This window comes from Pecten maximus, chromosome 6, assembly GCF_902652985.1.
Source record: "Pecten maximus chromosome 6, xPecMax1.1, whole genome shotgun sequence".
In the NCBI taxonomy this organism is placed as follows: domain Eukaryota; kingdom Metazoa; phylum Mollusca; class Bivalvia; order Pectinida; family Pectinidae; genus Pecten; species Pecten maximus.
In genome coordinates this window covers 9,689,773-9,748,562 of record NC_047020.1, presented here as the reverse complement: position 1 = coordinate 9,748,562, position 58,790 = coordinate 9,689,773, and the positions used below count along the sequence as shown (strand labels likewise).

The 58,790-nt window shown below is 37.9% G+C and overlaps 1 protein-coding gene across 2 annotated transcripts; it reads right to left on the bottom strand.

Annotated features, from left to right (window-relative positions):
• Window positions 1-6,205: 6,205 nt before the first annotated feature.
• LOC117328906 (heat shock 70 kDa protein 12A-like) lies at window positions 6,206-40,923 on the bottom strand. Of its 2 annotated transcripts, none has more exons than XM_033886520.1 (5): window positions 40,802-40,923; window positions 36,949-37,287; window positions 35,716-35,934; window positions 35,242-35,395; window positions 6,206-11,658 (listed from the first exon to the last, which is right to left on the bottom strand). In XM_033886520.1, exons 2-5 carry the CDS (start codon window positions 37,261-37,263, stop codon window positions 10,592-10,594), a joined length of 1,755 nt encoding a protein of 584 aa, XP_033742411.1. In that variant the 5' UTR covers window positions 37,264-37,287; window positions 40,802-40,923; the 3' UTR covers window positions 6,206-10,591. The 2 variants fall into 2 exon arrangements, with proteins under 2 accessions (XP_033742411.1, XP_033742410.1); XM_033886519.1 differs by lacking the exon at window positions 6,206-11,658 and adding an exon at window positions 20,025-23,375.
• Window positions 40,924-58,790: the final 17,867 nt, after the last annotated feature.

Genomic DNA, 58,790 nt, shown 5'->3' with positions numbered 1-58,790 from the left:
TGCAAATAAAGTGTACCGGTGACGTCCGGGACCCGGTGATGTGACGTCATTAGATTATTGATGACGTCAATAACAATTGCAGCTTGGGTCAAAGTTCACCGTGTTAGCCAATCAAAATGCGTACAGAGTTTATACCACGTGTGGTATAAACAGATTGTTAATCAACAGCTGTAATGATTAACTGATGGTCTGAGAGTTGAATAACACAGGGTATTGTGGTAGAAACTGATTTTATACATCGGATATTTTGCAGATCCTACGTATTCCATACAGGAATATTTTCTGTATCATTACTGCATATACATATGCACACACTGTCCGTTTGATCATTACATCGTATAAAGTGACAACTTGCGTTCAGCAGAGCATTAATAATTCCATTAGGTGGTTTAAATGTTGATTGGCCAAATAGAAGTAAAGTGACCTACATCGGGTACCTGATCCAACGCCTGACTTATATTAACCCATGCTCCAAGTATAAGGTTCGTGAATCAAATAGAACAATTTTCAAAACACTCAATAACAGATAGATGAACTAATTTTGGCCCATGATACAACACATGTTCGTCAACCAGGCCTCAAGCATTAGCTTCCAGTGTAAGATTCAGAACCCGTACAAACTTTTTTTTCATGAAAACAACGGTCAGAATGAAGTTCAGTCTTATAAGATACATTTCACACTGCCTCATATAGGTTGACCCATACCTGAACTATATTGTTCGGTGACAAGTCCTTTGGGAGATAGAGTCCGAACGAGAAAAAGTGTAGAAGATAGACGAAACGCAAATCTATAGACAATCAACCGCCTCAACCACCCCGATTACCAGCGTGGGACTTTTGAAAAGAATGAACAGGAAAACGATAATTTGCAATTGCATTTCATCTCCTGCTTAGATAGATAGAGAATGGATACTTACTCATTTACCATCCTTGCCATACAACATTATTTTAAACCGTCAGTATGGTTGTCGTCCTCAGCTAACTGGGAGTAGTGGTCCTCTGCCTTATACCCAAATGAATGGAACTTTTTATCTTTGTCAAAAAGTACTGTGGTCGGAGTTTTAAGGGACACTAGGGCCGCTGAACCTGTGAACCAGTTACTTGCGGTGATCTTCAAGGGGTCAGATTCAAACTCATCTCGGAATGAAAATGCATATCCGGAATAGGTTGTGCCAAAATCTATAGCTGCGACTAATAATTTTGCTGAATTTGCCATCGTCGTTACATATTTTTTATAGTGACTGTAAAATAAAAAAAATATTCACGAGCTGTTTCTTAATTCAAAATTCGATTTCAATCAACCATGGTTAGAATTAAAGAAATATCAACTCAGATTACTTAAAAGGTTACTATGGACTACAGCAATGAGACGTCTAGAGGGGTTGAGAATTACCATTTCGGTTGGATGACCATGTGGAACGTGAAATCAATGACACTACAGACTTTTCAACATCAGTCACTCACCTCTATCTTTACCTACAACGTAACTGTTCACATCAATTTAGAAATTTTGATTTCCCGATCATTAGTTGCCATTTCTAGCAACATTCCTTTATCCCTTACATACGAAGTTCACGTGCCTCAGTTGATTCAATTGTCTACAGCTTGTTCTCATTTTCATGATTATCGTGATTTAGGTCAGTTACTGACGGGTACATTAACAACACGAGGTTTCAATGGATATACATGTAGTTGGATGGAGACCATGTGATAGTTTTGCGGTAGACATCATGATTTCATTTGGAAATAGTCTATTATATACGATATGCAGTCAGACATATTTGTTAGCATTGTTAACATTCCTGGTGACTCCATTTGTCATCACTCTAATTCTCATTAATTAATGCCGAGACATTTAGAATTCTGACCGGTGTCTTCGACGAGGCAGAAGACGTTTACTCCTCTAGATAACATGGGCCCATCCCTTTTCATGACCCTTTATGCAAATCTTTTAATCGATACCGAGTTTGAATTATGATTTGTTTTCTCTGTTGATGTTAATTTCCATGCCCGTATGAAGACTTATCGGTTAAATATAGCAGCCTTTGTACTACATGTAAATGTAAATCTAACAAATTTACCATTATATAAACATGACGGTCCAGATTAACTTTCAGTCCATATATTCTGTAAGCTATAAATCAGCAAAAAAAAAAAAAAAAAAATTGAAGAACATGTTCTATCTTGTTGATGAGGAAAATAAAAATAAAGGGCGATGTCTATTATATATAATAACAGCCTTTACAGCGGAGTACTGTGAACACATGGCAATACAATCGTGTGAACAGTATTCTACCAAAAATTCCCTCAATTAAAATATCAATTTTGACATTTGATGTGTGGACGAGTTTTGTTGGTGTTCCTCAGTTTCCGTGAAATGATTGTTCCTTCCTTCTTACATCACTTATCCTTAAAGAGAAATGAATTTCAAATACCACCTGTGCAATTGATTAATTAATCAAATTAAGTCATATAAACGGAACCCTATCGAAGAAATTCATGATCTGAAATATGCGTTTAGATAGGTATTCCTAGATATACGTTTATTTCAGGTTTGGTTATTACAGAAATATACTAAGGCAGAAATAAAGCTATAGCTAGAGCAACGATTTGATAATTAACAAAGTACAATTAAAGCGACTATAACTGTTTATTTCATGCTTATAAAAGGAACTATAACTGTAGATGTCATACCTTCTAAAGGAACTATAACTGTAGATGTCATACTTTCTAAAGGAACTATAACTGTAGATGTCATACTTTCTAAAGGAACTATAAATGTAGATGTCATACTTTCTTAAGGAACTATGAATGTAGATGTCATACCTTCTAAAGGAACTATAACTGTAGATGTCATACTTTCTAAAGGAACTATAACTGTAGATGTCATACTTTCTAAAGGAACTATAAATGTAGATGTCATACTTTCTTAAGGAACTATGAATGTAGATGTCATACTTTCTAAAGGAACTATAAATGTAGATGTCATACTTTCTAAAGGAACTATAACTGTAGATGTCATACTTTCTAAAGGAACTATAACTGTAGATGTCATACTTTCTAAAGGAACTATAACTGTAGATGTCATACTTTCTAAAGGAACTATAACTGTAGATGTCATACCTTCTAAAGGAACTATAACTGTAGATGTCATACCTTCTAAAGGAACTATAACTGTAGATGTCATACTTTCTAAAGGAACTATAACTGTAGATGTCATACTTTCTAAAGGAACTATAACTGTAGATGTCATACTTTCTAAAGGAACTATAACTGTAGATGTCATACTTTCTAAAGGAACTATTACTGTAGATGTCATACTTTCTAAAGGAACTATAAATGTAGATGTCATACCTTCTAAAGGAACTATAACTGTAGATGTCATACTTTCTAAAGGAACTATAACTGTAGATGTCATACTTTCTAAAGGAACTATAACTGTAGATGTCATACTTTCTAAAGGAACTATAAATGTAGATGTCATACCTTCTAAAGGAACTATAACTGTAGATGTCATACTTTCTAAAGGAACTATAAATGTAGATGTCATACCTTCTAAAGGAACTATAACTGTAGATGTCATACTTTCTTAAGGAACTATAAATGTAGATGTCATACTTTCTAAAGGAACTATAAATGTAGATGTCATACTTTCTAAAGGAACTATAAATGTAGATGTCATACTTTCTAAAGGAACTATAAATGTAGATGTCATACTTTCTTAAGGAACTATGAATGTAGATGTCATACTTTCTAAAGGAACTATAACTGTAGATGTCATACTTTCTAAAGGAACTATAAATGTAGATGTCATACTTTCTAAAGGAACTATAACTGTAGATGTCATACTTTCTAAAGGAACTATAAATGTAGATGTCATACTTTCTAAAGGAACTATAACTGTAGATGTCATACTTTCTAAAGGAACTATAACTGTAGATGTCATACTTTCTTAAGGAACTATGAATGTAGATGTCATACTTTCTAAAGGAACTATAAATGTAGATGTCATACTTTCTAAGGGAACTATAACTGTAGATGTCATACTTTCTAAAGGAACTATAACTGTAGATGTCATACTTTCTAAAGGAACTATAAATGTAGATGTCATACCTTCTAAAGGAACTATAACTGTAGATGTCATACTTTCTAAAGGAACTATAACTGTAGATGTCATACCTTCTAAAGGAACTATAAATGTAGATGTCATACCTTCTAAAGGAACTATAACTGTAGATGTCATACTTTCTAAAGGAACTATAACTGTAGATGTCATACTTTCTAAAGGAACTATAACTGTAGATGTCATACTTTCTAAAGGAACTATAACTGTAGATGTCATACCTTCTAAAGGAACTATAAATGTAGATGTCATACCTTCTAAAGGAACTATAACTGTAGATGTCATACTTTCTAAAGGAACTATAACTGTAGATGTCATACTTTCTAAAGGAACTATAACTGTAGATGTCATACTTTCTAAAGGAACTATAACTGCAGATGTCATACCTTCTAAAGGAACTATAAATGTAGATGTCATACTTTCTAAAGGAACTATAAATGTAGATGTCATACTTTCTAAAGGAACTATAACTGTAGATGTCATACTTTCTTAAGGAACTATAAATGTAGATGTCATACTTTCTTAAGGAACTATAAATGTAGATGTCATACTTTCTTAAGGAACTATAACTGTAGATGTCATACCTTCTAAAGGAACTATAAATGTAGATGTCATACTTTCTAAAGGAACTATAACTGTAGATGTCATACTTTCTAAAGGAACTATAACTGTAGATGTCATACTTTCTTAAGGAACTGTAGATGTCATACTTTCTTAAGGAACTATAACTGTAGATGTCATACTTTCTTAAGGAACTATAAATGTAGATGTCATACTTTCTTAAGGAACTAAAACTGTAGATGTCATACTTTCTTAAGGAACTAAAACTGTAGATGTCATACTTTCTTAAGGAACTATAACTGTAGATGTCATACTTTCTTAAGGAACTATAACTGTAGATGTCATACTTTCTAAAGGAACTATAAATGTAGATGTCATACTTTCTTAAGGAACTAAAACTGTAGATGTCATACTTTCTAAAGGAACTATAACTGTAGATGTCATACTTTCTAAAGGAACTATAACTGTAGATGTCATACTTTCTAAAGGAACTATAAATGTAGAGATGTCATACTTTCTAAAGGAACTATAACTGTAGATGTCATACTTTCTAAAGGGAACTATAACTGTAGATGTCATACTTTCTTAAGGAACTATAACTGTAGATGTCATACTTTCTAAAGGAACTATAACTGTAGATGTCATACTTTCTAAAGGAACTATAACTGTAGATGTCATACTTTCTAAAGGAACTATAAATGTAGATGTCATACTTTCTAAAGGAACTATAACTGTAGATGTCATACTTTCTAAAGGAACTATAAATGTAGATCTCGTATTTCCGAAAGCGACTATAACAGTAGATGTCATACTTTTAAAGCAACTATAGCTGTAGATGTCATACACATTAAACGGTGACCTTTTAGATGTATAAATGGAGTCACGTGGGTACGAGTGACAAGTCCGTGCACAGCGTTCTGCTTACGAACGGTAACATATGCATTCTTTTAGGACCAATCGAATTGTAATGCTTTTGTTTTAGCTGGTTTATGTATTTAAAAAAAAAATGGTTGTGGGCAATTTTTGTTTTCGTAATCAACCGAAAGTCTTAAGTTTTGACATATTACTTAAAATTGTTACGTCGTGTAACCTTTCCCAACAATAATTTCTACATTTATCATCGCTTTAACCGTCAATAATAAATTAAATCGTAATTTAAACCACGTGCTTGGATATCCTTGCTAATACACATACAAGTAGCTTTGAAACTTGGAGTTGAACATAAATGTTGAAGCCGCCGGGCAATTCAAGTAACACGAAAATTAGTACTTATGTCTCCCTTCGCGAGTCCCTCGCACTAGAGACAATAAAAACAATGCTTTAAACGGATATCTACGTTTACTAAGAACCAGTCTATTATATTACCCCCTGAGAATAATTGATTATGCCACAAAATTCTCATTCTTGCGTCGTTTCAAATCCACGACGAAGTCACACGAACGACTCTCAATTAGCAATACACTGGATTCTGATAACTAAATACAATGTAACTGTTATACAGTAAAGAAACAAACACTCAGCAAGTTAACCATTATTTATTAAGTAACAGATTACACAAAATAAGTAATGTAGTCTTGACCTCTTACATAATTATACTGTAGTAAAATATGCAGGTAGGTTATCATACGGATAAGCAGATATTATTTAATTAGAAAACACATCAACTTCCATTCGTCAAGGTTACCATTAAATATTTTTTGTCAAATTCAAAAACATGTGTAACCACTTGTGTCAAAACTTATCAACAAGATAAAAAAAAGTATCACAAATAGAAAAAATCTCTGGAAATGCTACTCAGTAAAACGGCAAAACCACTATAAAAAGCCAAGATAAACACAATTTTGTATTTGTATGCATTTAGTAACAGATTATTGAATGAAGTGATGTTTCAGTTACGCATCTTCAACCACTACATATGGCTAAACTCATAACTTAGTCGTTAACACAGTTAAGCCGGAGATCCTTTGTCACATGCTTCGTAAAACGTTTTAACACGCCAACGCTTTTGAATTCAGCTTTGTTTGTTGTATTTAATTTGAAACCCAAACAGTAACATACACGGGCAGTTTATCCCAATTATCGGTTAACATTTCCTAACAAGTTACCCCCCAAAACTTCACAAATGTGTTTACGGTCGACCTGTCGATCATTTAGACGAACAAATCACGTTTTAAAACGCGAGTACCATCAGCCTCTTAGTACCATTTTGATACTAAATCCCATTCGATTTCCCCCTTTTGTACATATGTATGTGAATATGCGTTTCTATAAGATAATCCGTGTTCGTTTTAATATCTGACGCTTCAGTGGATACACTCTGCTACATCAGTCAGTTATTGTGAAGGCGACAGAGTGTAGTCAACAAAATATCACCCATAAAAAACACTTCTGTCAGTACTGTACACAAGTCTATTAAACCTGAAGAGAATCGGATTGATAATTATAGCCATGGCGCCGTTCGTTTTGAGGGAGCATTCCGTCGACGAAAAAAAAAAAAATGAAAAAAAAAGGTGTTTTTTTTGTTTATACTTTTCTCAACTAGTAAATGTTATCAACTTTACCGTAATACGACACTTCACAGTTCTGAAAAAATAATGTATTTTGAAAAAGTAACTTCGACCCGAAGAACTAAATTAATCGCCGCCAACGACTATCAATACACATGCAAGACAAGTTCACCAACGACTATCAATACACATGCAAGACAAGTTCACCAACGACTATCAATACACATGCAAGACAAGTTCACCAACGACTATCAATACACATGCAAGACAAGTTCACCAACGACTATCAATACACATGCAAGACAAGTTCACCAACGACTATCAATACACATGCAAGACAAGTTCACCAACGACTATCAATACACATGCAAGACAAGTTCACCAACGACTATCAATACACATGCAAGACAAGTTCACCAACGACTATCAATACACATGTAAGACAAGTTCACCAACGACTATCAATACACATGCAAGACAAGTTCACCAACGACTATCAATACACATGTAAGACAAGTTCACCAACGACTATCAATACACATGCAAGACAAGTTCACCAACGACTATCAATACACATGTAAGACAAGTTCACCAACGACTATCAATACACATGCAAGACAAGTTCACCAACGACTATCAATACACATGCAAGACAAGTTCACCAACGACTATCAATACACATGCAAGACAAGTTCACCAACGACTATCAATACACATGCAAGACAAGTTCACCAACGACTATCAATACACATGCAAGACAAGTTCACCAACGACTATAAATACACATGCAAGACAAGTTCACCAACGACTATCAATACACATGCAAGACAAGTTCACCAACGACTATCAATACACATGCAAGACAAGTTCACCAACGACTATCAATACACATGCAAGACAAGTTCACCAACGACTATCAATACACATGCAAGACAAGTTCACCAACGACTATCAATACACATGCAAGACAAGTTCACCAACGACTATCAATACACATGCAAGACAAGTTCACCAACGACTATCAATACACATGCAAGACAAGTTCACCAACAAAAACTCAAATAACGGACAATACTCCTCTTGGTAGCGTTTAGGTAATGGGTCACTGGAAACGGAATCAGCGAGAGATGAGGTCACGGCAGCGAACGCCACAATAAGTAGTAGAAATATCAGCAACCTGATGGAAAGATAGAGGAGAGCGAAGGAGGCGTCGATGGCCGAGTCGAACGAGGAATTAGCATATTGCTTCTGCGGGATACAGTCTGACAGGTTCGTAATTCAACATGTACCATGGCTAACCATGGGCTTTGTTATTGACATGTAAATTGTAAATCTGTGTTCAACAAAACATGTTAAAACGTCCCTTAAATTCAGGTTTGTGCGTAATATTTTTAATGTTTTTTGAAATTCTTAGCTCATTTACTATCTGTGTATGTCACCAAAACATAAGTATTGCATGTTATCATAACATACGTAGTCGAGGCAAAAACAAGCAGTACTTGGGGTTAATCATAAAAACCGATACCTCTGGCACAACAAAATCAGCTGTTGTTTCGCCTAAACAAAGTCCAGGAAAAAATGTGTTCCTTAGGTTTGTAGCCGTTTTCCTGAGTAACTTACATATGGAATTAGTATTTTCTATATAAGAGAATAAAGAACAGCGTTTTGAGATTTGGAAAATCAAAAGTAAACACTCCTACTAAAACAGAACGATGAAGGAATTCGGGTGTAAAATGACGGGAAGTCGCCAGATTGGGGTTACCAAGTGCACTGTAGATGCCAGGATTACTGTCTTTCGAGTACCTGTGTGCTCTTATTTGGCATCAATACAATAACATCATTTATCATGTAGCAAAAACTTCAACATTAGATTTGATTTGATATTCAAAATTCAAATGAGCGAATAAAGGGATGGAGTCTATATTAATAACATATAAAATATTTAGTTCTGCGATACCTAAATGGTACATGTAACGACCGCGTGTTGAAGTGACCCTGACCTTCGCTGTCTGTACAACCATGTTCATTAACATATACATAACCTTCCCACCTAAATGAAGAAAATACAAGACAAAATTCAAATCTCAAATCTGGCTGAAACCCGGATACTGGGTTAAGGAAATGGATGAAAGGGGTAGGGCATTGCAAGGGAGATCTGATGGGAGACTATCGACAAAGACTTAACCAAGTAAGACGTTTTGTGAGTATTTCTAATTAGTCCGTTCGTCGTCTCTCAGTATTAGTATAAGCCATTACAACTTATTCGTGTAGCTGTCTGGTGTTCGAGCTCATCTGTAGGTATCGCCTTCAGGTTGCCTATAGTCCGTAGTATTTGCATGTTGGTCGGAATTCTGGCGGCATAGCAACAGGATGGAGCACCTTTTCAGACATGCCTCTAGATTCAAATACTCCAGTGGCTAGCCTGTTTGTATTGACCAGTGCTGTATACTTCGTGTGTAAGACATTCCCTATTCGAAATCTACGGGATTTAGTACGTTTACTCTATTTTCCAGCCAATTTAATGACGTCTGTCAGGTCAGTCAAGTATCGTTATAGAAGCTAAATTTCCCCATCCCCGTTCTGACAGATCACTCAGATATCCCACCTCATGGAGCTCAATGGCTATGTTTGATTCCCAGATTAAATCCGTTTATCAATGTTTATTTATATCAAATAAGCACACGCTTCACTAGTAAAAGGCAGAATCCCAGTCCCTTCAGCCTCTTTCATTTAAAATAATAGTTATTTTAATAAAAGGTAAAGGTATTTGTTTTATTATCATTTAAAAGTTAGCAAAACTAAATTAAATTTGAATATCAATTATTAAAGCACTAGTTTGTCGATGGTACAAATATGTATCATAGGTCCGTTACACATCGACCTCCATTTCGGGAACGATTAATGTCGAATCATTTTAACTTTGTCACTGACGGTATATCGTCCTTCAATGGATGCGATTTATCTAACACTCCCACAAAGAATATACATTTGTGACAAGGTGAGCATTATGACAACACGTTAATTAACGACATATTTTTTCACGTTTTACCAGTCCTCATAGAGTAGAAAGATGTCACTAGTACAATAAACCCTTGCGATTCCTACTCATAAACACACGAGGATCTCAGGGTTAAAATGGTGGATGATATCCCATTATCATGTTGAGAAGATCCTATATGATTATTCGTAACTCTGAACAGGTTTTATAAGTATCTCAAGACGGGGACATCCTGTAAGACATTTGACCATAAGATGGTTTTCATGACTTATGGTTAAGTTTCATAATGGTATAAATATATATAGTTTAGTATCTGGCCTCTAAAAACACGTTTATATTACTCATCCTACATGTCTACATATCATTGAGCTGTCCGTGATAGATGGAATATAAACAGAATCATTAATCTCCAAGGAAGTTAAATTTGGCAAGCGTTTTTTCCCCCGTGAGTTCATGGATTGCCTCTAGTTTTAACTCTGTGCCGCCGAAGATCATCTTTACCTTGACTCCCCTGTCGGTGCCTCTACAGGTATCCGGTAAGCTGACAGACATGTTACCTATGTACGCACAGCTCCTGTCAGTAACGTAGTCTGGGTCATCTTCAGTTGACTGATACACAGGGAAATCGAGAGTCTTTTGATCTTCATCTAACGGGTTGTATTTTTGTTCGCTTTGCACCTCGTCAGTCTTTAGCGTTGTACCAACCCTGACATGAGTGTCGAATAGTTCTGTACAGTAATCAACACCTTTTACGGTTTTTTTCTTGCTTAGGTCATGTTTGGACGATTTGAATTTCTTATTTGTTGCAATACCGTAGGTGAATTTAGATTTCCGCGAAGAAATTGTCTTTGGACGATGTCCAAATATCACGGCTCCCTTCAATACAGATAGGCCACACTCGTAGGGAATGATTAATCTTAACGACGGAAAAGCTTCGCGAATGCCTCTCTGTAGGAGTGGAGACTCTGCAAACCCTCCGACCATGATGATCGTTTCCGTTCCCTCACACGAGGGTTTATTGAGAAGATTTTGAATGTGACCTATCGTGTCTGTTATAGCACAATTAAACAAGGACTGGAAGGTATCTGGTGCTATCCGGATTTTGTCACCAATCCACTCAATCTTTCCAGAATAACTGCTTTGCCTCACAACATCTTTGATATCTTCTTCTGTTTCTTCCTCAAACAGTTCCTTCAAAGAAATTGGGATTTTCATTGTCACCTTTTTTGATAGATTATCTTCGAGACTACACCGTTTCTTTGTTTCAAATTCCCTGAACATATCAACGAAATCCGATGTCTGTTCGAGACAAAACCTTTGCATGATTGGGTTACCGACGATCTTGATGATCATCTGTTTAAATGCTTCGTCCACCCGTGTTCCACCCCATGCGCCACCGCTTGCACGGTCAAGTTCCTTCAACGTCAGATCATCCTGGACCTTGTGCACAGTGATGTCCACCGTTCCACCTTCAACACATAGTGCTTAATTAATTACACCATTATATATCAAAAAATTAGATAAGGCAGATATAGAGGTTACACAACGAGTGAGTGTTGGATATGGAATTTATTTCACACGAGTAAGTTATTTTTGAAAAGTTACAAAAGACACGAGCTTTAGAGAGTGTCTTTTGCAATTTTTAAAAAATAACTTACGAGTGTGAAATAAATTCCATATCCAGCATAAACGAGTCGTGTGACCTGTTTCTATCACAATAATATCGACTTGAATCAAAGGGAAACGAGGCCAAGTATAATTTCGCGTATGCAAATAAAGTGTGTACCGTTGACGTCCGGGACCCGGTGATGTGACGTCATTCGATTATTGATGACGTCAATAACAATTGCAGCCTTGGTCAAAGTTCGAATTCTTGACCAATAAAAAGACCGGAAGGTCTTATACCACTAGTGGTACATGTATATAACATATATTTATCCAACAGTCGGCACATTTATACAATGGCTTGAGAGCGGAATAACACGGCGTATTGTGGTAGAAATAACATAACTACATTCATTTACGGTGCAATAACACCAATGTTGCTGTCTTCAAGTAAATAAGTCTGTGTGCCTTACACATAAACCATTATACATGTATCATCCATTCAATATAACCTTAGATAGGTAAACAGCAAGCTTCCACATAACAATTCAGCTTGCAACTTAATGAAATAGACAACAGCCGTAAATGAGAAAACGGGCAATAGCTTTCCTCAAAATAGTCCAAATCAAAACCAAATCTAACATAGCAGAGTAGGTTGAAATAAGGAATAAGTCTATTAAAAGTAGGTCAAAGGTAATGGTCAAGGTCAGCAAGTCCGCAATAATAGTGCAAGGAATACACACGTCAAATACTGTACAAACTGCTCATCTCAAACGGTAAACAGTATAATAATCAAGGTTAATGTTTATTTCAAGTAGGTCAAAGGTCACAGCCATGCAGGTAAGCGAAAAACAGTACCACTGGGAAATTATTTTCACAGGGAACACACATATTTAATACCTAAGCTGTATCCTAAAAATATTGTCAAAACACTGTTTTATATAAAATTTTAACCTTACTATACGCCCACGCCGGGATGTGGCAAAAGCTCCCATTTCGTCCTGTAAAGCCCAAAAGCTGCCTTGTGTACAGATTAAATACATTATGCTTATTGTTCCAAAAGTAAGAACATTATACGACGTAAAGCAGAAACAAAACAAGAGGCCCATGGGCCTAAACGATCATCTGACAAACACGTATACAGCAGAGATACACCCCTCATTCCAGCATCATTACCATAAAGTGTCTGTTTGCAGACAGTTATGTTTTAGATCATATTTGGTTTTTATCCATTTTGGCTTAAAGAAGATTAGCATCTTAAAGCAAAATTTCAGCCATGTTCCTATTTTTTGGCCACGCCCCTTTGTCCCCATCGGTCGGACCCGCCTCATTTTTATAAATTAGGATTGCCCTTCCCCATTGATGTTTCACACTAAATATGGTTGTAATCAATTAAGGCATTAAGGAGGAGTAGCGTTTTAAAGCAATATTTAACCTAAGGTCTCCTTTTGGGGCCACGCCATTCTTTCCCCTAGGGGTCAGACCTGACTTTATATAATGATTTATAATGATTGCCGACCCTTATGATATTTCAAACAAAATTTGGTTGTAATCTATTAAGACATTAAGTAGAGGTAGCGTTTTAATGTAAAATGTCAGCTAAGTTCCACATTTGGGGCCTCGCTTCTCTATCCCCAGGGATCACACCAACAGCCTCATGTATATAAATTATGATTGCCCTCCCCCGATGATGCTTCAAACCAAATTTGGACGTAATCCACCCAAGGGTTAAGGAGAAGTAGCGTTTTGAAATAACAAGAGATCCCAGAGGGATCTTGGCGCCCACCATTAAATGATCTTTATAGGGTTCATTTTCCCTTCCTCTTACTAATCTGGGTTTTCAAACAAGGGGAACTTATATATGAAATTTGAGATTTAGCGATAATGTCGACAATGTTTTCAGATTGGTCCAAAAATGCAATACGACGGACCAAGGGGAACCTACATATGAAATTTGAGAAAGATCCCTTCAGTACCTTCTGTAAAATAGCGATAACAAACTTCAGTTGTCAAAATCAAAGATGGCTGCCTTTCAGCCATGTTGTTATCCGACTTGTCCCAAAATAAACAAGAGATCCCAGAGGGATCTTGGCGCCCACCATTGAATGATCTTAATAGGTTCAATGTCAGATTGATCTTTTCTCTACTTTTCCCTTCCTCTAAGTCTTACTAATCTGTGTAAATTCAGAAAAAGCCCTCTAGTACTTTTCAAACAAGGGGAACCTATATATAAAATTTAAGATTTAGCGATAACGGCCGTCTGTCGGCCATGTTGTTTACGGAATGGTCCCAAAATGCAATACCAGGGATCAAGGGGAACCTGCATATGAAATTTGAGAAAGATCCCTTCAGTACCTTCTGTAAAATAGCGATAACAAACTTCAATTGTCAAAATCAAAGATGGCTGCGTGTCGGCCATGTTGTTTTCTGACTGGTCTCAAAATCTTATATGCATGATTAGGGACCGAGGGCAACCTACAAATGAAATTTCAGAAAGATCCTTTCAGCAATTTCGGAGAAATAGCCATAACAAACTTCAATTGCCAAAATCAAAGATGGCTGCCTGTCGGCCATGTTGTTTTCCGATTGGTCTCAAAATGCAATATGCATAACTAAACACCAAGGGGAACCTATATATCAAATTTGAGAAAGATCTCTTCATTACTTTCTGAGAGATAACGATAACAAACTTCAATTGTCAAAATCAAAGATGGCTGCCTGTTGGCCATGTTGTTTTCCAGTTGGTCTCAAAATGCGATATGCATAACTAGGCACCAAGAGGAACCTACATATGAAATTTGAAAAAGATTCCTTCAGTGCTTTCTGAGAAATAGCGATAACAAACTGAAATTGGATATATAGGTTGCCCTTGGTCCTTAGTTGTACATATTTCATCATCAGATGGTGGGCTATTCAAATCGCCCTGCGTCCGTGGTCTGTCGTCCGTCCCTCCGGACAACGAACCACGGACCACGGACGCAAGGCAATTTGAATAGCCCACCATCTGATGATGGTGGGCTAAAAAGTCTTACGCACAGCGCACAGTGGACGACGACGGACGGAACACGATGGCTATACTGTAGGTCATGTTGACCCCTTTGGGTCAGATGTCCTAACAAGAGGCATATAGGCCTAAACGCTCACCTGCTGTGATTATAGCCCCATATCATTTTTTACATCCTCCTACGAACCAACTAGAAGCTGATAGCTGCATGGCTGGTACACTATATTACCAAGGGTCTATCTCAAAGAATGCAAGGTTAAAATTTCTGGAGAATGTGATTCTTGAGATGGCAAAATGATGTCGTTATTTCAAACACAATGGAAATCCATCTGTGTCCGATGCTGATCATCCACAGGAAGCTTCAACAAAATTCATCAAGTTTTTGTTTTCATCATCATCAAAATAATTGCCTAATATGAGTATTGAAAAAGTAGGTAACAGTGACCTTATTTTGCAATATCAGTTATCGGCATGCATTTATCGTAGATGTCCATTTCTATTGCCCTAAAATAATTATTGAAGAAGAAGGTCACAGTGACCTAATTTTGCAATATTTGCTACCGGCATGCCTTTCTCATCCTAGGTGTCCATTTCTATTGCCCTAGCATAGTTACTGAAAAAGTAGGTCACAGTGACCTAATTTTGCAATATTTGCTATCGGCATGTCTTTCTCATCCTAGATGTCCATTTCTATTGGCCCAATGTAATTTTTGAAAAAGTAGGTCACAGTGACCTAATTTTGCAATATTTGCTATCGGCATGTCTTTCTCATCCTAAATGTCCATTTCTATTGCTCTAATGTAATTTTTGAAAAAGTGACCTAATTTTGCAATATTTGCTCATCCTAGATGTCCATTTCTATTGCCCTAATGTAATAATTGAAAAAGTAGGTCACAGTGACCTAACTTTGCAATATTTGTTATCGGCATGCCTTTCTCATCCTAGATGTCCATCTATATTGCCCTAATGTAATAATTGAAAAAGTAGGTCACAGTGACCTAATTTTGCAATTTTTGTTATCGGCATGCCTTTCTAATCCTAGATGTCCATTTCTATTGCCCTAGCATAATTACTGAAAAAGTAGGTCACAGTGACCTAATTTTGCAATATTTGCTACCGGCATGCCTTTCTCATCCTAGATGTCCATTTTTATTACCCTAATGTAATTATTGAAAAGTAGGTCACAGTGACCTAATTTTGCAATATTTGCTATCGGCATGCCTTCCCCATCCTTGATGTCTAATTTTGTTGCCCTAATGTAATCATAGAAAAAGTAGGTCACAGTGACCTAATTTTGCAATATTTGCTATCAGCATGCAATTATCATCCTAGATGTCAGTTGATGTTGTCCTATCATTATTCCTACTTAGAGCAATGTAAAGACATAAATAGTATCAATGTGACATGTTTTCCACTTGCACAGTATCACTACATAATATATACATGTATGTATATGACTAATGAATTAGAAACCTTTAGACTCTCTCCAAATTTGATTTAAATTATCAGAAGTTTTCTGATATTTACCATATTTACACATTAAAGCTACACACTGGGTAACTGGGCAGCTCTGGAGATAGGGCTCCATTCCCAGACCTCTGCTGCCCTTTATCTAATTAATTTTATTGTTTTCCTGTGTGACCCTAAACCAGCAATACTATGGTTTCATGCAGAGATTAAGCTAACAGGTTTTCTCATCAAAACTAATTGGTATCAGAGAGTAGAAAATCCAAAAGCCTAGTTATCTTAAACAAAGAAATGTTCTACAGAACCCCCCATTTGGGACCCCTAGCAGCAATGTTCACACTGAAGATATATACAGTTGGTGCTGTTAGCAGCCAAGCTAGTCAGCTGCCAGTTCCCCCATTATGGACCCCTAGCGGCAATGTTCACACTGAAGATATATACAGTGTATACAGACAGGTACAAACCATACAATTAAATTAATTAAAAATCAACCACTCATTATACATACTCCAAATTAAACTCGTCTCTTTATCATCACTATCTGAACCTTGTTATTGAAAATCAACTCTAAATGATGTTCCAGTCATTATGATAATTGCTGTGGTGGCCATCTTGTAAATTCAATGAATTTTTGAAACAACACCTCTTATTCAGAAATGTCACTAGAACATTCCTAGAAAGTCTTCTTACTACAAAGCAAATAATATTGGAGTTATAAGGAAAAATATAATTTCAAAGATGGCGATCATGGCAGCCATCTTGAATTTTATTTTCACTTAATGAATACAAATATCTAGTCAGGACCTAACTAATCATTCAATGCGAATTTCAACACTCTCGGTTAAAAAAAGTTAACGCACGACGCACGCCTTCGGCTCAGGTGAGCTAAAAACACAAGTTGAGGGTACAAGAGGTACTTTCAATCACTTCAAAGACAATTCGGTGAATCAAATTCCTGCACTGGATGTGAAATAATATACCTTACACAGATAATGATTTTGTGTTGACACTAATTATACACACTGATTGTTTTAACATATCTCCGATTTCATATCCAGGGGGTATTAATATGAATGAAACCAAATATAATTTCTAATATTAGTTATCAAAAGTTCAATGCAAGTGAATCAGTGGGATGAACCTATGGCCCCAATAAGATTCCAGTGACAAAAAGAGCACCAGATCAGGCCAAAACACTTGTTTCCCTTGATGTAGGTCAAAAGGTCAAAATGTGGGTCTGAGTGACCTAGTTTTGGAACACCTTACTAGGGTAAACCTACATGTATGCTCCGAGTATTAGTTGCAGTCACAAGTAGTGTATATGATAGTTTGGACAAACCTTTTTTTGATGAAGGTCAAAGGTAAAATTAAGGTCAGGATAACCTGCTTTTAATTCATGACACACTGCCTGAACACCTAGGTGAACTAATGACCCAAGCATGGGAACATACAGAATACTAAGGTGATGCGATACATGACATTGTATATTTTAACATTGCACAGGTTTTTTTTTTAGAACCTGTGTTTGATACCGACATATTTATCAGAGCTCTCACATTGTATGTGAAATGCATGGTTTGTGTTCCAGGTGCAGTGTTGTATGAATAGCTGACGGTTTTTATGTTTCTAATTACTGTTGTTCATTTAAAGGCCTTTTCAGCACTTAAACTCATATGTGATTGGTCATACATTTTGTTAAGCTAGAAAACAATGTACTGACTGTAATGCCCCGAAGGAAAAAAATGTTAGTTCAGTTCTTGAATCAATAATGGATTTGAATGCAAAAGCCATTTCAATTGATATTTTAGAGGAATAATTCTCTGTCATTATTATCTACAGAAAATGTAATGTTGTTTTGAACAAGAGGCCCATGGGGCCTGTATCGCTCACCTGGTTGGATTTGACGAAATGTCAAAATAATGTTCATGTTCAATTCCTTTTATTTGTTAACCTCAAACAATGCTATATATGGTTATAGTGTGGGGATCCTAACTGCTTTAAAGAAATAATGAAGTCCATGCAGACTCTGAGTTTACAACATGAATTTATAACTTGATGACTAGTAGCGATTTAAAGGAATTACCTCTATTTCCCCTATGGGCCCCGCCCCTTTGGCCCCTCGGGGTCAGAGTCATCATTTATGCAAAATCTGTTCCCCTTCACATAAGAATGTTTCTGACCAAATTGGGTTCAAATCCATTCATAACTTTATGACTAGTAGCGATTTGAAGGAATTACCTCTATTTCCCCATTAGGCCCCGCCCCTTTGGCCCCTCTGGGGTCAGAGTCACCATTTATGCAAAATCTGTTCCCCTTCCCCAAGAATGTTTCTGACCAAATTGGGTTCAAATCCTTTCATGACTTTATGACTAGTAGCGATTTAAAGGAATTACCTCTATTCCCCATTAGGCCCCGCCCCTTTGGCCCCTTGGGGTCAGAGTCACCATTTATGCAAAATCTGTTCCCCTTCCCCAAGAATGTTTCTGACCAAATTGGGTTCAAATCCTTTCATAACTTTATGACTAGTAGCGATTTAAAGGAATTACCTCTATTTCCCCATTAGGCCCCGCCCCTTTGGCCCCTTGGGGTCAGAGTCACCATTTATACAAAATCTGTTCCCCTTCCCCAAAGGATGTTTCTTAGTAAATTGGGTTCAAATCCATTCATAACTTTATGACTAGTAGCGATTTGAAGGAATTACCTCTATTTCCCCATTAGGCCCCGCCCCTTTGGCCCCTTGGGGTCAGAGTCACCATTTATGCAAAATCTGTTCCCCTTCCCCAAGAATGTTTCTGACCAAATTGGGTTCAAATCCTTTCATAACTTTTTGACTAGTAGCAATTTAAAGGAATTACCTCTATTTCCCCTATGGGCCCCGCCCCTTTGGCCCCTTGGGGTCAGAGTCACCATTTATACAAAATCTGTTCCCCTTCCCCAAAGGATGTTTCTTAGTAAATTGGGTTCAAATCCATTCATAACTTTATGACTAGTAGCGATTTAAAGGAATTACCTCTTATTTCCCCATTAGGCCCCGCCCCTTTGGCACCTTGGGGGTCAGAGTCACCATTTATGCATAATCTGTACCCCTTCCCCCAAGAATGTTACTGACCAAATTGGGTTCAGATCTATTCATAACTTTATGACTAGTAGCGATTTGAAGGAAGTACCTCTATTTCCCATATGGGGCCCCGCCCCTTTGGCCCCTCTGGGGTCAGAGTCACCATTTATGCAAAATCTGTTCCCCTTCCCCAAAGGATGTTTCTGACCAAATTGGGTTCAAATTCATTCATAACTTTATGACTAGTACGATTTAAAGGAATTGCCTGAATTTCCCCTATTGGGCCCCGCCCCTCAGGCCCCTTGGGGGTCAGTCACCATTGATGCAAAATCTGATACCCTTCCGCCAAGGATGTTTCTGACTAAATTTGGTCAAAATCCAATAAGAACTTTTTGACTAGTAGCGATTTGAAGCAAATATTGACGGACGGACGACGGACGACGGACGCCGCACCATGGCATAAGCTCACCGGACCTTCAGTCCAGGTGAGCTAAAAATAGGTCCCTAATTACAAAATGGCATCTTCCTCATTACGTCCAAGGCCATATTGCGGGAGTTACCTTCGTGGAGTTCCGGTGCACTGAAGCTGAAGTTATGTACAGGATTTGGTTTTAAATGTGTCTTAATTCCTATGAAGAGTTTCAAGGTTGAAAAAGAAAGCAATAAACATCATGCTATTGAAAAAAATAGATACTCTTTTAATTGATTTCTTTTTTATTTAAAAAAAAAAAACCTTGGATAACATTTATATTTCTTATTAAGACACATTCATTAAATGCATAAACTAATATGAATTAACAGTGGCAAAATCAAACTTAAAAAGTACAGTAAATAAACATAATCCAATAGTGTGATAATATTAATACAAACAAGAAGATCCTACAGGGGGTAACACACAGTTTTGCTTGTCACAATAGTTTCTTATCCGTCATTGATTTACTGCAGCTTCAGATTTGAGCAGTGTCATTGTGAGTGATTTACCCAAAACCAAGGATTATCCATGTAGTGCAGATTTCCATAGATAGGGTCCTTGTACTTGTAGGTCAATTTTACCTACACTCAAGGGTCCTTGAAGTTCCGTTTTACCTATACTTGAGGTTCCTTGAAGGTCCATTTTACCTACACTCAAGGGTCCTTGAAGGTCCGTTTTACTTATACTACATGGTCCTTGAAAGTCCATTTTAACCTATACTACATGGTCCTTTCAGGTACGTTTTACCTACAGTATATATACTCCACATGCCATCTTGTTACACTAAAGTACTAATTTCCTATTTAATGAAGACAATACCACAATGATGAAACATTCCTAAGTTATTTATCCAAATACACAAATGACCTTAAATTCTGCGGAACATATCGTTTTCAATAAAAATTACAAAATATTTTTGTTTCAAAATAAAGTACACTGTAACAATTCCATAATCATATTTTTTATGTTGAGTTACTAAAACAGTTCTATACATCTCTTACATGCCATTACATGTAAGATCATTATAAATCCAGCTTAAAGTGAAATGCACTGACACAGAATTTTAAGTTTCTTACATTGGACAGTGAACAGATGCATACGACATAATCTTTATACAGTAGGCATGTCCTTACAAAAACATGAAAACTTTCATACAAATGCTACATTATGTATGAAAAAGTTAAAAGAGAGGCAAAATGAACAGATAAAAATATAGCAATGTGCAGAACAAAAAGTATGAAATGCAAACCTTAAAAAAACTCAGAAAACATGAAATATTAGCCTTAAAAAAACACCAATCAAACAGGTCTATTATAAGTAACCAGTATATCACTATAGAAATTATTCTTTTTAGACATTCAAGTGGTGTGATAACACAGCCAATGTAACATATTGACAGACTTTAAAACAAGGTTCATTGATTATTTATATCAGCTTCATGTTTTCCCTACCATATTCATAAACAATAACTTATTTTTATTCATTACGATAATTACTCTAATTTGTAATGCAAATTATAACAAAGTTACGGTCTACTGGTCTAACGAAGCTCCCTTCAAATTATTTGCCTTACAATTTAAAATCTTCCACATCTCCTGCATTTCAACATATATATCTTGGAATAATGAAACTGCAGTAAGATGCAGCTTATCCATTTAATATAATCAGTATTTGACAAGTGCAATCAATATTACAAATCTACACTACATCTTTAAATTTTTTCTACTATTCAACTGCATTTCTGTCTCCTATTAAAACAACTTCAATATAATTTTAGAATTAATATTTATGGATAGAGTGAATGTAAATCCTGCCCCCATCATAATCTCTCTAACACTGCAATCATACCCACGGTAACAATATTGATAGCCTCTATTCTAAAACTGATTTGCTGAACCTTTAAAATAACTACTAAGTATAGGTTCGTTGGAATCTAACAATCCTAAAAGTTTAATACTCAGCAATTGCCATTGTGTCAATAAATACAGAGTCATATAAAATACCACAAGAGTCGAGATTTAAAGGATTAATCTCTATTTCCCCAAGTGGGCCCTTCCCTCTGGCCCCAGGGAAGCCACACCCTCAGTTTAATCAGAGTGAAGATCTCCTGCAGCAACCATTATAAGAATCTTGTATAGATAAAACAGGAAATTACCCAAAGATGACGACTCAAAGTTGTAAATGTCAAGACAGACCATACAACCTCATCCTATTTATACATTTAATGGCAATGATGCAAATGTTTGATAAGTGATGATTTGAAGAAGATTCACTTGACTTCTAAACAAACTTTTATATGTCCATTTTTGTATCTTGTGGTAATGACTTTTATCTTTCAAGCTATTCTAACTATAGCAAATGCTTTTTCTTTACAGTTTAAACAGTTTGATTAATTAAATAATCTTTTTGGTAATTTAAGCATGTTATTGTAGTGCATAGCAAAAATGAGATAATTAGTAACCAACAGGAAATGGTGTTTTAATAATTATAAGAGAATCACCAGTTTTGGTGAATCAATCAAAATAGTTCAGTGTCGCTTTCGTTACTTTTTTGGTATGCTCTTTGGTAGCTTCAACCTTTATTTCCGTTCCTCCAAAGATGAGTCTGACACGTACCGTTCTGTTGGTTACGTTGTTTCCTTTCGGGATGTCTACAGACATTTTACCAATTTGTTTACAGTTATCTTCGTCAGTATATTTTGGATCAGCATCATCTGATACAAAGAATGGAATTGTGATAGATGTTTGGCTGGCACTCATTGGACTGTAGGGCTGATTACTCTGGGCCTCGTCGATTTCCAAAAGATCTCCCTTAGTGACATGTTTAGAGAAGGAGTTCCTGCAGTAGTACGTTTGATCATCCTCACTGTAGAACTTTCTGCTCTCAGAATGAATTTTGGGATCAAACTTTGTACTGCAACCAACTCCATATGTATATTTGGCTCTTCTTGCTTTGATTGATTTTGGAGTGTGTCCAAAAATAACTGCCCCCTTCAGCACAGCAAGTCCAGCCTCTGGCGGGATAATAACTCGCATCTTGGGGAAGCTTTCCTTCACCCGGGACTGCAGTAGAGGAGATTCTGAGAATCCTCCCACCATGATGATTGTATTAGTACGTTCACAGGATTTTTGGGCAATCAGATTTGTTACATGTTCAATTGTGTTATCTACTGCCAGTGAAAACAATTGTCGGAAAGTATCTGGTTGGATTCTGAGTTTGTCCCCACTCCATACAAGTTTCCCTTTATAATTGGTCTGTTCAAGTGTTTCATTAAGGTCTTCTTGTGTTTCTTCCTCGAAAAGTTCTTTAAGAGCAATGGGAATTTTCATTGTTACCTTATTTTTTGTTGTTTGATCCACAGTGCGTTTCTTAGTCTCAAACTCTCTAAACATGTCGACAAAATCAGATGTAGATCCCTTGCAGAATTGTTGCATGACGTCGTTCCCAACAATCTTCACGAGCATTTGTCTGAATGATTCGTCCACTTTGGTCCCTCCCCACGATCCTCCGCTGGCCTTGTCCAGTTCCTTGAGGCTTCCATCTGATTGGACCTCATGTACAGTGATGTCAACTGTTCCTCCTGAAGAAAGTGAATACCATTAGGTTTCTTCTTCTTCAACACACTTGTTTTGTAATACTTTAAAGCTTATAATTTTAGAGGGAAAGGCAAGCATATCAGATTTAGTATTTCACATATTTCAACACAAACATTCTATATAGTTAACCGATGAAAGTAGGACTCGGATAGTTTTTAGGGTCAGATATCAACAATCATGTAACATTTGTTATTTTGTCATGACCAGATTATGTAAAAACAATTTCTTATTCTGCGTTCATTTGTAAATGCTGAAGTCTCCAATCAACTGTAGCAGACAGGTCCTGCATCTCTTGTTACAACACATCTACTAACCCATTTTACTCTTTCATTTTGATTGTGGAAGCAAGCAAAGTGAGGTTCATAAAGATTCCCCCACCCCCTCGTATAAATCTGTCCAGGTGTTAAACAGATTAAAAAAAATTGACCTTTGACCTTGAACTTGACAAATGACCAACAAATTTTATATATGTGTCAATGGTGAGATGGTATGGTGTGGTATGGTGTGAATATGAACTATATCTGTCCAGGGGTATCTCCTTCACAGGTTTTGGTATGTTTTGTTTAACGTCCTATTAACAGCCAGGCTTTCTTTATTGAAACAAGAGGCCCAGTTGTCCTGTATTGCTCACATGATTCTACAGCAACTTTGAAGTTAATGTAAGTAATTTTTGCAGATATTAAGCTGATTACCACTTGATTCAAATGTCAGAGTAGGCTTAGGTATATCCAAGTCAATAAATTTTCTAGTCCTTCATTCCAGCCTAATATTATTTAAAGATTTTAACCTATTTGACCCCTGTGACATCGGAAGTAGGTGAGGATCATTCATTTGAACAAACTTGGAAGGGTTTTACCCCAGCATGCTATAGACACAATATCAAGTATCTGGGCCTCCAGGCTATTAAGTAATTGTTTAAGGATCTTTGCCTATCTGACCCCTGTGACCTTGAATGTAGGTCAAGGTCAGTCATTTAAACAAACTGGAAGCCCTTCACCTCAGCATGCCACAAAGTCTCTCAATATCAAGTCCATTGGACTCTTGATTATTGAGAAGAAATCATGTAAAGATTTTAGCCTAAATGACCCCTATGACCTTATGTAGTTCAGGGTCATTTATTTAAACAAATCTGGTGGCCCCTCACCCCAGCATGATAGAGGCCTAATATCAAGTCTCTGGGTATCTTGGTTTTTGAGATGAAGTCATTTATATATTTTTGAATATTTGACCCCTGTGACCTGGAATGAAGGTCAAAGTCATTCATTTGAACAAATCTGGTAGCCTTTCACTCAAGCATGTTTCAGACTCAATATCAAGTCCCTTACCATGAGGATGACAGAAATCTTCAACCCTGGGGGGATATTCGTAATGGTCTAACCCAAAACTCAATTTCTAAGAGAATGGTAAGCCATTACTGTAATAAAACTTTAGTGATAATTTTAACAAAACTTTCACATGACAATTTTAGTCCAGAATGGTTTTGGAAAATGATTCTTCTATAAACAAGAACATGCATATTCAAAATATCTGCGATTTCGTTCTGCAATATTAATACTTATAGAAACCTAAAGAGTATGTATGTGATGAATCAGCTTTATCGAAGAATTATTAAGCAAAAGGTGAACTCTTAAAGTGTTTAACCTACATGTGGGTTTGGTGTATGTCCTGAACACAATGTCTGACACTCTTAGAATATCTATGTGAAATGCACTGTGTCAGTTTCCTGTGAGTAGGACAGTCACTGGCATACAAACAACTGGACCAATTGAAGGATGCAGCAAACACTATAGGCCCTTCTGGTTTACCAAATCAGGACTAATACTACAGCCCCTTCTGGTTAACCGAATCAGGACTAATACTACAGCCCCTTCTGGTTTATAGAATCAGGACTAATACTATAGCCCCTTCTGGTTTATAGAATCAGGACTAATACTATAGGCCCTTCTGGTTTACCGAATCAGGACTAATCCAAAGCTCCTTCTGGTTTACCGAATCAGGACTAATACTACAATCCCCTTCTGGTTTATAGAATCAGGACTAATACTATAGGCCCTTCTGGTTTACCGAATCAGGACTAATACTATAGGCCCTTCTGGTTTACCGAATCAGGACTAATACTATAGGCCCTTCTGGTTTACCAAATCAGGACTAATACTATAGGCCCTTCTGGTTTACCAAATCAGGACTAATACTATAGGCCCTTCTGGTTTATAGAATCAGGACTAATACTATAGGCCCTTCTGGTTTACCAAATCAGGACTAATACTATAGGCCCTTCTGGTTTACCGAATCAGGACTAATACTATAGGCCCTTCTGGTTTATAGAATCAGGACTAATACTATAGGCCCTTCTGGTTTACCAAATCAGGACTAATACTATAGGCCCTTCTGGTTTACCAAATCAGGACTAATACTATAGGCCCTTCTGGTTTACCGAATCAGGACTAATACTATAGGCCCTTCTGGTTTACCAAATCAGGACTAATACTATAGCCCCTTCTGGTTTACCGAATCAGGACTAATACTATAGGCCCTTCTGGTTTACCAAATCAGGACTAATACTATAGGCCCTTCTGGTTTACCGAATCAGGACTAATACTATAGGCCATTCTGGTTTACCGAATCAGGACTAATACTATAGGCCCTTCTGGTTTACCAAATCAGGACTAATACTATAGGCCCTTCTGGTTTATAGAATCAGGACTAATACTATAGGCCCTTCTGGTTTACAGAATCAGGACTAATACTATAGGCCCCTTCTGGTTTACCGAATCAGGACTAATACTATAGGCCCCTTCTGGTTTACCGAATCAGGACTAATACTATAGGCCCTTCTGGTTTACCAAATCAGGACTAATACTATAGGCCCTTCTGGTTTACCGAATCAGGACTAATACTATAGCCCCTTCTGGTTTACCGAATCAGGACTAATACTATAGGCCCTTCTGGTTTACCGAATCAGGACTAATACTATAGGCCCTTCTGGTTTACCGAATCAGGACTAATACTATAGGCCCTTCTGGTTTACCGAATCAGGACTAATACTATAGGCCCTTCTGGTTTACCGAATCAGGACTAATACTATAGGCCCCTTCTGGTTTACCAGAATCAGGACTAATACTATAGGCCCTTCTGGTTTACCGAATCAGGACTAATACTATAGGCCCTTCTGGTTTACCGAATCAGGACTAATACTATAGCCCCTTCTGGTTTACCGAATCAGGACTAATACTATAGCCCCTTCTGGTTTACCGAATCAGGACTAATACTATAGCCCCTTCTGGTTTACCGAATCAGGACTAATACTATAGCCCCTTCTGGTTTACCGAATCAGGACTAATACTATAGCCCTTCTGGTTTACCGAATCAGGACTAATACTATAGGCCCTTCTGGTTTACCAAATCAGGACTAATACTACAGCCCCTTCTGGTTTACCGAATCAGGACTAATACTATAGCCCCTTCTGGTTTACCAAATCAGGACTAATACTATAGGCCCTTCTGGTTTACCGAATCAGGACTAATACTATAGGCCCTTCTGGTTTACCGAATCAGGACTAATATTATAGGCCCTTCTGGTTTACCAAATCAGGACTAATACTATAGGCCCTTCTGGTTTATAGAATCAGGACTAATACTACAGCCCCTTCTGGTTTACCAAATCAGGACTAATACTATAGGCCATTCTGGTTTACCAAATCAGGACTAACACTATAGGCCCTTCTGGTTTATAGAATCAGGACTAATACTATAGGCCCTTCTGGCTTACCAAATCAGGACTAATACTATAGGCCATTCTGGTTTACCGAATCAGGACTAATACTATAGGCCCTTCTGGTTTACCGAATCAGGACTAATACTATAGGCCCTTCTGGTTTACAGAATCAGGACTAATACTACAGCCCCTTCTGGTTTACAGAATCAGGACTAATACTATAGGCCCTTCTGGTTTACCGAATCAGGACTAATACTACAGCCCCTTCTGGTTTATAGAATCAGGACTAATACTATAGGCCCTTCTGGTTTATAGAATCAGGACTAATACTATAGCCCCTTCTGGTTTATAGAATCAGGACTAATACTATAGGCCCTTCTGGTTTATAGAATCAGGACTAATACTATAGGCCCTTCTGGTTTACCGAATCAGGACTAATACTACAGCCCCTTCTGGTTTATAGAATCAGGACTAATACTATAGGCCCTTCTGGTTTATAGAATCAGGACTAATACTACAGGCCCTTTGGTTGATAGAATCAGGACTAATACTATAGGCCCTTCTAGTTTACAGAATCAGGACTAATACTATAGGCCCTTCTAGTTTACAGAATCAGGACTGATACTATAGGCCCTTCTGGTTTACCGAATCAGGACTAATACTATAGGCCCTTCTGGTTTACCAAATCAGGACTAATACTACAGCCCCTTCTGGTTTACCAAATCAGGACTAATACTATAGCCCCTTCTGGTTTACCAAATCAGGACTAATACTATAGCCCCTTCTGGTTTACCGAATCAGGACTAATACTATAGCCCCTTCTGGTTTACCGAATCAGGACTAATACTATAGGCCCTTCTGGTTTACCAAATCAGGACTAATACTACAGCCCCTTCTGGTTTACCAAATCAGGACTAATACTATAGGCCCTTCTGGTTTATAGAATCAGGACTAATACTATAGCCCCTTCTGGTTTATAGAATCAGGACTAATACTATAGCCCCTTCTGGTTTATAGAATCAGGACTAATACTATAGCCCCTTCTGGTTTATAGAATCAGGACTAATACTACAGCCCCTTCTGGTTTACCGAATCAGGACTAATACTATAGGCCCTTCTGGTTTACCAAATCAGGACTAATACTACAGCCCCTTCTGGTTTACCGAATCAGGACTAATACTATAGCCCCTTCTGGTTTACCAAATCAGGACTAATACTATAGGCCCTTCTGGTTTACCGAATCAGGACTAATACTATAGGCCCTTCTGGTTTACCGAATCAGGACTAATATTATAGGCCCTTCTGGTTTACCAAATCAGGACTAATACTATAGGCCCTTCTGGTTTATAGAATCAGGACTAATACTACAGCCCCTTCTGGTTTACCAAATCAGGACTAATACTATAGGCCATTCTGGTTTACCGAATCAGGACTAACACTATAGGCCCTTCAGGTTTATAGAATCAGGACTAATACTATAGCCCCTTCTGGTTTACCGAATCAGGACTAATACTATAGCCCCTTCTGGTTTACCGGATCAGGACTAATACTATAGCCCCTTCTGGTTTATAGAATCAGGACTAATACTACAGCCCCTTCTGGTTTACCGAATCAGGACTAATACTATAGGCCCTTCTGGTTTACCAAATCAGGACTAATACTACAGCCCCTTCTGGTTTACCGAATCAGGACTAATACTATAGCCCCTTCTGGTTTACCAAATCAGGACTAATACTATAGGCCCTTCTGGTTTACCGAATCAGGACTAATACTATAGGCCCTTCTGGTTTACCGAATCAGGACTAATATTATAGGCCCTTCTGGTTTACCAAATCAGGACTAATACTATAGGCCCTTCTGGTTTATAGAATCAGGACTAATACTACAGCCCCTTCTGGTTTACCAAATCAGGACTAATACTATAGGCCATTCTGGTTTACCAAATCAGGACTAACACTATAGGCCCTTCTGGTTTATAGAATCAGGACTAATACTATAGGCCCTTCTGGCTTACCAAATCAGGACTAATACTATAGGCCATTCTGGTTTACCGAATCAGGACTAATACTATAGGCCCTTCTGGTTTACCGAATCAGGACTAATACTATAGGCCCTTCTGGTTTACAGAATCAGGACTAATACTACAGCCCCTTCTGGTTTACAGAATCAGGACTAATACTACAGCCCCTTCTGGTTTACAGAATCAGGACTAATACTATAGGCCAATCTGGTTTACCGAATCAGGACTAATACTATAGCCCCTTCTGGTTTACCAAATCAGGACTAATACTATAGGCCCTTCTGGTTTACCAAATCAGGACTAATACTATAGGCCCTTCTGGTTTACCAAATCAGGACTAATACTATAGGCCCTTCTGGTTTATAGAATCAGGACTATTACTATAGCCCCTTCTGGTTTACCAAATCAGGACTAATACTATAGGCCATTCTGGTTTACCGAATCAGGACTAATACTATAGGCCCTTCTGGTTTACCGAATCAGGACTAATACTATAGCCCCTTCTGGTTTACCAAATCAGGACTAATACTATAGGCCATTCTGGTTTACCGAATCAGGACTGATACTATAGCCCCTTCTGGTTTATAGAACCAGGACTAATCCAAAGCTCCTTCTGGTTTACCGAATCAGGACTAATACTATAGGCCCTTCTGGTTTACCAAATCAGGACTAATACTACAGCCCCTTCTGGTTTATAGAATCAGGACTAATACTATAGGCCCTTCTGGTTTATAGAATCAGGACTAATACTACAGGCCCTTTGGTTGATAGAATCAGGACTAATACTATAGGCCCTTCTAGTTTACAGAATCAGGACTAATACTATAGGCCCTTCTAGTTTACAGAATCAGGACTGATACTATAGGCCCTTCTGGTTTACCGAATCAGGACTAATACTATAGGCCCTTCTGGTTTACCAAATCAGGACTAAAACTACAGCCCCTTCTGGTTTACCGAATCAGGACTAATACTATAGCCCCTTCTGGTTTACCAAATCAGGACTAATACTATAGCCCCTTCTGGTTTACCGAATCAGGACTAATACTATAGCCCCTTCTGGTTTACCGAATCAGGACTAATACTATAGGCCCTTCTGGTTTACCAAATCAGGACTAATACTACAGCCCCTTCTGGTTTACCAAATCAGGACTAATACTATAGGCCCTTCTGGTTTATAGAATCAGGACTAATACTATAGCCCCTTCTGGTTTATAGAATCAGGACTAATACTATAGCCCCTTCTGGTTTATAGAATCAGGACTAATACTATAGCCCCTTCTGGTTTATAGAATCAGGACTAATACTACAGCCCCTTCTGGTTTACCGAATCAGGACTAATACTATAGGCCCTTCTGGTTTACCAAATCAGGACTAATACTACAGCCCCTTCTGGTTTACCGAATCAGGACTAATACTATAGCCCCTTCTGGTTTACCAAATCAGGACTAATACTATAGGCCCTTCTGGTTTACCGAATCAGGACTAATACTATAGGCCCTTCTGGTTTACCGAATCAGGACTAATATTATAGGCCCTTCTGGTTTACCAAATCAGGACTAATACTATAGGCCCTTCTGGTTTATAGAATCAGGACTAATACTACAGCCCCTTCTGGTTTACCAAATCAGGACTAATACTATAGGCCCTTCTGGTTTACCAAATCAGGACTGATACTATAGGCCCTTCTGGTTTACCAAATCAGGACTAATACTATAGCCCCTTCTGGTTTATAGAATCAGGACTAATACTATAGGCCATTCTGGTTTACCAAATCAGGACTAATACTATAGGCCCTTTTGGTTTACCGAATCAGGACTAATACTATAGGCCCTTCTGGTTTACCGAATCAGGACTAATACTAGAGCCCCTTCTGGTTTACCGAATCAGGACTAATACTATAGGCCCTTCTGGTTTACCAAATCAGGACTAATCCAAAGCTCCTTCTGGTTTACCAAATCAGGACTAATACTATAGGCCATTCTGGTTTACCGAATCAGGACTAATACTATAGGCCCTTCTGGTTTACCAAATCAGGACTAATACTATAGGCCCTTTTGGTTTACCGAATCAGGACTGATACTATAGGCCCTTCTAGTTTACAGAATCAGGACTGATACTATAGGCCATTCTGGTTTACCGAATCAGGACTAATACTATAGGCCCTTCTGGTTAACGAATCAGGACTGATACTATAGGCCCTTCTGGTTTATAGAATCAGGACTAATACTATAGGCCCTTCTGGTTTACCAAAATCAGGACTAATACTATAGGCCATTCTGGTTAAGGAATCAGGACTAATACTATAGGCCATTCTGGTTTACCAAATCAGGACTAACACTATAGGCCCTTCTGGTTTATAGAATCAGGACTAATACTATAGGCCCTTCTGGCTTCCCAAATCAGGACTAATACTATAGGCCCTTCTGGTTTACCGAATCAGGACTAATACTATAGGCCCTTCTGGTTTACCGAATCAGGACTAATACTATAGGCCCTTCTGGTTTACAGAATCAGGACTAATACTACAGCCCCTTCTGGTTTACAGAATCAGGACTAATACTACAGCCCCTTCTGGTTTACAGAATCAGGACTAATACTATAGGCCAATCTGGTTTACCGAATCAGGACTAATACTATAGCCCCTTCTGGTTTACCAAATCAGGACTAATACTATAGGCCCTTCTGGTTTACCAAATCAGGACTAATACTATAGGCCCTTCTGGTTTACCAAATCAGGACTAATATTATAGGCCCTTCTGGTTTATAGAATCAGGACTATTACTATAGCCCCTTCTGGTTTACCAAATCAGGACTAATACTATAGGCCATTCTGGTTTACCGAATCAGGACTAATACTATAGGCCCTTCTGGTTTACCGAATCAGGACTAATACTATAGCCCCTTCTGGTTTACCAAATCAGGACTAATACTATAGGCCATTCTGGTTTACCGAATCAGGACTGATACTATAGCCCCTTCTGGTTTATAGAACCAGGACTAATCCAAAGCTCCTTCTGGTTTACCGAATCAGGACTAATACTATAGGCCCTTCTGGTTTACCAAATCAGGACTAATACTATAGGCCATTCTGGTTAACGAATCAGGACTAATACTATAGGCCATTCTGGTTTACCGAATCAGGACTAATACTATAGGCCCTTCTAGTTTACAGAATCAGGACTGATACTATAGGCCATTCTGGTTTACCGAATCAGGACTAATACTATAGGCCCTTCTGGTTAACGAATCAGGACTGATACTATAGGCCCTTCTGGTTTATAGAATCAGGACTAATACTATAGGCCCTTCTGGTGTACCAAATCAGGACTAATCCAAAGCTCCTTCTGGTTTACCGAATCAGGACTAATACTACAGCCCCTTCTGGTTTACCGAATCAGGACTAATACTATAGCCCCTTCTGGTTTACCAAATCAGGACTAATACTATAGGCCCTTCTGGTTTATAGAATCAGGACTAATACTATAGGCCCTTCTGGTTTACCAAATCAGGACTAATACTATAGGCCCTTCTGGTTTACCGAATCAAGACTAATACTATAGGCCCTTTTGGTTTACCGAATCAGGACTAATACTATAGGCCCTTCTGGTTTACCAAATCAGGACTAATACTATAGGCCCTTCTGGTTTACCAAATCAGGACTAATACTATAGGCCCTTCTGGTTTACCATATCAGGACTAATACTATAGCCCCTTCTGGTTTACCAAATCAGGACTAATACTATAGGCCCTTCTGGTTTACCGAATCAGGACTAATACTATAGGCCCTTCTGGTTTATAGAATCAGGACTAATACTAAAGGCCATTCTGGTTTACCGAATCAGGACTAATACTATAGGCCATTCTGGTTTATAGAATCAGGACTGATACTATAGGCCCTTCTGGTTTACCAAATCAGGACTAATACTATAGGCCCTTCTGGTTTACCAAATCAGGACTAATACTATAGGCCATTCTGGTTTACCGAATCAGGACAAATAATCATTCAGCATTCAATCATTCTGCAAGCTGTTAACTTGATCAAATTCAGAATCTCCCATCTTTGGTTAAAAATGCCTCTGTCTCAGCTGCTAGAGGGTGATCAATTCTATTACTAACCTTACAGTATAGTAGTAGATATACAATGTATATTATATAACATTATTGTCAATGATTGGTTTAGTTTCAGTTTTGCATTGTTTAACATCCTAACAACAGCTATGATAGTTTGGGGATAGCCTTCCCATGTGCCAGATGTAAGAATAATGTCGCTAAAGAAGAAGAGAAAAGATAATATCAAAAATTTAGTTGCTTCTTCTGATTACAGAATGGGGGCAGCAGGTACAAATATTGTGCCCTTTAAGGGCCATATTGTCGATCAGATACATCTAACAGATCAGACAATGGTATCAATCAAATTTGTTCTTTGATAAATATACAAAATTTAACAGGAACTCCAGACACTGTTGTTGAATACACAAGTTCAATTATATGATTGAAATTTGGGACGAACAAGTACAATATGCATATGTAACTAAGTATTCTCTATTTACAAGTGTAAATTCTAAATTTTCAACATTTTCTTTACTTTGAAAATCAATTTTCTCATATATATGGAATTTGATAAACATGAAATGTAACCATTAATAGTACATGTAGTTTGAGACCTATTGGTAACAATTGTCAGTTGCCTAAATCTATTAGGGCAGTCTGTAGGCCATTTTGTCTTCCTTCTCAATCTCAAAACAGACAGTCACAAACAAGGGACAATTCAAGTCACGACTTCAAATGTAATTTGTGAAAGAACCATGAGCTACGAGAAGAGACCTTGGATACCCAGCAGTTTGAACAATCCACAATATGACGAAGGCTGACAAAAATCAAACTAACAGCAAGAATTAAAACTGCCTTGGTAAAAAAATACAAGTGAAGCAGCTCTGATACACGAATCTATCATTAAACCTCCAAATATGATATACTTCCAAGGTAAAATATGCATTTGGTCGAGTCATTAGAGCTTATGCCATGGTGCAGCGTCCATTGTCCGTCGTCTGTCGTCTGTTGGTCTCAAGCATTATTTGGCAAAGAAGAACCAATGTTGTATAAATGAATGGTGTGGCTCCCTTAGGGCCAGGGGGGAGGGCCCAAGAGAGGGAAAATTGAGGTAAATCTTTTAAATCCCTACTTGTCCTGAATGCCTGAATGGACTTTAATGAAATTTGGTTTGGAGCATTAGCCAAAGAAGAACAAGTGTTGTATAAATAGACTGGGGGGGGGGGGGGGGGGGGGCAAGAGAGGAGGAAATTGAGGTTAATCCTTCTAATCATCCCTAACAGTTTTGAACACCTAAACAGATTTTGGCAAAGGAGAACAAGTGTTGAATAAATGTAAGGTGCAGTTCCCTAGGTGCCAGAGGGGCCAGAGGGGCCAGAGGGGCCAGAGGGGCCACGCCAAATAGGTAAAATTCAGGTAAATCATTAAAATCCCTACTCATCCTGAATCCCTTATGGATTTGGATGAAATTTGTCCTGGAGCATAATTGGGCAAGGGAGATCTAACATTGCATAAAGAAAGAGTGTGGCTCCACTGGGGGTGGAGGGGTGAAGCCAAATAGGGGAAATGGAGGTAAATCATTTAAAACTCTACTAATCCTGAATGCCTGAATGGATTTTGATGAAATCTAGTCTGGAGCATTATTGGCGTCCAAGGGGCAAGGCTCAATAGATGAAATTGAGGTTTAACCTTTAATTCCTATACTAGTCCTGAATGCCTGAGTGGATTTTGATGAAATTTAGTATGGAGCATAATTGGGCAAAAAATATCTAATGTTGAATAAAACAAATGATGTTGCATTCTTGGGGCTGGAGAAAGGGGCTCAAAATGGGAAATATAGCAAAAAAAAAAATCTTTGAAATCCTTTAATTTCTCGCAAAGGACAGGATTTGGTTCACCTGTATTTAGAACTATTGTTGGAAGAGGCAGTTCAAAAGTAGGAAAATATTTTAAATATCACTTAAATTGAAAAGGTGAGGGATGCAGGCCCTCTGTACCTACATGTATTATTGGATAATAAAAAATTTAAAATAAAACAAATATTGCATGGCATTTGACAACCTACCTCCTGCATCCAGCACCAGATATTTGCTGCCCTTAGAGAAACAGGTGAAGCCTTGTTCTGATCCACACATCTTTTCCACTGGTAAGCACTTACAATACAGTGAGGCAGCCTCTGGCTCCAGGGCAATGGTCAACTGGTCTCCCTTGATACCAGCCTGCACCATAAAAATAGAGAGTAGTCAAAGAATACTCATCTCCAAAATGGAGAAAAACCAACTTTTATTAGCCTTGAAAGTTTTGATGACACGTGTAATGTATGTAGCTCTTAATATACATATGTATATGCCTTTTCAAAATGTAATAAATACTTTATAACAGCAGTACAGTATTTTTAAAAAATGTGTTTTATTCATTGGCTTACTAGTTGTTGTATGAACTTAAAAGTTTTTAAAGATGAAAAACATGACCTGATGAAACATCACAGGCCATCTTAAGATCCCTTCAGACAGGTGATCTTGAGCTAATTCCTGTTTACCTCTTCAGCAGCCAATCGCATGAACTGTTTTGCCGGATCATTCCAGATAGCGGGTACAGTGAGTACCCATTCAATGTCAACGTCCTTAACTTCTGTGGACCTCTTCTCCAACGCTTTCATTAAATGTCCCTTCAGAAACTTTATGGCTTCTGAGAACACTTTCAGGGCAGGAAGTTCTTTATCCCGGATGTCTTTCAGCATTATTTTTTTGGACAGACCCTGCACACAATATTAATGTCAATATTTGAATTGTAATTGATATACAAAGACTAACCAATATTATAATGCTTTATAAGCAAGACAGAAAGACACCATACTTAATATTATCAGTGATGAATTAGAAATCTGGGTATCAATTATCAATGATATGGATATGCAGCTCAAACTTCTTGTTCACAATTAAATCCTTTGAAAATCCTTCATCTAACTCCTTTCTGGGGCCAGTATCATCAATATCATTTAACCTGGGGCCAGTATCATCAATATCATTTAACCTGGGGCCAGTATCATCAATATCATTTAACCTGGGGCCAGTATCATCAATATCATTTAACCTGGGGCCATGCAGTATCATCAATATCATTTAACCTGGGGCCAGTATCATCAATATCATTTAACCTGGGGCCAGTATCATCAATATCATTTAACCTGGGGCCAGTATCATCAATATCATTTAACGGGGGCCAGTATCATCAATATCATTTAACCTGGGGCCAGTAAATTGATCAATATCATTTAACCTGGGGCCAGTATCATCAATATCATTTAACGGGGGCCAGTATCATCAATATCATTTAACCTGGGGCCAGTATCATCAATATCATTTAACCTGGGGCCAGTATCATCAATATCATTTAACGGGGGCCAGTATCATCAATATCATTTAACCTGGGGCCAGTATCATCAATATCATTTAACCTGGGGCCAGTATCATCAATATCATTTAACCTGAAAGTTTCCAAAGGAAAGCAATACAGACTTTAAGGAAGGTTTCTTAACTAAAAATTTTTCTTTAAATTCTTTAATGTTTTAATTTTCTATGGAAAATCTTATGTTAAAGGAACTTTCTTAAGTTACGGAATGTTGATAAAGCCAAGGACAGTTAAACATTATAATACCTTTTTAACTCTGAAGATATATGATATACCAACCCTGGAACTGTGCTTTATTTTACTGACATCTGTTTATATATATGTTCTACTAAAACAGTAATAAGAATGGGCTGATACTTACTCCTTTTCCGTCTTTGCCATACAACATCATCTTAAACCGACGAAAGTAGTACCAGTCAGTATGGTTGTCGTCCTCAGCTAACTGGGAGTAGTGGTCCTCTGCCTCATACCCAAAGGAATGGAACTTTTGATCTTCGTCAAAAAGTACTGTGGTTGGAGTTTTAAGGGACACCAGTGCCCTTGATCCTGCTGTCCAGTTACTTGCACTGACCTTCAAGGGGTCAGAATCAAAGTCATGACGGAATGAGAATGCATATCCTGAATAAGTTGTGCCGAAGTCTATAGCTGCAACTAGCAACCTTCCTGAACTCGCCATCTTCCTTATATATACTCAAAGTATCTGGGAAACAAAATAATAAACATGATTACAATTTCAGTGATGCTATTGGTGAAATAAGTGTTTGTTGGCTGTATGTTCAGTATACAGTTTGATTACAGTACACTTCAACTTAAATAACCAAATTTAACTAATCAATGTTAAACATCTAGGTATATATTAGTTATTATATTACATCTCAATCAATGTCCTTGTTTTAACTTACATTAAACAAACTGGTATTATCACTCATGATTATTTAGGCTACATGTTCGAATTCTCCCTAATAGGAAATCTCAACAACTTGTTTCCTGTATATATGAGGTTTGTTTTAACAAAGTACTCCTCTGTGTATATCACCCAGATCTCATGCATATGAAATTCGATGTTGCTAAAATTGAATTATGATGAAAATTTTATGCACTTCTATATGAGGGATACCAATCCTGTTTCACCCATTAAGACGCTGCATGGGGTATCAATCAGTTCTATTGTAGTTCTTTTTCTATAATAACAGATGATCAGTTGTATAATGTTTCACAAGTGATGAATAAAAATTGGTTTTAATTTTCTAGTTTTCGTTAAATCAGTCATCAGTAAAAGATGTTGATTCTGCTATCAATCTGTTGATGATATAGAGGTTACACAACCAGTGATTGTTGGATATGGAATTTATTTCACACAAGTAAGTTATTTCTTAAAAGTTACAAAAGACATGAGCTTTAGCAAGTGTCTTTTGCAATTTTTAAAAAATAACTTACGAGAGTGAAATAAATTTCATATTCAACAATCACGAGTCATGTGACCTGTTTCTACCACAATATTATCGGCTTGAATCAAAGGGAAACGTGGCCAAGTATAATTTCGCATATGCAAATAAAGTGTAACGGTGACGTCCGGGACCCGGTGATGTTACGTCATTTGATTATTGATGACGTCAATAACAATTGCAGCTTGGGTCAAAGAATTCTTGACCAATCAAAAGACAGGAAGGTCATATACCACTAGTGGTATATAACATATATTTATCCAACAGTCAGCACATTTATATAATGGCTTGAGAGTGGAATAACACAGCGTATTGTGGTAGAAACCATCTCATATTAAACCTTCTACTTTTTAGGATGATGACCAACTTCAACAAGATGAAGGTAATTGGTCCAGCATCAGCAATACACTAGATATGGAGTGCGCGGTCAGGCCTGTGCCTTCCAAGCATGTAGAGCACTGCCCATGCAGTGCTGAACCATTTCAATCTAGCCAATGTTCTTCCGGGTGTAAGAATCCCACAAACTGCAGGCATATTTGAGGAATCAGCATACTGGTGATTTGTGAGTTTGAGTTTTGACAGTTGTAGAGCCTATTTTCAAGTTACATCATATAAATGTCTTTAAAGTTGGAACTCCTCTATACAGTTGGCAGTTTTGTCTCCAATCCAAGAGTTAAAACTCATGGATAAGAAGGGCAATGCTGACCCTATCAAAGTCTTTTCTATATAAAATATAAGATCTGTTGTTAGTTTTCAGGACTAGATTTTGGACCCTTTTGATAAAATGGTGACACAATAGCTAATTTCCAACCCTGGGGACAACACCAGTATTTTGAGACTTGTTTAAATTAAGCCACATACTCCAGAAGAAACATATATCAATGTTTACATTTTGAGGTTTTTACAGTTTTCGGACTTGATACATACCTAACAGATTATCGTGAATCAGAAACTGAAAGAAAATGTGTATTTATTATAGTATACGGGGAATTCTTAAAAATAATTACTCTGTCTGCCTGACCAAGTTTCTCTGAAAATTAGTTCCATATGCAACGGCGGGTTTTACAGTCCATACAAAAGGGCGGAACGCACAAAGCGTGGACCTGGGAAAATGCAGACAGATTCTGCCAAAAAAAGACGCAAACGTGAGTGGAATCGGCAAAACCCGTGTATCTCCTTAGGAAAGGAAATGATTCGTTGAAACTTAGCGAGAAAAGAAACGGGAATAGACTTGAATTCCGATTTTGCCAGACATCTATTGGATTGCTGGTTAGCTTTTGAACATTGTCAACTGCACCGATCTAAAATTTTATTGATGTTTTGTCGTATGCATATTGCTACATTTTAAAATTAAGTATTGAAATGTAAACTATGTTTATTTTGTTCAGTTATTCCGCAAATATTCTGTTAATAATTTTAAATGAAGGCATTGTTAGGCAAAGTTCATGTATGCTCGATATGTAAACAATGACCATGTGTGTAGTTTATATGCAGCGCACGTTGTTATAGCCTCGTTCTCGGCTCGGTGACAAACCTCGCGATAAATATAATTGTGGTGAGTTATTTATACACTGATGTCTCAAGGACTCCCCCGGTCAAGAGTCCAGACCAGTGGTCATTTTAATGTTAGGAGAGCGTGAATGAGCATCTTGGATTGCCATTAATACATGTGTGCAACAAAAATTTTAGGTTGTTTGGGAGTATGTGGCTTTAAACTAGACACAAGGTCTGTCTTTCATGACTTCCGGTTTAAGTTAAGACCATCTGGTCCAGGCCAGATACCTTGTATGTATTTAGGCCTAAGTAAGAGCGTTTTGAGATACCCCCTTGGTGGATCGTTATGTCAGGCATATTAGGGAATTGGTGCATAGGTACAAATGTATAGATTGCTGATTTGTTCAGGATTCAGGCCGGTGGAGTAAAGACAGATTAAAATTGAGCATTGAGAATCTGAGATATACATGTACCAACGTGGTCATACATACTCCAATAATATTAGAATATAACACGACAGGAAACTTGTGACAGGCTGTCATAATATCCACTAATTAAGACCTCACATACAATTGTACATGTACATGTACCTACATGTACATGTATAGGAGTAGGTCATTCACTAATTATTCTTCTTTCTTAATGGGGGCAATGTCACTATGATTAGGTAGTATAAGATTTGATTTAGGACCAAATACATTCCATTCCAGAATATTGATTCTCCATTTGAGGGGGTATTTAGGTTGATATTGCCCTCAAAATGGTTCCAATAGGATTGTCAGATTTTTTTCTGGATAACGAACAGTTAGTCAGAATCTTTCAGACTACACAGCACATATAAAATTTAGTTTAAGAAAACTTGCTGTTGAACAACCTACCTGTTGAACATATTACCGACAAGAGCGCAACACCTACTCAACAACCAACCGGAAACTAAATGACAAACTCGGCACCAAAATCAGGATCTTTACAGTTGTGGGCGAGATGTCTTGTATCTACTTTCGTTTTAAGAAGGACTATATAGGATATTGTTACATTCAGTATATGCCTACTTTACCGCAACATCTATAACTGAAACAATAACTACTTAAAATATTTAACAAATACCAATATCAGCTAAGATAAACTGTTTCGATAAAAAAATATACAAGTACAAATACGGGAACGGGCAAGCAGACAGAACAGTTAGATTTGGATTGGAATGTCAGACACACAGTGAAGCGATTTTAAATACCGTACTGTACCATAATGATAATCATGCCATACTTAACTCACTTTGTCATACTATATCGAGTTCACTCCCAGAGCTGTTCGTCTAAAATGAAACACCTTCCTTGTTTGTTTCAAAGTCCGGTGAACATGTAATATGCCGTCGACTTCTCCGAAGACCAATGTCAAGGTTGGGTTTTACCAACTAGGCTATATTTAGAACATATAGATCTACATGTAGCATTCGGCTAACCTCGGCCGATTCCGGTACCCTTCATTTATCGTTAGATGGAGTTACGGAATCGGCCGAGATGTGACGAGTGCTACATGTAGGTCCTATACTAGAAACACTCACGTACGCATGCGCACGTTTTAACGTAATCATCCCCGATTATTGAAATGATCATATATTTTGATGAAGTGATATGGAAAGGTGTGTCATTTAATCAGAAGTTCGTTCTATTTTTTTTTCTTAATTTACCATTACAAGCGTGTACCCCTAAATTAGCTGCGATAACGTAGCTCTAGACGACGGACGGACAATTTCTGACAGATGGTCGTCGTGGGGATGAATTGTAGGCAGGGTATGAATATTCGTTCTACCCCTAAATTACATCATCAGCCCACAGGGACACGTTACAATAATAATGTATGTATAAAATATATGGGGGGTCGATATTATGTTTATATCGACCCCCCATATATTTTATACATACATTATTATTGTAACGTGTCCCTGTGATCAGCCGGTAACGTTACCCCATTTTACATGTATATCATTAGTCGGTACCCCATTTTATATCATTAGTCGATCGGTACCCATTTTATATCATTAGTCGGTACCCCATTTTATATCATTAGTCGGTACCCCATTTTATATCATTAGTCGGTACCCCATTTTATATCATTAGTCGGTACCCCATTTTATATCATTAGTCGGTACCCCATTTTATGTCATTAGTCGGTACCCCATTTTATATCATTAGTCGGTACCCTAATTTATATCATTAGTCGGTACCCCATTTTATATCATTAGTCGGTACCCCATTTTATATCATGAGTCGGTACCCCATTTTATATCATTAGCCGGTACCCCATTTTATATCATTAGTCGGTACCCCATTTTATATCATTAGTCGGTACCCCATTTTATATCATTAGTCGGTACCCCATTTTATGTCTTTAGTTGGTACCCCATTTTATATCATTTGTTGGTACCCTAATTTATATCATTAGTCGGTACCCCATTTTATATCATTAGTCGGTACCCCATTTTATATAATTAACTAATACCTCCTACGACATAAAATATATACATGTATATTTGATTCAGGAGTATGTTAATCATTAAAAAAAACTATATGATACAATATTTTCTGTGGGGGGGATTCACTTTTAAAGATATATAAATCTTTCATTTTACCAGTTTTGAGTAGGCATATGTGAATTGTGGTTGCACTGCTTCCGAATCTGAATTTTTTTTTAGAAAAGTACAAAGAGAGGCGGCTCGAGTTATAACTGGACTACCTTTACATGCAATTCAAGTAATGATTCATCATATTTTGAAACGGGATTAGAAACTCTATCAGAAAGAAGAAAAAAGGGAAAATTGAGTGTTTTACATAAAATAATAAATAATTTAACTCCCAGCTAATTATCGGCCCTTTTGCCAAACTCTGTGGGTGTCAACATTCGGTGCAACTCACGGAATCAAAATAATTATAATATTCTTTCTTTCAGTGACTTTCGTTAAGTAATTCATCTTTTCTGCCATCGAGTTTACGCTTTTGGAATTCATTAGATAATGCAATAAAACTCTATCTTCTTTAAGTACTTTCAAATCTGCTATATCCGACGAAGCAACTTCGCCTCCACCACCATATTTTAACTTTTGCGACAGTAATGTAAATATTTTACATACAAGACTCGTGCATCAATGTAGCTCCTTGACATATGATTTGTTCCGTGTTAAGATTGTTGACAACCCTTCATGTAACTGTGAACAGTCCTGTGAGGATGTTACACATTTTATCTCAGAATGTAAACTTTATAATGCAGCACGAATTACACTATTTCAAAACACTAGGTCGTTAAATATATATATCCAGTTAATCTAGACTTATTTTTATTTGGAAATGAAAATCTGTCCGTAGACATAAATAAAGAAGTTTTCAGACACGTGCATATTTTCATCAAATCCAGCAACAGGTTTTAAATAAAATGTATTGATTGTATATTATGATTTCTATGCCTTGTTAAATGTTATCATGTAAATATCAATATATGAACTTTATTAGAGGAAAAGGTGTTGATAAGTTGGAAAAACTTGTGCCTAATCCTCTGCTCAAATTTGGGACAAAAATATGTTTAAATCAAAGTACATTATGTAGATGTATTTCACGCAAAAAGAAAATCCTGACGCTAGCGGTAATGATGATATATATTCAACGGAGTTTTCATAGACTGTAAACAGGTTGCTCGGGAGACTAATTCAGTCTGTTTCCCAATATCAGGGAATGTATGATGTATTTTCCAGTTCATAAAAATGGAGGAGATGATAATGATGACTAAAGTTGTATCGCTAGTTATAGTTGTATCGGAAAGTTGTTTACGTCCACCTTAAATGAGATGTTTTAGCAGAGACATATATAGATCTGTCTCTGGTTTTAGTAAAGAGTAAATATTACAGTTACAAAATTAGGGATTTGTAAAGTCTTTCAACCACTGACGAGAAACATTTGTCCTTCAGATTTTCATAAATTATTGGGATAATATGAAACACTCGTAAAATGAGACCTCGCGAAAAAATTAATCGAACGTCAGACCTATGTTGAGTTCAGTTTTCGTAAGAGTTATCCCCCTGTAAGCGCTGACGAATCTTCTGTTTTTCCCATAATTTGATGACACAAATCTATATAAAATTCTTACTGGTAATGTTTCATAATGAGAATTCTCCCTGTAACCACTAAACATTTACAAAGTGTCATGGCATTTTTCTTCTGAATTTGATGTAATCACTTTTTTGAAAAATTGCTCTTGTTTTTGTTCCCAAAATGTCAAGAGATGGTGAAAATGAAATAGCATTGAGAGACATAGCGATTTTCCCCAACACGGCAGCACAGCAAATCATGAGTGGCGCAAAGATCAATCAGGTCAATTTTCACGACAATTGTTTTGTTATTTCCTGATCGCGTCGTATCCACTTAAAACGGGGCAAATGTTATAACATTGGTTATTTTGCCTTGACTAAGTCGGCAACGTTAATTTATCCTTCAAAATTATTAGATCATTGTATGGTGTTATATGCTGTATACACTATCATTGCTTTTCACATTTTTTCAAATGCAAATGTGGGTTATTCCTAAATATTTATATTTAGTTTGACTGAAAGCATTGGCAAAAATTGTATTAATTTTTCAAAACAACATTAGCAGTGCCATGAACTGTGTGACACTTTCCTGCGAAAACGGCTGTTCTCTCTCCGACGTTACTCCCAGTGTAAAAACATGAAACAAAATGCATTTTTTTTTTATTATTGTGTACTTTAACAGATACAATAAAATTAAAAAATCATAAAATAACATAAATATAAGAAATGAAATTTAAATGTTTAACGTTTGCTAGATTCACTCACAATGTAGTAAGCCATCTGTACCAATCACCCAGGTATGTTTAAACGACTAAATAATTAAAAACACTCAAAAGTAAATGGGGGAAGGATAGGATTGAGTAGGATATTTTTTTTGGGATAGTTTAAATTAAATTGAATTGACACTCTGCAGTAGATGTAATATCATGTATTGTGTGTGTACCACAACTTTAAGTTAATCTGTCACCGTATGCAATACTATTTCATAAATCCGATTTGTATGTGCAGTGTCCAAATTGCATACCATATATTTTTGTTATATTGCTTAGGGATAAGTTGTAAAAAATACAGAAACTAAAACTGGTTTTTTTGTTGTTTTTTTTTTGTTCTGAATAACCGACTGGACGACTCGAGGGCTTAACAAAGATTATACAGACAGCTGTGGTTTTGGGTATACGACTGGACGACTCGGGGGAATGACAATTATACGGACATCCGTGGCGTAATCACGAAGCCTTGGAGCATTTGTAATGTACATCATACTGTCGACTTGCTGAAGCATTGCTGATCTGGTACTTAGCCGTGTAATATGTCCCTTTTCTGTATTGTTTACAATGTACAATGTTTATCATCTATCGTCAATAATGCTCGATAGTTTGGCTTGTCATCTATACTCCTGGTGATAGAGAGATACTTGAATGTTTTTGTCGGAGTTCTCGATATGGACAGAGCAGAGATAGACTTTGTAATGATTTTTCCGCTTTGTGATTGTTTTGTAGGTGAGTTATTAACTTCCCTATCACAATGCAGTAATTGTTACCTATTCCGTAAAAAGCACACTACTAGACAGTCCGTGTGGTAGATTGTGGAGTAGAGTACTCGTGAAACACTGACACACACTATCACTGACACGGACCATCACTGACACACACCACCACTGACACACAACATCACTGACATACACCATCACTGACACACACCATCACTGACACACACCATCACTACATCATCACTGACACACACCATTACTGACACACACCATTACTGACACACACCATCACTGACACACATCATTACTGACACACACCATCACTGACACACACCGTCACTGCCACACATCATTGCTGACACACACCATCACTGACACACACCATCACTGACACACACCATCACTGACACACACCGTCACTGACACACATCATTACGGACACATACTATCACTGACACACATCATTACTGACACATACCATCACTGACACATACCATCACTGACACACATCATCACTGAAACACAACATCACTGACACATACCATCACTGACACACATCATTACTGACACATACCATCACTGACACACACCATCAGTGACACACAACATCACTGACACACATCATCACTGACACATACCATCACTGACACACACCATCACTGACACACAACATCACTGACACACATCATCACTGACACATACCATCACTCACACACACCATCACTCACACAACATCACTGACACACACCATCACTGACACACAACATCACTGACACACACCATCACTGACACACATCATTACTGACACATACCATCACTGACACATACCATCACTGACACACACCATCACTGACACACATCATTACTGACACATACCATCACTGACACACACCATCAGTGACACACAACATCACTGACACACATCATTACTGACACACAACATCACTGACACACACCATCACTGACACACAACATCACTGACACACATCATCACTGACACATACCATCACTCACACACACCATCACTCACACAACATCACTGACACACACCATCACTGACACACAACATCACTGACACACATCTTTACTGAAACACACCATCACTGACACACAACATCACTGACACACACCATCACTGACAAACACCATCACTGACACACATCATCACTGACACATACCTTCACTGACACACTCCATCACTGACACATACCATCATTGACACATACCATCACTGACACACATCACTGACACACAACATCATTGACACATACCAACACTGACACACACCATCACTGACAAACACCATCACTGACACACATCATCACTGACACATACCATCACTCACACACACCATCACTCACACAACATCACTGACACACACCATCACTGACACACAACATCACTGACACACAACATCACTGACACACACCATCACTGACACACATCATTACTGACACATACCATCACTGACACATACCATCACTGACACACACCATCACTGACACACATCATTACTGACACATACCATCACTGACACACACCATCAGTGACACACAACATCACTGACACACATCATTACTGACACATACCATCACTGACACACACCATCAGTGACACACAACATCACTGACACACATCATTACTGACACACAACATCACTGACACACACCATCACTGACACACAACATCACTGACACACATCATCACTGACACATACCATCACTCACACACACCATCACTCACACAACATCACTGACACACACCATCACTGACACACAACATCACTGACACACATCTTTACTGAAACACACCATCACTGACACACAACATCACAGACACACACCATCACTGACAAACACCATCACTGACACACATCATCACTGACACATACCTTCACTGACACACTCCATCACTGACACATACCATCATTGACACATACCATCACTGACACACATCACTGACACACAACATCATTGACACATACCAACACTGACACACACCATCACTGACAAACACCATCACTGACACACATCATCACTGACACATACCATCACTGACACATACCATCACTGACACATACCATCATTGACACATACCATCACTGACACACATCACTGACACACAACATCACTGACACACAACATCACTGACACATACCATCACTCACACAACATCACTGACACACACCATCACTGACACACACCATCACTGACACACACCATCACTGACACACACTATCACTGACACGGACCATCACTGACACACCATCACTGACACACACCATCACTGACACACACCATCACTGACACATACCATCACTGACACACACCATCACTGACACACCATCACTGACACACATCATCACTGACACACACCATCACTGACACACACCATCACTGACACACAACATCACTGACACACACCATCACTGACACACATCATTACTGACACATACCATCACTGACACACACCATCACTGACACACATAATCACTGACACACACCATCACTGACACACATCATTACTGACACACACCATCACTGACACACACCGTCACTGATACACATCATTACTGACACATACCATCACTGACACACATCATTACTGAAACACAACATCACTGACACATACCATCACTGACACACATCATTACTGACACATACCATCACTGACACACACCATCAATGACACACAACATCACTGACACACATCATTACTGACACACAACATCACTGACACATACCATCACTGACACACAATATCACTGACACACATCATCACTGACACATACCATCACTCACACACACCATCACTCACACAACATCACTCACACACACCATCACTCACACACACCATCACTGACACACAACATCACTGACACACAACATCACTGACACATACCATCACTGACACACATCATCACTGAAACACAACATCACTGACACATACCATCACTGACACACATCATTACTGACGCATACCATCACTGACACACACCATCAATGACACACAACATCACTGACACACATCATTACTGACACACAACATCACTGACACATACCATCACTGACACACAACATCACTGACACACATCATCACTGACACATACCATCACTCACACACACCATCACTCACACAACATCACTCACACACACCATCACTCACACAACATCACTGACACACACCATCACTGACACACAACATCACTGACACACATCATTACTGACACATACCATCACTGACACATACCATCACTGACACACATGATCACTGAAACACAACATCAGACACATACCATCACTGACACACATCATTAGTGACACATACCATCACTGACACACACCATCAGTGACACACAACATCACTGACACTCATCATTACTGACACACAACATCACTGACACATACCATCACTGACACACAACATCACTGACACACACCATCACTGACACATACCATCACTCACACACACCATCACTCACACAACATCACTGACACACACCATCACTGACACACAACATCACTGACACACATCATTACTGACACACACCATCACTGACACACAACATCACTGACACACACCATCACTGACAAACACCATCACTGACACACATCATCACTGACACATACCATCACTGACACACTCCATCACTGACACATACCATCATTGACACATACCATCACTGACACACATCACTGACACACAACATCATTGACACATACCAACACTGACACACACCATCACTGACAAACACCATCACTGACACACATCATCACTGACACATACCATCACTGACACACACCATCACTGACACATACCATCATTGACACATACCATCACTGACACACATCACTGACACACAACATCACTGACACACAACATCACTGACACATACCATCACTGACACACATCATTACTGACACATACCATCACTGACGCACACCATCACTGACACACACCATCACTGACACACACAATCACTGACACACACCATCACCGACACACCATCACTGACACGGACCATCACCGACACACATTCACTGACAAACACCATCACTGACACACACCATCACTGACACACACCATCACTGACACACCATCACTGACACACATCATCACTGTTACACACCATCACTGACACACAACATCACTGACACACACCATCACTGACACACATCATTACTGACACATACCATCACTGACACACACCATCACTGACACACATTATCACTGACACACACCATCACTGACACACATCATTACTGACACACACCTTCACTGACACATACCATCACTGACACACACCATCACTGACACACACCATCACTGACACACACCATCACTGACACACATCATGACTGACACACACCATCACTGACACACACCATCACTGACACACACCATCACTGACACATACCATCACTGACACACACCATCACTGACACACACCATCACTGACACACACCATCACTGAAACACATCATCACTGACACACAACATCACTGACACATACCATCACTGACACATACCATCACTGACACACCTTCACTGACACCGATCGTCACTGACACACACCATCACTGACACACACCATCACTAACACACACCATTACTGACACACACCATCACTGACACACACCATCACTAACACACACCATCACTGACACACACCGTCACTGACACACATCATTACAGACACATACCATCACTGACACACATAATCACTGACACACACCATCACTGACACACAACATCACTGACACATACCATCATTGAGACACACCCTCACTGACACATACCATCACTGACACACACACCATCACTGACACATACCATCACTGACACACACCATCACTGACACATACCATCACTGACACACCATCACTGACACACCATCACTGACACATACCATCACTGACACACCATCACTGACAAACACCATCACTGACACACACCATCACTGACACACCATCATTACTGACACACACCATTACTGACAAATACCATCACTGGCACACAACATCACTGGCACACACCATCACTGACACACCATCACTGACAAACACCATCACTGACACACACCATCACTGACACATACCATCACTGACACATACCATCACTGACACATACCATCACTGACACACACCATCACTGACACATACCATCACTGACACACACACCATCACTGACACATACCATCACTGACACACATCACTGACACATACCATCACTGACACACACACCATCACTGACACATACCATCACTGATACATACCATCACTGACACATACCATCACTGACACATACCATCACTGACACACACCATCACTGACACACACCATCACTGACACAAACCATCACTGACACACATCATTACTGACACACATCATCACTGACACACACCATCACTGACACACACCATCACTGACACACACCATCGCTGATACATACCATCGCTGATACACACCATCACTGACACACACCTTCACTGACACCAATCGTCACGGACACATACCATCACTGACACATACCATCACTCACACACATCATTACTGACACACACCATTACTGACAAATACCATCACTGGCACACAACATCACTGACACCCAACATCACTGACACACATACTATGACTGACACACAACATCACTGACACACACCATCACAGACACACACCATCACAGACACACACCATTACTGACACACACCATCAATGACACACACCATCACTGACACACACCATCACTGACACTCATCATTACTGACACACAACATCACTGACACACTCCATCACTGACACATACCATCATTGACACATACAATCACTGACACACATCACTGACACACAACATCATTGACACATACCAACACTGACACACACCATCACTGACAAACACCATCACTGACACACACCATCACTGACACATACCATCACTGACACACACCATCACTGACACACACCATCACTGACACACACCATCAATGAGACACAACATCACTGACACACACCATCACTGATACATACCATCACTGACACACAGTATCACTGACACACACCATCACTGACACACACCATCACTGACACACAACATCACTGACACACACCATCACTGACACACACCATCACTGACACACACCATCAATGACACACACCATCATTGACACACACCTTCACTGACACACACCATCACTGATACACACCATCACTGACACACACCATCACTGACACACACCATCAATGTTATTCTCTAAAAACGAAATATGTTAAACACACTAGAGAAGGCACAACTACACGTAGACTGTCTCGGGTCCCTGTGTTTCAAAGAAGTTTTAGCCAAAACTGGAGATGTCTATTGGACGTCTTTTTGGGTTTGTTTACGGTAAAAGGAACACTGTTGGCAGCGTACATTTCATGGTTGCGAAATACAGTTGATAAGAGTTTGATAGTTACATTCATAATCCTATCCTGAAAGACACTGTTCACATGTGACCTCTGACCAGTTCACACTGTTTTCAGTCTGAAATGCCGATAACGGAAAGGAGATATTTGATATAATGTTACCTTGTATTTTGCCTCCCTCCCACATTTTCATGATGTATGTACGTTTGTTCTTGCAGCTTAGTCTCGACGTAGGGCTGTCAATACGGCATGCCACATTGATTTTATAACCCCTTCAATTGTAGAATCAAATCCGTGAAATATTGGCGTCAGTGCTGGTTTTATATCTTTATATCTTTGCTGATGTCCAGTTGATTAATGAGATAATACTCTGTATCCCTGATCAATGTCTTCTGTCGTATGACATTGATTATCCACGTCACACACTCTACACAACGTGTAAAAAAGACTCCAATGCTGGTCTTCCGTGTAGACCGGCCTTATTTATCTATAAACTCTTGGCCGGTAATTGTGTAACCACATGGGTCAGCTTTCGTCACAAACAACCATTTTCTTAATGTGTTAACAAGAATATTTGTGAACTTCTGGAAACGCAATAGAATATTTTGTCTATTAATGTAGAAGCAAATCTTACATAAGGATCTCTTGGAAACAACAATACGCCGTGCATGCATTATTGTATATTCTACCATGTTTGCTATATAACGCCAGTTTTGATTGGCCTCCAGCTATTTGATGGATTGCACGTCTGGGGATACGAAATATTGTATCAGCTGGGATGATCTTTTCTTTAGCTAAAAACAAAAGTGTCAAAGAGTCAAAAGTGTACACCCTCCTTTAGCCACTTTGCATATTGTGAAATTATGGATTTTATTTAGTATAGGAATTTACTTATGCTTTGATTGTGTCGAATTTTGTACTTGTTTTCTGTTAGTGTCAATATAATTTTAAAACACTGATATGTATTTGTTAAGGCGATACGCTTTGATAGATTACATAAGAGGGATGAGCCATGCATGTTAAACGTCCTGCGTGTCTGAGAAATCTTTGTTACATCTTTTACATATGGTAGGATTATTTATCCCACATAATTCTTCAGGGCCTGTCGGCCGTTTACGACAGGTTGCTTCTCTAATCCGCCTTTATAAATGGAATAAAAAATGCACACAAGTTACAAGCACCCATAAATAACAATTCATTCTTCTCTTCACTATGTCAGACAACAAAAACACAAATCCAGATTTGCCGTAGTAGTCCGTGTGACTGTAGAGGCTACCAGCACCCATATACCAATGGTTATAGTTAAACCTGTATCCCGTGACAAGTTCGCCATTGAATAACCTATCGGTGATTCTCTATACACTTCTTTAAAACGGAAGACTATGTACATATAAAAAGGGGGATGTATAATCACTTCCCGAATCATATTGTTTGAGTTGTTTTATATAATGTTTTAAAGAGCATATATACAACTTCTATATTAAACGATACCAGACTTCACTATGGTTTTATAATAACCTTCATTAATGCACATAATATTGATAATGTAAGTGTGGTCATAAGAGTGTACATGCATGTACCTACTAGTACTGTGCACTGAAGCACTCCGACGTAAAATACAACACAAACTTAACATATTCACCATTGAAATAATCCTCAGTACTCCCATTGTTGAAATTAGCCTGTTTTCTGACTATATGTAAAGTAAACAACTTGAACGAAACTGTTTTGCTGTCTTTATTGGTGTACTTTAGACCCCTAGCAAACCTCGTTTGCCAAATATCTTTTGTTTAATGTAAATTGTTCGAAAACGTTCATTTTATTGATGTTCTTTTTTAAGCTGAGCTGTGGGGTGGGAGCGGATTCCTCGATGTTTTATATTTTAGGGACAATGGAACGCACCCAAATAAGCCTACTTAATCTGCTTTATCTTAGAGGACATTGAAGAGACCAACATCTGTTTTATCTTACAGGACATTGAAGAGACCCACATCTGTTTTATCTTACTAGACATTGAAGAGACCCACATCTGTTTTATCTTACCAGACATTGAAGATACCCACATCTGTTTTATCTTACCGGACATTGAAGAGACCCACATCTGTTTTATCTTACCGGACATTGAAGAGACCCACATCTGTTTTATCTTACCAGGACATTGAAGAGACCCACATCTGTTTTATCTTACCAGACATTGAAGAGACCCACATCTGTTTTATCTTACCGGACATTGAAGATACCAACATCTGTTTTATCTTACCAGGACATTGAAGAGACCAACATCTGTTTTATCTTACCGGACATTGAAGATACCAACATCTGTTTTATCTTACCGGACATTGAAGAGACCCACATCTGTTTTATCTTACCAGACATTGAAGATACCAACATCTGTTTTATCTTACCAGACATTGAAGAGACCCACATCTGTTTTATCTTACAGGACATTGAAGATACCAACATCTGTTTTATCTTACCAGACATTGAAGAGACCCACATCTGTTTTATCTTACCGGACATTGAAGATACCAACATCTGTTTCATCTTACCGGACATTGAAGAGACCAACATCTGTTTTATCTTACCAGACATTGAAGAGACCATCATCTGTTTTATCTTACCGGACATTGAAGAGACCAACATCTGTTTTATCTTACAGGACATTGAAGAGACCCACATATGTTTTATCTTACCGGACATTGAAGAGACCCACATCTGTTTTATCTTACAGGACATTGAAGAGACCCACATCTGTTTTATCTTACCGGACATTGAAGAGACCCACATCTGTTTTATCTTACAGGACATTGAAGAGACCAACATCTGTTTTATCTTACCGGACATTGAAGAGACCCACATCTGTTTTATCTTACCGGACATTGAAGAGACCCACATCTGTTTTATCTCACAGGTCACCAAAGATCGAATTGTTAATCAATATCGGTCAATATGTTATGCTTGTTAAATTGTATACAGACTTGTATCTTATAACAGTGCTGTTATTCAGAGCAACATGTGCATATGCTGATATGGCTCACTTTTTAAAGGGTTCCGTTTTCAACAGGCTACACGTGGAAAAGCGAGACCTGATGGAATCCATTTTCAACAGGAGAGTCAGTTTTCTACGGCGTCCCGGTTCCATTAGTACATCAGTACGTAGACACATGACTAAGTCAGACCACAGTCGACTCTACTTGGCCATTCAATACCGTTTTATTGCATAACCTCTGTTCACCCGCACACATTTTCCGTATACGTGTACACATATTTTCAAAGTAACATGTTATTAAATCGACTTCTTCTTGCATTGTGTAGTCATAGTCATTATTGGGCCAGACAGAACTAATAAAATACTACGGTTATTTTTTATCTCACATTAACCTAATCCTCTGGTGGTATTGATAAAGGATGTTGTGACGTCTGAATTATACCACTATCATTAAAAAAACCAGAAAATCATTGACATTTCCAGCATGTATCTATCTTAGTGATTAATCAAAGGTCCCAGAAATATGTCTGATAAAACATTGAATACAAACTACAATAATAAGTAGGAAGATTATAATGCTGATCACTTAAACAAAAAAACTGTCAGACTATATCTAAAACATCTTGGCGGAATATTTTCACGGAATGCAAAATTATTCCGTTGATTTAACTATCCAGCTCTCCTCAAGATTGGTATCGACATATCAAGACATAAACAACGATAAATTTCCCCGGCAAGATACAACTACCTGTCGGCTTGTTTTCGTCTGAAGCTAGGTTTCAATGGAACTTGGACTAAACATTGCGTATGGTGTAGATTTGTATACGATGAGTACAGAGTGTTACTCCGGGGAATAAGGAATATCACAAAGGTTACGGATACCTATGCAGTGGCGTAGGAAGTCGTCAAAAAGTGGGGGGGGCAAAATTTTTTTTATAATTGTCATTTCAACATCCCATGATAGTTTTGATAATTTATGTAGTACAAAATAAGTTATTTACGCAAATCAGAATATATATATTAAATATAGCAAAACATGAATCACCAGGCCCGCCCAGGGCGGGGGGGGTCCAGTAATTTATTAATAATGCGAGCGCCGTAGGCGCGAGCCGAATTTTTTTTTGCGGGGTCCGAGGGGCCGCCCAGCGGGTCCAGGGCAGCGCCCTGATATGGGGTCAGGGGGTCTAAGCCCTCCGCGGAAAATGAATATAGTACATTTCCAATAATTCGGGATCAGGCGCGGATCCAGGAGTTTTCGAAAGGGGGGTCCTGTAATTAAGTGATCATGCGAGCGCCGTAGGCGCGAGCCGATTTTTTTTCCTTTTTGCGAGAGGTCTGGGGGTCGCCCAGCGGGTCCCAGGGTGGCGAAGCCCCCCCTGTAGATCTGCAATCGAAAGGGGGGCCAGTAATTTAGTGATAAAGCGAGCCGATTTTTTTTTTGTATTTCCTCGTACCTGTCGGTAATAAGTATCACTCTATTCACGTTAAAACCGCGCATTCTTCTTCATGTTGTGTTTCTGTCTTTTTTCTCATTATGAACTCAATTAACTTCACAAATTATCATCAACTTATTGAATCTATGTGATGAAGTTGAGCAAAATTTCTTATAAAGATATAAATATTGACTTACCAGGCTGTTGCACAGGTCTGAGGATTGATATACTAGTATAAAAGTCGGAATGTTCCGGATGTACAAGATAAAGTTTTTATCGTTGCCTTCAAGAAAACATTATCGGTTCGGAAATATACAGATATTTATCGAAATGAATATATAAATTCGCGTTTTATCCCCTTTTTTTAGATTTTGGATGTCAAAAAGTGGGGGGGCAAAAAGATATGTTTGCCCCCCCACTGAAAAAAGTGGGGGGGCAATTGCCCCCCCCCCCCCCCTGCCCCCCCGCTTCCTACGCCACTGCTATGTTTTCAACATTATCTAAATGAAGACAACAAATGATAAATTGTTAAAAGAATGAATTTTCCGGTGGCGTGTACGTGTGTCCTTAGTGAACTACTGTAGAATATCAATATAGATATAAAATAAGTATAAAATAATTGATAATTGTAAATGATATGCCACAGACGATTGCTAAAACAGAATCATATATTGCAATATCCTTGTATTTGAGGGTGTCACGTTAGCTTTTGTATTGGGTCCCTCACTTTTATAAATAGGCTTTAGTTTAAGCCTATTAGCACGGTACTTTAGGTAGCGCAACAGCTTGTATTAATTACTGGGTTAGATCTCGAGGACAACCCACTTTTTCTCATATGTCCACTTTTTTCTTTGTAACTTATTTATCGTTTTCTGTTCTTTGCATTATACCGACGGTGCTTTTTGATTTGTGTTCATTTAGGCAGAAACCTACACCAAACATGGCTGTCTAATATACAGTTGTATTTTAAAATTTAAGAGACGACCTTTGTCCTTAGTTCTGGTATCATAGTGATAAAGACAACGTGGAGCAGTGGCCGTGTGAGTGTATTATCGACGATGGGGACATTTAGATACAGGTGTGCGATCGTGGGATGTATATCTGTGATGTTTGTGTTTTGTTTTTATATCCTTGGATCAAAATATCAGGATGGTGAGTAGTTTATTTCCACTTGTTGTGGTACTTGTCTTAATATCAGTGATATGTGGTGTGAAATACAGACACGAAACATCATTTTTACAAAAGCTAGAATATTTTACTGTTATAATAACTCCTTCATTTTTCAATGTTTATGAACAAATCACATAACTGTGTAAATAGTAACTGTGGCCTGATTATAGTTCATTAAACGTATAGATAACTATCCCCTGCCGGAGTTGAACTAAAAGATTTTTTGGGAAAAAAACAGATTTTTGAAAGTTTTTGGACTTACAAAATGTTTGCGTTAAGGTTTTGGTGCAAGTGTTGAAAGGTATTAATTAATCACTCAATAATTGTACTAGGGTGCTGATATTTGGCCAGAGAGCCCCTCTGGAGTTAAACGTTCCCCTGCCAGAGTTAAACTTCAAGATTTGTTTTGAAAAGAAACAGATTTTTCAAAATTTTGGACTTTTTCTGCGTTAAGTTTTTGGTGCAAGTGTTAAGAGGTTTTAATACATCACTTTATAATTGTACTAGGGTGATGATATTTGGCATATATATGGAGTAAGACAATCCCTTCCTGGAGTAAAACTTAAAAAAAATGATTTTTTTCTTTTGAAATCTGTGTTTTTGGGGGTTTTTTTTTTTTGTTTTTTTTTCTAAAACCTTTGGACTTTGTGTTAAGTTTATGTTGCGAGTGTTGAAAGGCATAGTAATACATGGTATTAGGTTCCCTGTTGGATTAAACTATCCCTTGCCGGAGTTAAACTGAAAGATTCTTTTGGGGGAAAAACAGATTAAAACAAATTGTGCAAATGTTGAAAGCTATTGACACATCATTTTAGGATTGTACTAGGGTGCTGATATTTGATAAAAGAGTCCCTCTTGAGTTACACTATTCCTTCTTGGAGTGAAACTGAAAAATAGATGTGAAAATGCTCACATTATTTACAATTTATAGCGGTCCACATTTTTCAAGGGAGACAACTCTCATTAGGATAAGATTTTATAAAAAAAAAAAGAATGAAGAAATAGGTCCAAAAGCAATTACATTTGTATTTAATATATTCATTCAGTCTACGACAGCATATATAGCTTGTCTTCCGAATGTTTGTCAATAAATAATTTATATATATATATAAATTGGTATTGTTTTGAAAATTGCATGAATTCACAAAACACAATCTGATCAAGTAAACAATATAAATATTATTAATGCAATTTGCGAAACCATACCAATTAATATATTTTAATTATTTATTGACAAACATTTGCGAGACGAGCTATGCTGTTCTCCAACAGCTCTTGTAATTATTGTGTGTTTATAGTCATAATAATGCTTATTAGTCAATAAATGTTTTATTGTGTTATATGGATTAATACTTTTGTGATGTGTTTGATATCAATGACTTTGAGCAGAAGGCTTTAATAGACTGTGCCCGTTGCCTTATTCGCTTTGCACCTATGATACAAATAGTCTGAAATCAAATGTCAATTCTTGAACGAAATATTTATAAAATTTGATTGAGGTAGATTTGGGAACAGATGATTCGGTTACAAGCAAGACTGTCTAACAGACAGAATGTATATATTTAGGTAGAAGTTGACTGTTAATCACTCAAACGTATGTGGATGTATATATTTAGGTAGAAGTTGACTGTTAATCACTCAAACGTATGTGGATGTATATATTTAGGTAGAAGTTGACTGTTAATCACTCAAACGTATGTGGAT

What these genes read in the sequence shown, in the direction of transcription:
- LOC117328906 (XM_033886520.1), bottom strand. Translation starts at nt 37,263, where the DNA reads ATGGCGAGTTCAGGAAGGTTGCTAGTTGCAGCTATAGACTTCGGCACA. An exon ending in TGCGATTGGCTGCTGAAGAG is followed by an intron (nt 35,396 to 35,715) that starts GTAAACAGGAAT and finishes TTTATGGTGCAG; the next exon opens with GCTGGTATCAAGGGAGACCA. An exon ending in TCTGGTGCTGGATGCAGGAG is followed by an intron (nt 11,659 to 35,241) that starts GTAGGTTGTCAA and finishes TATGTGTTGAAG; the next exon opens with GTGGAACGGTGGACATCACT.